Source organism: Strigops habroptila, chromosome 7 (genome assembly GCF_004027225.2).
Source record: "Strigops habroptila isolate Jane chromosome 7, bStrHab1.2.pri, whole genome shotgun sequence".
Lineage (NCBI taxonomy): Eukaryota > Metazoa > Chordata > Aves > Psittaciformes > Psittacidae > Strigops > Strigops habroptila.
Window position 1 is genome coordinate 44,679,232 of NC_044283.2, and position 72,089 is coordinate 44,751,320.

At 37.5% G+C, this 72,089-nt stretch overlaps 1 protein-coding gene across 2 annotated transcripts; it reads right to left on the minus strand.

Moving 5' to 3' along the window:
* Nucleotides 1-467: 467 nt before the first annotated feature.
* On the minus strand, nucleotides 468-36,326 carry GUCY1A1 (guanylate cyclase 1 soluble subunit alpha 1). Of its 2 annotated transcripts, none has more exons than XM_030491936.1 (9): nucleotides 35,847-36,326; nucleotides 14,485-14,893; nucleotides 11,543-11,604; nucleotides 9,875-9,933; nucleotides 8,123-8,832; nucleotides 6,139-6,624; nucleotides 5,607-5,750; nucleotides 3,283-3,437; nucleotides 468-1,525 (listed from the first exon to the last, which is right to left on the minus strand). In XM_030491936.1, exons 2-9 carry the CDS (start codon nucleotides 14,731-14,733, stop codon nucleotides 1,324-1,326), a joined length of 2,067 nt encoding a protein of 688 aa, XP_030347796.1. In that variant the 5' UTR covers nucleotides 14,734-14,893; nucleotides 35,847-36,326; the 3' UTR covers nucleotides 468-1,323. The 2 variants fall into 2 exon arrangements, with proteins under 2 accessions (XP_030347796.1, XP_030347797.1); XM_030491937.1 differs by having other exon boundaries at nucleotides 14,485-15,190; nucleotides 35,847-35,972.
* Nucleotides 36,327-72,089: the final 35,763 nt, after the last annotated feature.

Below are 72,089 nucleotides of genomic sequence, written 5' to 3' on the forward strand. Positions count from 1 at the left end.
TGATTAAGTGGCAACTAGCTTGAAGAAAGATTTTTATGGCTTGATATGCCTGAACCCAAGAGTTTAAGAGGTTAGAATAGTAACTAATAATACTTGATACTACTGGAAATACTTGTATGTATGTAAGCAGTACAGTTCCCCAGCTTGCAGTTGGAATCAAACAGAGAAATTTCTGTGCAGATGGATCTGCTAGTTTGAGAGGCAGAATCCTAAACTCAGGACTCATAACTAACTCTATTCTGCCTGTTCTAGAGGCAGACCCTTGAGAGTTTTCCACTCATGTTCCATGTTTGCATATGTGTTCATATGTTTTAAAGCATTTCTGCTCACCTGTAGATTCCCCTGGCAACTTTAGAGTATACGATAGGCATTTCAATAACATGTCATACCCACATTGCTGTCCTTGAATAAGGATCATAGATTTAAACTGGTGTGCTTCTGTTCCATTTTATACAGTCTGACTGGAATTTCTAAGCAAACACTCCAAAGCACATTTTATTACATTTCTTTTTAAGCATTTCAAATTTAAATGACAACAAAAAGAAAACATTTATTGCTCTAATACATAATAGCAAGTGGATATTATTTTTTAAAGTATTTTAAAAACCCCAAGAACTAAAATATTGTTTGATGATTACAGAAACTTTAGTATGTGATAATACAGTGTTATAATCTATATTCATTTTATACACAAAGTTCATGAAACAGTAAGCAGCAACTCTGCTATGTATATATATATGTATTAGCTACAATTAGCAGCCTGATCCAGAAGATGCTGAGCACCCTCAACACATTGACCGTGATCAGTGTTAGATGTCAGCAGCTTCTAGGATGGGGCCCAAAAGATGCACTGGAAGGAGTATGTGATAGCAATGACAATATTTTAATGGATATTTTCTTATGGAATCACTAAGAAAATACATCTTAATAGTCATTGATAAGCACCAGCTCACAACACTGCATGTGGCTGCATCACTTGCACATTACGCTTCCTGACACACTGCATGTACAATACATCTAGAATCCTCAGCACAGAGAAAATCAAGAGAGTTGCTACACAGCACTTACAAGTTACCACAGGGAAAATGTAGTTTTTAGTAGCACTTTCAACAGTGAAGTTGCAATATTATTTCAGTGACTGTCTTCCTTATGCAAAGGAAAAATAAAAAGTAGTCAGTGACATCCTGAAATCTTAATACTGGCTTCCAGGTGTTAACAACCTAAAGTGCTTTCATGTTTCATACATTTTAAAAAAATTTTCAATTTATACAAAAAAAATCAAAATATTTATAAATTTATTTTATACACTTGTGAATATACAATTTAGTCTATTCCTGTTTCCTCACCCAAAAAATTGGCATTGCCATCTCCCAAATCTCTTTTTTGAAACCAAGTCTGTGAGCTTGTTCCTTGAATATAAGCATCCAGAAAATAGCAAATTCCAGGGATATCACTGGGAAAATTAGGTGGAAGCTCTTCTCTTGAGCGAGGTGTGAACACAAAACCTGGATATTCCTTTAACAACCTAGAATAAAAATGAATCCTCTTGATTAAAAATGAATCAGTCACTAACTGTTACTACAAGTACAGACATTCAGTAATGTTCATGAAAGTCAGGGCAGAATTTAATTTAACATTTACATGTTATTTACTGAAAATATTTTAAAAAACCCTCTTTATTTGGTAATCTTGGTAGCCTATTAACTTGTGTACCAGTGCAAACAGGAATATTGCTTCTTCTTTTGTCTTGTCAATGCTTTGCATGTAGGTGCTGTTTGTTGTAAATATTTTCAAAACTTATTTAGTACTGAAATTTGCACATAAACTGGCACCATAATTAATGTTTCAACTAATGAAATACTGAAAATCCTATTAACTAAACTATTCAGATCCTCTTGCTAGTTCTAATAATTTTGCTTTTTAACACATGCATCCACTAAACCCAGTGGTCTTCTATATTTGAAACACAGATTGCTAATCTGTAGGGATAAATACCCATGACTGGTATCTAAGCTTTCAAACAGTTACTGCAATATACAGGAATTGTGCAAGGTGCCATAATGTTTTCAGTATGTGTTTAGAACTGGTGTAGGAATCAAAATGAAAAAACCACTAAACAAGAAGGAGCTTAACACATCATTCGCTCAGGCAAAAAACCCAAACATACCACAATAATAATAGTTTAACCAAATTTTCTATTTTCTAGGGACTCAGAGAACGAATTTCAACAGTATACTAATTTCAAATATTCTCTTGAGATGAATATGCAGCCATGCAGAAACCTACTTATACCACAGGTTATAGGCATGTCGTGTGTGGACAAAGTGTGTAAAAGAAAGGCGCTGTATTTCCCATGGGAGAGCCTGCTAGCTGTCTGCACAAACACATTACTAAAAATTTCTGATTCCAGTGGGCGTGTAGTGACAGGACAATGGGGAACATCTTTAAACTGAAAGATTTAGATAAAATATTAGGAAGAAATTCTTCACTACGAGGCTGGTAAGACACTGGAGCAGTTGTCTCTGCCACAACTGGCAGAAGTTGTGTCATCTTCTGGACACTTCCAGCATCCCTGGAAGTGCTGAAGGCCACGCTGGATGGGGCTCTGAGCAACCTGGTTTAGTGGAGGGTGTCCCTGCTCATGGCCGGGGGGTTGGAACTAGATGAGCTTTAAGGCCCCTTCCAATCCAAACCATTCTATGATTCTACAATTCTATGATAAACAGTACAGCTGAAGTTCCATACTAAAAAGTTTAAACTCAGTTGAGATCAAGATCTGTATAAACTAAACCTCAGCATGGCTGATTCATTGCAACCTATTAATTCATCTTCCCTAACTAAAAGAGAATGAAAATGTGTAGGGTTATGTTTAACAATTCTTCAGCTAGGTTGTATTCCCAAGGGCACCTGCAGCTAGTTTGACATCCAGTTCACACTGAAAGCCACAGAGCTCAAAAAGGAGCCAACTATATGAGAGGAGGGGAAGAAAAAAAAAAGCAAGAGGTATGCATCTGCAGGGTAAGAAGAAAAATTGGCCCAGGCAGTCCATTTATTTTAAATATAACATCTGAATAATAAATATCAGCTGTTGTTTCACCTTTTTTCTTGCTGTTGCTGCTGCTGGTTGCATTTTGACTAAAAATAATCATGGTGCATTCATGAGCAATCAGAGAAAAAGGAAAATAAACAGCAGTACTTCAGGGCGGGGGGAAGAACAGGAAGATAACGAACTATTGCAGTAACAACTTCAGACGGACATTTTACAGATATGAAGAACTGTACCTGTAAGTTGTTGGGCTGACATTTATTTTTCGAGGTATACTGCACGATTCAAACTTATTGGCAAGGGTTACATTGTTTCCAAAAAGACAATAACGGGGCATTTTAACCCCAACAACTCCAGCAAAGACAGATCCAGAATGAAGGCCAATGCGCATCTTTAAATAAAAGACACAAAACAGCATTATTAGGTAAAAGAAAATGGTTAAAGTCAGTTTTATAAATTCGTTCTCTATTAAAAAAAGATATAATGAGCTACTAATATAAATTGAGTTACTACAGTCTCCTTAAAATGTCTGTATTCTGGTCATCACTGCTCATGGAGAGGAAACAACCTGATGTTTACCTTGCTTTGCATTTATAGTCAGTAATCCTTCACTTGATATGACTATGATAATGCTCCTCTGTGTGGCAGAATATTGATCTAGAAACATCACTAGGAGTTACTGTAACACTTGGATACTTTCCTGGGAGGAATTACATGACACAATGTTGTTAAACTGGCAACAGTTAATGAATAGTACTTGCTTTGTTCTTAAGGTCAGAAGACAAATCTTAGGGCACAGTAAAGACTATATATATATATGTATATATATATATGCTGTAGTTCCAACTGAACTCTATTGACAAGGTCACACATAGAGTAAATCCCAATCTCAGAGTACAGACTTTTGATAATTAATCATTTATACAGCAGTTGAAACATTTTGATACCTCTTCTTTGTAACTCATACTCAGATTTTTAAGTTTTGCTTAGCTAGTGCTGCTTTCTAGGTTTTTAGGTTCAATTTTTGAGATGTGCTCCTTTTCTTATGTGCATTATACAGATGTAGACATGTTTTCTTCAGAATAGCACTCTGACACAATAATGGTGTGATGTCAGGAAGCTTGCATATCTACTATGTGTGTGACTTTTACATACCAAGAGACTATCATATCATGAAGAAGTCACAATTTCTAATTTTGAGCGGAAAAGCAGAAAAGCCTGCAACAAAAGCAAAATCCACCCACACAGCAAAGATAGCTGAAATAATGTACATCGATATACAAGTCTGATTTAAAGTGGTTTGCAGTCACACCTTTTTCTTTGACAACTGATACATAAAATGACAGTAGACTGTGTGATGTATTTTTTGCTTTGCAAAACAGCTAATGCTTTCATGATGCATTTCATTAAAATAGATGCATGCTTTCATTAAAAATAGAAAGATTCCGTTTTCCCTACAAAGCTTCTAATAGGTATTATACAATTTTTTTTCTCTCTATTTTTCTAATTACTTCAAAAAATGTAATAGCTTCATTCAAAATTACAGAGGTAGCATTTGCAGGGAAATTATAAACATGTGCTAATATTGTCAATATGTTTCCATATTTTTTAAGCTTAATTTAATTTGATATTGTGAAATACAAAAAAACCAACATTGATTTATAATATAATACTGCTGTTCTCTGTGATAGATGTGGACTGTGTAATCCTCTTAATAACCATTTTCTTTGTCTTGGAATACAAATATTCCTTAACCTAAAATGAAAGGAGCCTGAAGTTTTCTAAAGGAACAAATGAACATATAAACATTAAAAATGAGACATAATGAACTGAGCCACCTGTACTAAAAATTATAGGACCCCATTCCAGGATATTTGAACTTAGTAGAATGTCCACATCATTTACCATGCACATAGGCCTTTCTCTTTTTTGTCTCAGTGAGAGGCAAACCAAACCTACATCAAAAGCTCAGTATATGTGTAAGTCCTCATTGAAAGGAAGCCATAAATATAACTACCACTGAACCTAACACTTGCGTTGACAGCATTAACACCATTATCTTGTGGTAGTGGCTCAGTATCTGACTGTAAAACAAGAACAGCAACAGAATCCTTTAAAGTTTTGTGGATTAGTGCAATCAGAACAGATCTTTGATGATTCGTCTTTATACCTGTTACCTCAAAAGACTTAGATGTTCTCATTGGGCTTAATTCTGAGAGAGGATTAGTCTCCTCGTTAGAAAATGTAACAGAATATTTCATGTCACTGAAAAATTTATTGCTAATGAGAGAAATACTGAGCATGTCAGTGTGCACCTAATGATTTCACTGCATTCAAGTCTTTTGGATTGATTTTCAGATCTTTGTTTCATCTTTACCTTTCCACAAAACTTTAACTCATGTAACTAAAAAGATCAGCTTCTCCAGTCATACACACTCGATTCCCAAATGTGTCTGACTTAATGCAATGATGAAAAATTTACTTGAGACAAAAACTCCCAAAGCAACTAACAAACAAAAATGCCCACTTTAACCATATAAAATAGAATAAAATATACGACCTTGATAGGCTCTCCATGGGGAGACACCACCTCATCTGACAGGTCCATCATCTTCAGGGCCATCAACGCTATTTGAACAGCATGTGTTTCACTTTCTTTGTGTAAACCTCCAGCGACACAGTAGGCATCTCCAATAGTCTCAACCTAAAACAGGCATATTTGTTCCTTACTGTTAGACTGTGACACGTAACGGAATAGTCTGTGGCTTCAGTAAGAATTGTACCTACATATTGACTGGGTCTTATTTGTTCTGCTAAATTATTTAAGTCCTGCCCAAATCCTGCAGTACTGTTCAAAAGGAAAAAATGCACAACTTGCATTTATTGCTTGCTAAAATACTTTTTTTTTAATGGCTGATTGTCGTGGTTTAAGCCCGTTGATTTTTTTGTTATTATTATTTCTCTTAATGTGCCTTTTTTTATAATGAAGGTTAGGGGAAATAACTTTTGGACTTCTATTGTCCTCTGTCCAACTTAGTCCTCCATTTCCCTTCCTGCCCCAGAACCCCACAGAAATTAAATAAATTGTGTACCTTGTAGACATCTAGCTCTCCACATTGGTAATCAAAGCGAGTATAAAGCTCATTAAGCATGGTGATAACCTGCATAGGTGAGCATTGGGAACAGATGGCGGTGAATCCTACAATGTCAGAGAAAAGCATTGTGACATTATTAAATTTCTTGGCTTGCACAACTTGTCCCTGCCACAGCTGCTGAGCAACCTCTCCAGGAAAAATAGAAAACAGAAGATCTACGGTCTTCTTCTTTTCTTCTTCGAGGGCTTGATGGGCCTGCTCAAGTGTTGCCTTTAGCTTTCCTAACCTCTTCTTCAGTCCATCCTGAGCTCTGGCCTGCTCTCCTATCAGAACAACATCTCTCAATGCATTGTGAATGGGAATATCTGAGAGGTACAATCCACGTCCTGTAAAATCTTCTAGTCTATCCACACAAGGAGATCCCAAGAATAGGATGGCACTGGATTCAAAAATATAGATCATTTGGCCTTTAAGATCCATTACCTGAAACAGTTAAAGAAATAAGAATTCATGCAAAACATGCATGGCAGTGGTTTAGAAGCAAGACGGTTTAGAAGAAATACATTTTGCTTAAATCTAGGAAAATCAGACTGGTCCATAGTCCTTATATTTTCAGTTAGTTGCTTAAGAGAAAACATAGGGTGCTAAATCATAGGGCTATCAAGTAAGTTTATTTTGCTTGAGCCCTCTGGTACAAAAGTTAAGACCACAACTTACACGTAAACATCTAATTGTGTTTGAGTATCAGTATCAGTTTTAGCTTAGGAAGAAAAGAAAAACAAAAGAATTTTGTGCATTTTCATCAACCAATAAACTGTTAATGACTACAGTCAATTTCTGCCAATAACTCTAGTGTTTCATTCATGCACTACTTTCTTTGTAAGATAAAGTGAGAAAATCTGCTTCAATTTTATCAAAGGATGTTCAGTACTCACTGCAATTTAAAACTAAAGGCATAAATGGCATAAATACCCCATTTTAATGATCTAAAAAAGCAAAATATTTTGTGTGAAGTGTCTGCATGTCCCTTCTGTATTCAGTTGTGTAATGTGCAAGGTGCTACAGAGCTCTGTTTAACATTGCTTGAAAGATCGTTTTTTGAAGAAAACCTGTTACTTGCTAATAGAGATTTGCGGATGTAAGTACATGCAAATGCAAACCAGAATCTACTACCCCTTGTAATCATTAAATTGTTGCCTAGTGCAGAAATGGATCTGAGATGAAGTAGCTGTTCAGTGCTACATTTTTTCCCACTTCAGTAATAACTGGGCAAAACCTTTATTACCGTACTTCATTTAAATTCTTGGAGTGCTGAGGCTGAACTGCTAATTCATCCTGGAGTACCTCAGGTGTATATAAGCCAGAATCCAGCTGGGAGGCAGTGATGAATAAAAGCAGTCATTGCATATTCAATATTTTTTACCGTCCCAGGTCATTTGCCACAGACCCAGCTTCAGCAGACAGCAAGTAATCTCATCAGCTGAAACTAAGTGGGACCTTTGGTGACTGCATCTGATAAAAACATCAAAATATCAAAGCTGCCAAAATACCAAAGGCTGAATGAGCACAAGAAATGTCTACATCTTTCCCCAAATCATAGAGCTGTTGTTTCCACATGACTGAGGGGCACTTTGGAAAAGCTTTCCCTGCCACTGCCTTTGTGTTGGAGATGCCCTTATTCTCAACAGCATAGCCTGACATTTGCTTTATCTCAATTTATTGACTTTATCTCAATTTTCTTTTTTTTAATCAACTTAACAGTCAGATTTTACTTGTATTAAAGTCCTAGAGCAGAGTTTTGACTGAATATTGGCTTCAGAATCTGAATTACATTAGGGCTCTCAATAAATCACTGTTATTCAGTTGTATTGGATGTTGAGAGGTCAAAAATGAAAAGTGCACTATGTTTTGTGGCTATTTTAACTCTTGTCTGAAGAAAACAAATTTCTCATAGAAGTAATGGTTATAAAAAGTCTCTTACCATGGACGATTTCATATCAGTATTATCCCATCTTCTGACTCGTACAGTAAACTGCATATTTAGCATTGTCATTATTCCACTAAAAGTGCAGCTTACTTTTGGGGTAAGAATTTCAAAATACTCTTCAAAATTGGGCTTAGCTTGAAGTTCTCTCCTGGTCAAAAGTCTTCTTATCCCATTTCCAATTTGAAGAACTGACATATCCTTGTCGAACATAAAATGAAAGGGGAAAGTCTTACAGAACATAGAGGCAGGAATCACAAGTGAAGACTGTGGTTTACATGGAGATAAGGAAGGTTTTGCACTTTTGACTTGTATAGAGTACAGCAAATAAGGCTGATTAGCAAACTCAGTGCAGTCATTATGGAAACAAGGAGGCATGAGCATCACTTCCACCTCAGTTTCATATAAAACATGAGCTGCTGCTTTAATAATACCAGATAGAATAAGACTTGTGATTTTCTTAGGAAAGAAATAATACACATTTAAGAAGTCCTGATCTTTCTCCAGGCATAGTATAGAAGCATCTTCAAGTCTGTCCTTTTTTCCTGCTTCTTGGCTGTGGCCACTCTGCTTCAGCAGAGTGGTGAAACTGTTCAAGAAGTCCTTAAGGGTTCCTCCAATAACACCTAATATGTGTTCATCCTCTTCATAGCATATTTTGAATAGCTCTTCACCAAGAGATTCCCGTAGAACCTCCACGGGAACACCTGCATGGAACCATATTTTAGTCAGAACTGCACTCATCACAGTGAATTTCAGGCTAACCTTCACTAGACCAAATCGAATTAGCAATATCCTTCCCTGATCCAGCGAGGACACCTGAGGGCCTTCTCATTTAGAAGTCCTGCTGTAACCAAAGACATACTCGTGGTGTCCGGAAAACAAGGAGACAATATGTTGTAGTTTGGAAAGATCCAAGACTCATGTTCTTTGTACACAGAATGAATGCACGTTTTGGCACAGGATTTAACCCAGTTCCCTTAGCTCAATATAAAGAAGTAAAATAAGAATTTAAAAACTTAAGGAAGAATAAAATAGGATCTGTGCACCCCCACAGATAAAAGTACTATGCCTGATCCGATAAATTAAATGACCCTAGGAATACTCCAGGACACTGAGGCCAGTTGGCATGGCACAGCTCACATCTTTGCTAGAAAATTTGTTTTAACAGCATAGCTGCATGCAGACTGACTGTTGGGAATGTTCCAACTCCCCAACTGTTACTGAGAATCATTTGGAAAAGTGTTATCTGTCACAGGCCAACTGTGTGCCAGGACCAGCTTAACAATTCAAGTGTACAGAAAACCATATTTCCGTTTCCTGGAAATGTTAATTTACTATTACAGATGTAGCCAGAGAGTTCCATATTGCAAATTACAGCAGTTCTCTTCCAACAGACTACATTCCTTCAGAAGAAGAAAAGGATCAGTATAAAACTGTAACTTATTACTGAACATATGTTACAACTTCCTCTAGATGTTGGATCTTAGGGGTGGATGACTCTATGACAGCTCAAACTTGAGAAACTCATCTCTTTAACTCAAATTTTGACACTGAACTGTTAGTTGCAGAGATCACAGCTTAGCCTCTGTGTTGCCAGCATCACTGCAGCCCTTACGTGGAGGAAATTATTTCCTAGTAACAAAACTAATTTATATATACATATGTTATTTTACATATATAACAGCTGAAACCAGGACATATATATTCGTTTGTATATATAAATATAATTAAACAAGCTTATATTACCTGCTGCATTAGCATGATCACTGATTATTTTTTCAAAATCTTCTCTATCCCCAGTTTTTCTGTAAAGATCATAAAAATATAAATATGAAAAGTCAAGATAAACCTTGTAAAAAATAGGAAGTAATGGAAGTTACCTACCCTGCTTTCAATGTGTATCAACCAAGCTTTGCTGATCAAATAGACAGTTTTTCATTAATTCAAAATAGGGTCTTGGTAGGATCTTAGATTATCCCATGTATTTGTGATAAATTAAAGATTTAGTGGTCTGAGCTCAGACATGGATTGAGGACAAATGCTATTGCCCGTCATCAATTAAAACTCTTAGGTTGCAACAGTCTTGTTTTTTGTTTGGTTCAGGTTTTTCACTTGAAGCCATAGCTAAATTTCATAACATATTATATAATATAATCAGAATTTATATTTAAGCAGTTATTTGAATTACATTTCATTCAATTCAAAAGAGGCGAGAAGGTATTTATGTTTTGAGAGGAAATACCAATAATAACTATAAACTTCAAAATTACTTGTTCATGGGTAGTAATTTAGATTCTGTGACACAAAACTGCAGCTCTCTGAGGTCAATAAACGTAAACCTGAATGCCCAGCCCACAATGATGAGAAGGACATGTAGCTTAGATTAACCTGTGTAGAAGCACTAAGCTTTTGATACATGCTTTCTGGATTCTTTCACTTGAAATATCATTGACATATTTAGGTGCAAAAACAATACAGACATTTAGATCTGTTTTACATTTGCATTATTACATCATTCAGAACAGCACAATACTTTTAGGTTTTAAACTAATACTCCAGGAAGCAACACACAATTAAAGATAGGGAAAACATTCATATCAATATGCCAGTCAGCAATTGCAATGTACATCTGACCAGCTATCTTTGGTTCAGTCTATGCATGTAAAGTGCTTTGAAAATATTGTATAATTTAAAAGATACACTGCAATTATCTATTCTTATCATGGGGAGCAATAGTGTAGTTTTCAGCTTCATTATTTTTCTCCACTTCTGAAAGGAGATTTAAACTGAGTGGCTTATTTTTCAGATGCATTCAATAAGTTGAATCCTCAGTGTTTAACAAGATGCTAAGAAATTCTCACTCCCTACAAGGCTCAGATGATTAATACTGGGTTAGTACTAAGGAGTGCTGAAAATCAAGCTGAGCTCCTCAGAAACAAGAAGCCAAGTGAGACCAGTGAAAATATGTATGCCAGTATGTGTAGCATATCATTGTTCAGAAGCCAATTTTTTTGTATAATATTAATTGTTTGCATTTAAAACTCTTTTTCTGGGACCTTAGAAAGACTGGGTTAGATCTCTATACAAGCACATCTACCTTTCCATCTATGCCTGCGTAGCCTCTAAGATCCTCCAAAACACTTGCTCATTTTTAACAGTCGTCGCCTGTTTCCCTGCACAAATGGCTAAATTGCTCATTAAGTCAACTTCGTGAGTGATATAAATATTTGTGAATATTTGTAAAATAAAATCATTATTAACTTACATTAGATGAAATGTTACACACCAGTTTTACAAGATAATTGAAAACAGATTCCAGAAGTACCAATTCCCAGTGACCACCCCAGCCCTTATGAACCATCTGCAAAACAATTTTGCAGTGAAGTGAGTTGCAAACCCATTACACATACATACCTGGTTTCTTTTATTCTGTGTTTTGCAAGTGTTCTCTGAAGTGCAAGATTTAGTCTTTCAAACTAGGGAAGAAAAAAAACATATGCTGTTTAAATGTTATTGATGAAAGTTTAATCATAACATTTTTATATAGAGAAGAATTACTTTATTGTTATTGGGACTAATATCTTCTTTTTAAGATGGTACAGTTGTTAGAAAAAGCATGTAATTTCTGTGTTTGGGGTTTAGTTTATGTTGATGTCTTCAGCTCCAGTACCACTATAATTAAGCCTCTAAGCTCATGTGTGCCAGTGGTTGTGCATTTTACATATTCTTTACCTCGAAGTTGTCTGATGGCAGTAAAGACAGTGCTGCTAAGAAATAAGTATAACTAAACAAAATTTATATTAACACCGCCCCCTCCAAAAAAAAAACCCAAAAACCACTCTAACATGGATGCAAAATGTAGAAATAAATCTGTTCGTTTTAAAATATATTCTCCTAACAGAAAACATGGTTATAATCTGCATTATGCTTAGAGCAAGACAGTAAAAAGTAGCTCTTCTACATAGTAACTTTTGTTGGAACATTGAGAGTTAATTTATTTTTTCAGGACAATTTTCAGAAGTGTCAAGACTGAAACTGCAAAAGGTAACAGTTTCAAATGTAGCTATAAAAGATCAATACAGCATTCTGTGCTTCTGATTACCTCCTTTTCTGTTTTCCAGACAACGTTAGAATATTTTATATTTGTACAAAAAGAAGAATTTTGGCTATGTATGCTGTAAATCTAAATATCCTCCAGATGAAAATCTAGTCACTGTAGATAACCTTTGTAAAAGGGTTCCATAATAAAAGACCCTTTAGAGTACCATGAAGATTTATCTTAATTTACCTCAATCCCATGGTTCCATATTCTTCCTGTAGTTCCTAATTGGAAGAGATAGAATACTTTCCAAACATCCATATTTCAAATTGTTGGGGCCAGTAAAGCTGTCTTATGTATGTAGTCTCTGATCACTTGAAATCCAAACTTCCCATAAAGACAGGGTCATAGACTAGTACTATACTGCCATGACACAATTTAGCTGTGAGGCTTGCTGTGGTCTGGCTTTTCTTTGGTTCTCATTCTCTGAAGAAACTAGCATTTTCTATTCCGTCTTTTGCTTTCTGTATTTTCAAACGGAAAATTTGCACACCCAAAGAAAATATCATGTGAAAGAAAGGCAGTATATTCTGGAGACTTTTTCCAAGCAAAGATCTAAACTGAGTAACTGTTCTACCATGTATATGAATACAATGTACATTACATCTGTGTATAAACTGGTACAGCAAGTGGAATACCTTCCAATTCCTTACTTACCAATATCATCTGTATATCTGTAAACACCCAAAGAAGCAAATCAAACAATAACACGTACTACACTATCTCAGATTTAATCAAAGGTTATTCTGGATGCGCTATGTCCTGGACTTCCACGCACAACTCACTTTTTCCATGGGGAGTTCCTGAATCAACTGGGGCCATAATGTGGCCTCCTGTTTTGGAGTTTTCAATTAGAAAGATGATGTTAATTGCTGATGGTTAAGTAAGGCACTATAACGTATCTAAGCAATGAAAACTATGTTCTGAAATGAGCAAAGCCCTTCTATGGAGAACTGGGACTGGCAAGATGATCAGGTCTTGACTCCAAATCAGCATGAGAACAGATTACTATACTTGGACAAAGTTCCAATGAATATGACTTGAATAACTGGAAATAGCAGTGACAATTATCTTGAACTTCAGTAGCTCCTGGGGTAAATAGTCATAACATTCTAGACTTTGCCAAGCTTTTGTCACAGCTGATGAACTAGCTTATCAGGATTATATAATAGATAGCTGCATATATCTATACTACTCTTTAAATTAAAAAAACCCATAGTTATTTCAGTAAGAAATCCAACAACAGCTATATACTAAAGAAGCAATATAGCAATCCTGACACCATAGAAAGCATTCTTTGCCAGTTCATTCTTGAGCTAAAAGTCTTTTCCTTTATGTATGGAAAGGTCAGTTTAAAGGGATGAATTTCTTCTGTAAATGCAGCAGAGATGAAAAGGAGTCTATCAAAAAATGTACGTAGAGTTTTAGTGAAAGAGTAATAGATGAAGAGTTGTGAAAACAGATCTGAAAATAGATTTAACAAAACTCCAGCACTTTTAGTAAGGGACACTAAAAGTACAAACAATAGAATTGTAATTAAATGAGTATACAGACTTGGCCATTTGCCATTCATAGTCCCAATATATTACAGCCAGTTCCTTCACACTTTCAACAGAATTCGAGGCAAGCCCAAGTGTTGAACGTTATGAAGCCACATTTTTCATGTTCTTTTTACAGAGATAAACCATATTCATCTCCACTCAAGCAAACCACTGTGCATGCACTGTATCTGTTTTCAGTCGAGTTGAGCAGAGACGTAAGAATACCTTTGTGGTAAACATGGAGGTTTGTAAAAATAGTATGGCAGAAGGTTAGCATCACAGCACATGAAAACAGCTATTTTAATTTTAATGTACTTAGCAGTATGGATTGACTTAGTTGAATTGATGAGGTGACCACATAATTTACATAATTAGGTAACAAGGCAGAGTTTCTCTAATTGCACCTCTAAAGCAAAATAAATTGCTACAGAAATACATGGATTTTAAAGGAACAATTAAAATGATGAGTGGAATGTTGCCAATACAAGGCAAAACTATAGGGAAATACAGTGGAAGGGATGGTGTGTACAAAACTGATTGTGGCAAAATTGTATCCAGAAGGAATGGAAGAGGATGAAATGAGGATTTAAACTATACAGAACTACATAAGAACACAGACTCTGTAGTCAAAAGACATTCTAAAGGCTGGCATAAAATGCTTTTTTAGTATTTATAATTGAAAGCTATTACAGTATTATTATGCAGTATCTGTTTACCTCAGGAAAGATTAGTTTGCAGATGCTTTCAGTTAATGTGTGCAGGTACACTCTACTTCTGCTCGTTTTCCTTTGAGGAAGGTTTCCTTGAGCATCTTTTTCATGGACTTCTTTGCAGATGGGCAAAGCTGCTCTAGAGCTGTTTTCTGCACAATCCTTGTCACGCTCCTCAGTAATGTGACTTTGAGTAAGTAAGGAGAAAGGACATTCTCCTGTGATCTTCAAGTCTTTCAGTTTTGTACAGAACATACTGTACAAAGTCTCTCCTTTGAGTTTGAGTACTTGGCTTTGTGTTTAATAGTTCTCTTCTGTTACCAACAAGAGCAGAAGATGCCAGAATAGCAGATAAAGCAACTACTGTGGAAGATTATTGGTAGCTATAAATCACCACAGGAACAAATGTATGCCCCTGCAAAACAAGAGGAAAGAAAAAAAAATTGAAAACATTTATTTTCTCTTTGAAATTCCCATGATGTGCTAGTTTTATCCTATGTGTGTTAAAACAATGGCTTTTTCTAGGACCTTGCTCAGGAAAGCACTTAAGCTCATGTGGCATTTTAAGTATGTAATCCCTACTGACATCATTGCTTCAGGCAACTAAAGTTGTGTGCATGGATAAGTTCTTGGCTGAATTTGGGCTCTAGTGATTAAGGCAGAGGAGTTGTTTTATCTGATCCATCTTTCGTCACATTGATGGACGAGGTTTCTGAAAGAATAGAGAACAAAATTCTAATGAGAAAACCTTTTTAATTCTTCATAAGCAGCTATTAAAAACTACCTGATACGGCACAATGAAACTGATTTGTTATGGATACTTAAATTTCAATTTATTTGATGCCAAGACATATATACATCTTTTGTAACAGAGAGATGTATGACTAAAGTTAGTACTTGTACTTCTGGAACAGCAAACCATCGAAGACCAAAGGTTAGCACGTTGGGTAAAAGCCACTGACTGGTGACAGCTACCATAATGGGAATTTGACCACATAATTGAAGTGGCTTGGAAACACCAAGGGATTTTTGTGCTTTTGAAGGTGATAGCTTTCAAACAACACATTGAGAAAAAAAAAAAAAAAAGGAAAAGGCAGAACTTTTCATTTTAATAATTTTAATAATAAATGTTTGTTACATTTATTTCAGTCTGAATATGAAAAATGTTCTTCCATTAAGGGCTTTATTTTCTATTGACTGTATCTCATTGAATCAGATCCTCTCATCCTCATATAATACTCTAACAAGGTAATCCTTGAGAGCTTTTGGCAACTCTGGAAGCAGCTGATTTGTCTCTCTGGAGATACAGTACAATAACTGTTTCTTTCAGAGGCACTACGGCTTTAATCAGCCTGTGAACCACACTGCTTATTTCTGCCTCTGAAACTCCCAAAGGGCTTTTAGGGTCATGCAGCAACTGTACCAGGGTTAAAAATAACTAATTCCCTGATACAGGTTATGAGCTGCTTCTTTTGAAACAGCTGGAATGAATGGCATAGCAAAGGAGTGCTGTCGACCCAGCACAAGTGGCATGAATACAAGGAGAAACAGGCAGAAGCTACTTTGGCTGGACCTCCTGCTGCAGAAAAATATTTGGCAGAAAAGGCTCTTTTAAAGTATGCTGTAATACTGATGGTGTCAGGCCAGCTTCTAGTGGACATCTATCAAAATTATTAAAGTATTATTTTAAGAATCAATAAACACAATGCTAAGAACACGAGGTTGAAGAATGTTTACATAACATTCTATATTTCTGATTTCAGTTTTTACATAGAAACTAATTTGTTTCCACAGCATGGACATTAGTAATGCTTTATTTTTTATTACTGAATATTGCTGTGTAGCAAATGAGGCAGTGAAAAAATTCCAGCAAGAACCACACTCTCAATACATAAATACATGTAATACTTTTTCTTTATAATTTAAGCACGTTATATACATGTAAAAGTACTTTTATTCAGGAGCCATTATATAACCTTGTGTTACTTTACATTATTTAATCTTTGTATTACTAAACAAGAAAACTATTTCTCTGTTACTAGAAGACAATAATCTGGAATTATTTGGGGGTTCACTTCCATGCTAGCATGTTGTATTTTAATTAAATTACATTTGATGTGGCAGGTAGAATCAGCTCTCTGAAGGAAGTGATGCCATTACTTTACACCTGGAAAACCTGAAATCTTCAGAATCTGCCAAGTGGGAAGAAGAGGTCCCAGAAGAAGATTGTGTGCCAGGACTTATGTTTAGGGGCAAAATGGGCACTGATGTCCAGACAAAGCTGCTGGACATGTAGCTACTGTATCTGCAGTTTCTTTTTGCGGTACAGCCTGCCACCCTTTGCGCTGCAGGACACTGGCGTTCAACCTCTTCCAGCCCTGGAGGGGACTGGAATTTGTGCCCTTGCTCTGAACATGACCTTGCACCACTTCCAATTGCAATTTATGACAAAATCATCACTGATGTGCAAGAAAGTGGCAATCCCTCATGTTTCCACTAATAATACTGTTGTACAAAACCAGTAGCATTAACGTACGGATCTTCAAATTCCAAATAATGATGACACAGTTCCTAAAGAAATCTTCCTACAGAACCATTTTTCTAAGTACCCTGAAGTTCTTGTTTTCCCAGAAACAAATGGGATGGTCGTTTGTGAACATTTATCCCAGTTCAAAACCAGTATCAGCAATTTTCAAGTAGCAAGCAATTCAAAACTCTTGCTGACCTCTGCAATGACAAGACCCCCTAAATCACATCTTTGAAGAAACAAACTGGAAACCCTAATTCCATGATACTTCAGAGGATTCAAATACTGAAAAAAAAAACCCAACCAAAAAACCGAACAAAACCAAAACCCCACTGCATATACTAGATCTTACTTTATTAAAATAACAAGTTTGCATCTGGTATCCTAAGTGCATCTTGCACTTAATATGACTAAAATTCAGAAGAAAGTCTACTGCGTAATAGGGAAACCTGTCTCACTCAAACAGTAATTAGACAGTGGTTTTTAAGGTCTGGCAGGAGAAAGATAGTGAATCACCAGTGTAGAGTCTACAGAAGGAATTCCAACAGTATAATGGACCTTAAAAAGATAGAAGAAAGATGGCTCACATCACAGGTTAAGTCAGACATTTGCAGATGTGTTTCAAGAATGAGGAACACCAGCCCTCCCTTTGTTCACAGTGTTTAAAGACATTTTCTAATCATAACAAAAAAATATTAGGAAACATGGGAAAAGTTTCTGGGTTTAATTCCTCTCCAAACATGCTTTGAGAGAGCTCATCCCAGGGGAGCAGCAGTGTTTCATGTGAACTCTCCATCACTGCCATATTAATTGATGTCATATTTACCTTGGGAAGCAAATTTAAAATTAAAATTAAATAATCTCCTGTGAGATCAAACTACAAGCAACCAATTTATTCAGTGCCTGGCTGAATGCAACATGGCACTGTGCCAGTCAGAAAAATGAAGATGACTTTACATAGGATAGTCATAGCAGCAGAATAACTTGAGTGCTCAAAATGCTTTGTGCAAACATTTCATTGAGTATTTCCATCTATACTTGCCTTACAGCCAAAATGCCTTCCTGTATGCTTATTTGTACTAGTTGCTTTTGAATATTTACCTCTGCTAAAACATTTCCCTGACAGTCCCATGAAATACAGTGCCATAAATCAATCATACAATAAACCCCCCTAATATTAACACAGCCATTTATAAGAATTAAGAATATCACTTGTTAACAGTAGCAAAGATGGTTTATAATCTTAACTTATGGACATGGCACAAAAATCAGAAGCAACATTAAATACTTTTTACTTCAGAGTCCCTTGCTTGAGTAGAACAGAATATGGTATGACGCTATAATGTCACTTTTTGGTTTTAATCACATGTATCACTTTGGTAGGTGAACTGCTGCATGCTGAGCAAGAATTAAGAAAAAAAATAGCTTGCTTTGCAGCAGTGGAAGGTACCAGCACAAGTGTGACTGCAGTGCTTGTAGGAGCTCAGTGTGGTCTGGGAGCCATTGCCTCAACAGAAGCAGCTGTTAACTTCTGGCTTGCCCTTATTGAAGACAGAGGCTTGCAATTTCCACTCAGGTCCAACCTCTATGGGATGCAGAAATCCCTGCCTTTTGCCCCTTGCTAGTCAGAAGGCCTCTGCACAGAGCAAGGCAGGAACTTCTCACAGGCTAAACTCAATCAGCTTCTAGCAAGACAGGTTAGTACCCATCACCCTATCAGTAGCAGCTCATTGTGAATTCAGTTGTTGTGCCTTTCAGCAGACAAAAACAGGGAAAATAACTAAATCCTATCATTTTGTCTTATTAATCTAAAGTGCAATATCCGCACTTTATTTTTTCTACTTCAAGTGCTGTGTGTAGCAACAGAATCAAAGCCCTTGTGATTTGTCTGTTTCTAAGGATTTTAAGGAGGCTTCTAAAATACTCTGAGACAACTGCTCTAGCCTGCATCGATAAGTTAATATTTTAAGAAGTCAAAGTAAGTATTGTTTAGGTTTATTAAATTCTTAAATAAGAAGCTTTCTTCGGCTGCTTCATTGTTAAACATGTTCAGATTGCATGCACCTTCAAAGCATTAATTTGCTTCGGTATTGCTGCTTTGGAAAGCACAAGATGTAAGTAACTGGAGCAGATAGGCAAATCTGATTACAAGTTTCCTAGTGGTAGTGAGTCATACCTAATAGAAAAGTGCCAGTTGTTGACCTAGGTTGAGGACATATTGGAAAAGATGCATCCTTGTGAAGAAGAGTAAGATGTTTTCCTGCATCTCCCCAGTCAGCGACTAACCCATCAACTGAAATGTGAGGATGCCTCATTTACCTCTTTCCAGTAATTTGGTCCTGTCATTAACACAGTAAATACATTTGCTAACCTACCATGGGATAACTGTGTCATTACACAAGAACAATTTAAAAACCATAACGTGTATAACTTGCATATCAAGTAAAGCACACAGTAGGAATAGGACTTCTAAATCTGCAGCAGCAACACAAATGTAATTAAAATATTAATCAGACCATATAGCTATAGAAAGAAATTGTAAAGCAGAAGAGTTGAGCTCCAGGAGATCCCAAATATAGGTGACCATTCAATCCTAAATCATTACCACCCTTGCATAGACACTGGCATTACTTACACTACAAAGTAGTACCTTTTTTCCAGCGAGATATAGCTTCTTTCATGGCACAGATTTTTGCTACTTGAGCAAAGGCAATAACTGATGTAAAGGCTGTTATCCTTTCTATAGACCAGGATGAGACATAATATTGGACAGTGGACTTCACAGTAATTTACCGGTACCCAAGAAATTGCTAGATTCAGCAAATTCCACTCTAGCTCTCAAAATATGCTTTGTCAGGCATCAACTTTTCTGCTTGTTCCGCCAAACTACCACTCTTCTTTCTGACAACTCATCCCTAGTGCTGATCTGTCTGTATCCCAGAGCCCTTTGGAGTAGTCTTACCATTTTTCCTTCAAAGCACTAATTGCCATTGGGCGCTGTGCAAGCCCAGTTCCAGTGTCCTTACTGCCAGACATAGCTCTGTTTGGGGCTATTTCTAAGATAAGTATACTCAAAAGTTTTCTGTAAATCACAGCATAGCTTTGATACTAAGGAAATACCACAGGACACCACAGCACTTATTGAACTATCTAGTGGAATTGCAGTGATAACTGAGCTAAGTACAAGTAAAATAGTAAATCAGCTATGATAAAATAATATGTCACAACAACCAATTATTATTTTAACAGTCCAAACATTTTAGTAAATCCAAATTCAGTGTTGTAACTCATCCCAGTGACTATCCTACATGACTGCTTAAGGCAAGCTAAAAATCTAGCCCTTGCTTACAAGAAAGATTTCTCCCCAATATAATGTGGAATTTCCTCACCTTTCTACCTTTTTTTCTTTATGAAGTGCTTTAAGAAACAGAGAAATACAATCAAGTGTTTCCTCTGTGCTCCAAGTTGAATGGATTGTGAGCTGTGTTGCTGCAACATTAGACAGCAACAAAGCCAGGAGATGAAGAAAATAATCACCTTTGTTTTCAGAGAAGAATGTAAGTTATCTCATTTTCCATTTTTCCCTATTGTAATAAGCAAAAAATAAGATTCAAGGAATACATAAGTGAACTTCAAAACTGCTAATATGTCTCATTTTAAGGTCATGACGTGAAAGGCATTTCTTCTGCAAGTGATAGGATGAGGAAATGGCCTTAAGTTGTGCCAGGGGAGGGTTTGATTGGGTATTAGGAAACATCTCTTTACTGAAAGGGTTGTGAAGCCCTGAAACAGGCTGCCCTGGGAAGCAGTTGAAAGACCTTCCCTGGAGGTATTTAAAAGATGCACAGATGTAGCTGTTAGGGACATGGTTTAGTGGTAGACTTGGCAGTGGTAGGTTAACGGCTGGACTGGATGTTCTTTAAGGTCTTTTCTAACTTATACGATTCTGTGATACTACAATTCTATGATCAGTGTAATAAGATTGCAATAATGTACTTTGATACTGAAAACTGTTCTTAAAGACAGGGAAAATCCTGAAGTATCACTGAATTTCTGATACTGATTTTGTGACTGACTCATTTCTCTATAATGGTCTGAAGCAAATCCCTGGACCCAAATATATCCCTGGGAGAAGCCCAGACTCCAGATGTGAAAGTTATATTGCAGACACATCTCTGCTTTCAATTAAAGGCACAGGGGGAGTCCTAATTACTGCACCCATGTTTTGGCATGTAGCTAAAGGAAGGACTGATTCCCAAATGTTGTTTATAAAATATATATTTGTCATTTTAAGTATCGCATGTACTTTCATAGGGTAAATATTTTTCCTACGCTAGGACCAAATAACAGGGAGGCATGCTGAGAAGATAGCGTGGGAAAAATACTCTCTTCTGTGAGTCAAAATCTATCTGTGAAAACACTCCATAGCAAGCCCAGCAGGCAGCCTCACAGCACCTGATTCTCTGCTTCCCTGCTCAGGCAGAGACAGCAGCCTTTGGTTGTGGCACATCCTTGCGCCCTCACCCCGGTCCGAAGCATGGCTTGTACCACCTGCTAAACAGCTTATGATGGAGATGCTACCCCTGAAAACCCCAACCTGCTTACCTTGTGGGAGCTTTTGAAGGTGATTGCTCATGGGCATTTTTCCTGAGGCAGAGTCAATGATACCTCACAAACACTAAAAATAACCTGCTGTATGTAACCACAACACATTATGTAGGTTGATTTTTGGGGTTTTTTTTTAATGAGAAATCCTGATATTGAACTGACATAACTGTTGATACCTCAAGTGATCTGGGTACCCAGATGAGGAAACTATTGAAACAGAAGAGGTGCTGCAGTGAGGACAGGCAAAACCAAAAGCAACCCAAAGTGTCTGGAAACTATTCTCACACTTTAAATTAGTACATTTTAAATATAGCATTTAATCTGCATTTGCAGCCCATGAAAGTGCAATACTTTCATAAAAATCATAAGAGGAAAGGTAAGAAATAAATGTCTTCAGAACTCTTCAAGAATTGTCCTGAGGACATGTGGTATTTATGACAGTTATCAGGAGTTAAATGTAAAGACAAAAGTCTGGCCTATAGCAAATGGAATGTAAATTAGAATCCACAAAAACAGAAGGGCTGTGGTTCTACAATACAAAGTAATTGTCAGCTGTTGTTCTTACTGATTCTTTACAAATACATACTTACAGCTGCATCTCTCAAACTTCTCTGATTTAACTGGACCTCAAAATTCAAATGTCCACAAAATCTGATTTTTATTTAATTCATAGATCAAACTTCTTTTTATGAGCAAAGAAAGTAAAAAAATAATTGTAATTATTCTAATAAGAGTGAAATCCAATAACCTTTTGTCTCATACTACTTTTTTACTGAAATCTTTAGCTAGTATTCATGACTTAGCCAGGATTGCCACATCCTTGAGAATAAGCTATTTAAAAATCCCAAATTTCTAACACATTAAGTAACTTCTCATTTGAGAACCATGGTCTGGATTAACTGTGAAGCATCTTCAGGGATGACAAAATAATTTTCCTACTTCTTCAAAGACACTTATCTTGCTGAGACTCCTACATGTATGTATTCATCTGATTGAAATTCAATGTGGGTAACTGTTTCCACAACTGACACATAGGTTTGCATAAACACCATTATTGTTGTTATTTTCCGAAAGATACTGAAGCATTGTCGAGCAATACAAAACATTGATTGTAGTGTCTTATGACGGTGCTTATGGTTAAACATTCCCTTTGTGTTCACAACTTGAAATTATAATGAAGAGCAAGTTTTATAAATAAAGGTCCCTGAACTCTGTATTTCTTGAAGAACTGTTTGAAAACTAGGTCTGTAGAAAGCAAAGTGTTTCATTAGTAGATTTCAATTGCAGAGTTTTCTGACTGAATATTTGCCACCTGCCACTTCTGTTTACAATGTCAACAAAATCATTTTCACACTGAAAATCACTGACAACTACCTTTCAGATTTATTCATAGTTAAGCACTCATGCCAACTCCCATTGAGGTCAATAGCAGGTTTCTGGGCATAGCAGGAAAAAGATTAACCTAACAGGTCTGTGACTCTTGTCTCGGAAATACTGATTTGCATCTTTTCTTATTTTTGAAGCAAAATAAGGCCCAGGCTTTTTTTGTTTTGTGTTTTTACAGGTAGGTGTGCAGACGTGATGGTAAACACCGAACTGAGGTATTTGAGATTCCGGAAAAGTCAAAAACTATGCATGGAAGCCTAATAACAGGAACTTCTAATTAGTGAAAATCATTTATCCCACAGCAGCAAGGTCACGTCCTTGTAATTTTTCTGATAGGGAAAAAGTATATTGATTGAAGAAGTGTATTCAACTGGAATAGATGATTGAAGAGCTGTTTTCACAGACATCGTGCAGCTACTGATTCTGTTTTAGCTAAAGCCCATGGCAAAAAAAGCAGCTCTGAAGAAGAGGAGAAATCAGCTACTTTCTCAATTGTTCTCTTCCACGGTATCGGCAGGGTAGGACCAGCAGACACCTTTTTGATTAAATGCTTACAGTTCCTGCTACAAAACAGGTTTAAAATCATTGAAATTGCTGATTTGGCCATGTGCATTGTAAATGAGTACCTTAATATTTTATTTCCCTGATTGGCCTGTCATTTTTCACAAAACGTAAGGGCAGCTACAGTTATTCACAGCCCATCCCTTTCAAAATCTGCCATTTTAAAGAAAGATTTGAGCAGTGGATCTTACCTTTGAAAAGCACAGTTGCAAAGCCTATCAGCACATCCTCTGAGACTGAATGCTCTAGGAATAAATTACAATTCCAATTTCCCTGTTGAGTAGATCACTTAGTTGCTTTCTAATACTCTTCTGGAAAATACAGCAGACATGCATTTAAAGCACAGAAATCTAGGTAAATATGGTAAACATAAATTTGTATTATCTTTGAAAACACAGGCTTCTTTTTCACTAAAATTATGAAGCAAAGTAAAGATGAAACGTTTTGTGAAATACTGAGCTTGCACATGTGGTATTAAGAGAAATTAATGCTGTTAATTAATCATAGTAAATATGCACTCAATGACTAATGCTAGCCTGCTGTTAGCATATACCACCTCTGCAACAAAACTAAATATTATAGAAATCAAGAGGCAGATTTTGGCTTCCTGTAGAATGTTCAATCTGTGATGCTTCTTGTTGCCTTCAGTGCAATTGCTGGAGTTATCACAGCTACTGATCCTTCAAATCCTTCCGTTCAATTTATTCTACTTCTCTTTTAAGCATGTGAAAGAAATCAAATTGCACAGATTTCTCAGATTACTTTTGCACAGGAAACGTCAGCAAATGCAAACGACAGCACCAGCGAGAAGAAGCCATGCAAACATAACTCAGAGATAATGCCATATTTGCCTCATACTCTGTATATGGAACTTCCCCTTGGCCTTGGTGGCACTTTCATGTAAAGACTGAGGTGAAAATGTGGCCCTGCAGAAAAATAAGCTGAAAATATTTATGGATCATTCAGCTTTGACACATCTATTTAAAAGTGAAAGGACTGTATGGGACAGACTGTAACAGAAATCTAGGTTATTCAGATCTAGAAATGCGAGATCCTTTATAATGGAATTTCTCGACTCATTATTAAATTGTAGCTTCTTGTTTTAATAATACTTCCATTGAAAATCAGAGGATCATCGAGGCATTGACACAAAGGAAAATGCATGACATATATGCTACTTCTCCGAACCTTCAGTGGTGCTAAACAACAGAGAAAAGATCCATCCTTATGTCTAAAAAATACTATCAAATTGAATCATAGAATAGTAGAAGCCTCAATCAGTGCTGCTTCCCCAGTTATAACAGATGCATTTAGAAAGATTTGTCATGTCTTAAACCATGCATTATACTGATTCAAGTGCATTAACTGTTGAATTGCATCTTCTTGTAACAGTACCAAAGTTGAATATTAAATCCCACAGAAACAAAAATAATGTCATTCATCTTTTTTGGAACTTTAGTGTCTGCTTTAATTCTGGGTATTGTAGTGCCAGAGTGCTGGGCACAGACACGCACAGAAACATATGCCTGGCTTGAAATACTTGTAAATTCCATTGAAATTCACTCATTTCTGTGGCAGGCGTTTCAGATTAACAGAGATTAAACAGATTAAGAGATTTGGAGGAATGGAAATCCATGAAAGGGCTAACAAAGAACACAGTGCAGAATCTCTTACCAGATGTACGATCACTGGCCTCTAATTTGAGGTAAAAATTCAGGGTTTAAATATAGAAGTAAATTAGATGTATTTTAACAATAAGGATTCTCCTACTACTTTTCCTATAACCTTATGTGACTTTTGCAGCAGGACCCTCAGGTTTTTGTCTCACTGGGAAAATGCAGGTAATTTTTCCATAAAACAAGGGAGATGATTTCACCAGAGGACTTGGATTTTCCAAAAGATTAGAATCATATGAAAAACTTTTACCAAAAACTACGTTTGTCATGCAAACTAATAAGCTTCTGTAATACAGAACATGAACTTTGTAGGAACCACGGGGTAATCTTCCTGGAGTTATTATGGGTACATGGTAGACAACTGTCCACAGTTCTTCATCTCACAACCTATATAACTGCATTGACTGCAACAATGTTAACATCACAGATTCTGTGACTGCAGACCAGAGTCTGCAAGATCAAAACTTTGCTTCATTCCTCAGATAGCACAGTTTTACTCATTTATCATAACACTATTTTGTGATACCTGCTGTCCTTTATTATGTCAGAGAGAAAAAGGAGATAAGGAAGATAGAGATGATTTTGTTTTAAATGGCACTGATTTCAAGGCCAGATACACATCATTATTGATTTAAGATTTCATAGCTTTGCATTTTATTTCTTAAAGATATTTCACTTCTCTTTTATAATATGTTTATAAGGAGGCTCTTTTCTCTCTCCATCAGGCCTTCTGAAATACCAGTTAGTGCTGCACAGGCATCTGAGATCCCAGGATGGAAGTACGACTTACCTAACTTCCTTGAAAGCCCTGACCTGCAGTTCAGTAAGGCAACACAGAAGTGCACTAGTGTCAGCAATCACCAAGAACTGCAAGCCAGGCCCTCCTTGCACTGTGCCACCACAGAAGGTAACGAACTGTAAGGACACTCAGTTCTTAGTTCAAGGAGTGGCAATTTATGCTTCAGTGCTGGGAGTCTTTGGGTTTCAGCCCTCAGGAAAAATGAGCATGGAACACAGCTTGAGAGTCTTGCTCTGCAGGGTAAGGCTCCAAATGTGAGCATCAGCTAAGGAGAAGTAGCAGCAGATAGGCATGTGGAAATAACAGCTGACTAATGGACATTGCCAGTCATCCTTGAAGGTTGCAATCTGAATACTGAAGTGACTGTATAGGATCTTGGCTGCATTGACTTTATTGAGGTAATGGAGTCATCTCAGATGTACTTCATTGAGGACCAAAATAAGTATCAAATGTAACTGATAAACATCTTTATCTCAACACTTCAGCTGGTGCAATGATAGATAAACAACCCACGTATCGTAAAGCTCAGTTTTAATATAGGACCTGTCCCACACCAAAGGCCCTTCAAGTACTTTTTCCCACCAAAATGTTAAAGAACAACCACTCTGTATGTGCTGTTTTCTAAATCTGTAAAATGGGCATCTACCACTGAATACCTGTTTTTTTCATTATATTAAGAAACCACATTCATTTCAAAAATGGGGCCAGGTAACGAGATGTCTCCAACATGCCATGTTGCATACTGGCACTGTGAATAACAGCTTCAAACCAATATAGAAAACATTTCATCTGTTTCAGAGATGAAAGGACAGAGAGACTGGACAGTGAACTCTCGGTGAAAATCTAAAAATGAACCAAAATCAAATGCTGGCCCTAGCAAGTCTGTATATACTCAGAGGAGTACTTCAAATGGTTTTGAATATCATTTGAATAGTATCCTGAAAAGAAATGCTCTTTTGACTGGAAAGTTAAATTTTTTTTTAACTGGGTTCTTAATAAAAGAAATTATCTAACAAATAACAGGTTTTACCTCTGAGTTTGTGTATGTGCACAGAAAGAGGATGCTACATAGCCACTTCCCTCTTTTTCTGGAAATAAATGAAATTCCATGATGAAAAGGCTGAAGGAGGGAATGAGAGGTATGAGATCCTAGAGGATATAACCAGAAACCTAAGTTTAAGGATATAGAAAGGTAGCATTTCCTTCATGAAGAATTTCCTGCCAAAATGCAGACAGTATTTTTTTTAAGCCTTTTGGGATTCTGGAGCATCCAGAAGCACCATGAATCTCACAGAGTGTACACTCTCGACAGGTAAAATAAAACAGGAAAGAAAGTTTGCTGCACTGTGTATAGTTTTCCTTTACATGGGGTCAGAAACCTTTGACATTTCCGCTTACAGTTTAGGTGATGTTGAAAATTCAAAACATTGGTTTTAAATATTTGTACCTGGCAAGTTCCAATGAGACAAAAGCGCTAACTTCACAAGTATCCTGTGACAATGGAGAAATTAAGTTCTCACAGTATCACAAGTATCTTTGCATCATATTCACATTGTAAACCTTTGCTCTAGGTTTTTAACTCTGTTTATAACAGGCATTTAAATCCCACACTGCCCATACTATATTAAACTGAGAACAGAATTGCATTCCTAAGTAATGCAGCCTCTTTGTTAAAAGACAGTACCAAACCTAAGTTTAGCATTAAAGGTCTGAATGCATTTATTAGTATTTTACTAAAGATTATGAGTGTTTTCCATGATTGCAGAGTAAGAGTTGTGAAAGAAAACAGTGAGGATATGTTATAGAAAATCTTGCATAAACCATCTTTTTTTGCGTGTTGATTCCAGCATTAGACAGATCAGCCATTTACAATACAGTACACTACAGAAACTGCAATAAAATCTAACTGAATTTTTTTTTAATACTTCAACCCCATTAGATGCTTTTCTGCCACTGCTACTCTCATTTCAGTTTCTTATCTTATTTTTAACCTATTCAATTTATTGCTAATAAAAATCTGCCCACAACATGGGCAGGGATGGATGATATTTTTTAGCTTTTACTACATGTAAATCATAAACCTGTATTCCACCAGTATTCTTTGCTCTTCACCACTTCAAAGCCTATTTGAAAAGATACTTTTAGCTTTTAATTCCCCTCTATCTATCATTTAAACCTACTTTTGCTTAGAACTGCGTATTACTTAGGACTGCGAATTATTTCCAAAGAAAAACAGGAAGGAAGATATCATGAAACCACATTTCATATACTACATTAATCAAGCATTAAAAACATTTTTAATGGTATTTGCTAGTGCCAGTCTCTAATCTTCTAAGAGAAATAAACATTCTGTGATGATGCCCACCACTATCTCACACATGATATAGTTGCACACTTCAAACTTTGACTAAGCCGTGACGTTATGTTCGGTGTTGTTATGGTCAGTGACTTTTTCCACACATAATTGACTATCCCTGCATCTCCCACACAGATCTGGAGCATGTGACATGCAGAGTAAGTGCAGAGGTGATTTAAATTGATACTAATTTTCGGATCAGCTGTAGACTTTCAGTGTCCTACTACAAATGTAGTCTCTGCCTCTTGAGCCTACCAAAATGCTTTGCAAGCGATGCCTAACTTATGACTGGAAGACTGCTCTCTATGCTATATAATTGCCACCACACTATCAAATGTTTTTTGTCTGGGAAGGGAAATATTTCCTTACCTTTTAGCATTCATGTAGGCCGCCATTCAGCCAGTGAGATCAATACTTGGTCAGGATATAAAAATTCTTATGGAGGTTTTGCTTAAACCTAAATAATGGTATTTAACCTTCTGTTTGGTGAGTTCATTGTTGGGCAGGTTGCTCAGCAGAGAAATCATGCCAGTATTATTTTTCATTCTGCTTCTTCTCTATCGCTGTTGCTAGGTGTATTATTTGTTTATTTTAACCTCCCAGAAGGTCCAAATTAAGATCAAGGACATACCCAAATATAGAGTAAAAGATGATGTTTGACCTGAAGGGTTTGCCCTCTGAATAGTTAAGATAGAAAAATGCGATATAAAAGGAAGGGTTCAGACGCCTCTTCTAGAAGTGGGGAAAATAAGGCATGCTGGAGATCACAAAAGAAAGGCTGCTGCTGAGCTAAGAAATGAATCCAGACCTCTTCAACTGAGTTGCACAAGTTTTTTTGGCCAGCAGTTTAGAAGATGTGAGTGATTTACAAAAATCAGGTCAAAGCCGATAAAAATTTGAAGCCAGATTTTAAAAATAGATATGAGAATACTGCACATTTCTATGAGTGAAATTCAAATATATTTTGCAGGTAGGATTTGTAAAAGAGTGTAGGTGCTATGTATAAAAGCAGAACAAGAAAGCTGTCCTCATCCTGTAGGTTCATGGCTAACACACACTTGGTTTAACTTCATTTTCTCGTTTCTGAAGGCTCTGTAATTACTTATAGAAAAGGCATTTCATCTTGGCTGGTTTTAGTAATACTTTGCAACCTGTTTGAGAACCTTTAACTGCAATAAAATAAGGAATAGCTTTAAACTGAAAGAGGGGAGATTTAGATTAGACATTAGGAAATAATTCTTCACTATGAGGGTGGCACAGGTTGCCCAGAGAAGTTGTGGATGCCCCATTTCTGGCAGTGCTCAAGGCCAGGTTGGATGGGGATTTGAGAAGGTGTCCCTGCCCATGGCAGGGGGGCTGGAACTACATGATCTTTAAGGTCCTTTCCAACCCAAACCATTCTATGATTCTATGATAAAATTAACTGTAATTATTTCCATCATGATTTCCTCAAGATTTTGAGGGGAAGAAAAGAAAAAAATCAGTTCCACATTGACCAAAAGCCTTGCTAAGTTTCACAAGACAATCCTTCCCTTCATACCATTCTTACCATGTGGAAATTCTAAAATCCTACCTCTAAATATGCTTTGTGAGTTCTACAGCCTAATGGCTATATTTTCACCAAAATTTGAACAGTTTTTCAATGCACCAAATATTTTTTTCTCAATATGAGGCAAGTGGTTTTGCACTCTCAGCTTGCCAGTGCAAATCAACAACTATGAAGACTATTTTGGCAAAAAGAAAAAAAAATTGTTAATTTAAAGTTAAGTTGATGCATGCTTTCTCCAAAGACAGGGAAATTTTGCCATTTTTAGCAGTGCTATTTAAAACAGGATCTGCAACAAGTATTTTAGGCTCCAGGGTGCCTGCAGTCAGGACTAGGGAGCCACACAGCTATTAATACAAGCAGACACCCCTCCCTGCTAACCAGCAGACAGCAACTGGGTATATTGTCTTGTGTTTTCAAATCATAGAAATAATTATGAGCAAAAGCAAAATCACAGTTTTTCCAAGCACCAAACTCGAACTCTCGCTGAGGTGTTCCTCCATCGTAGTCAGGCCTTTGCTAATGCTTTTTCACATGTGAAGAGTTTCTGAATTTGCCGAGGAAGGAAATCAGCTTTCCCTGAAGAACTTTTGTCAGTCTCCATCTGTATCAAGTGCCAAGTGAAAGGCGAGGTTAAAATTAAATTAAAGACACGTTTGCCTTGGTCAGCATTAGAAAGGCAGTCATCGCTATATATCACACTACTATATAATATACCATAGAGAAACCTGTTATTCATTAAAAACAGAGAGTTTAGCAGCAACTACTGTGTGTGGCATCACAGAAACCATAAGTTTTACTGCACCCTCTGGAATCGATGACATTCTAGAATTAAACCAGGAAGATTCCCACAAAATATATTTTCTCCACACGAGTAGGGAAATATATTTTTGTTCTGAATACCTTAGAATGGAGCTGAGGAAGATATTCACTTCATAAATGTATGTTTCTTTCCATTTCCTTTTGTGGAAGAGAAAATAATCAAAGATTTTTAGGTCACTGCTTTCTAGTAAGAAATTTTTACTCACTGAAACAATTGATGACTTGCATGGGATATTCCCTCAAGCTCACTAACACAAAAAACTGTCTAAGGGCTAGATTCCACAACATCTTTGATAACATCTTTGGAACTGGTTCCAGCCTCCTCCATGATGATGCACACACCCTGCTTTCTAGGCTACAACCCACACAATTAAAGCTCTCTTCCTGAGCCACTGCATAGCTGACCTATTTTCTATATGGACTTGGCCAAAACAATCAATGGGCACAGTCATGCATAAAGTGCAAGGCACAGCTAAACAGTAGCCAGCGAGGGTTTTGGACAGCTCTCTGCCCCGTAGCCCCATGATGGGATGCAAGTCTTCAGGCATCTTTTCCCTTGCCCTAGGGCAGAGAAAAAGTGGCCCTGGCACTGAAGCAGGGACAGTATAGCATTCTGTTCACATTCAGGTAATTACATATGCATAGGAAGTACAGACAGGGGGTCTCATGAAATAAGTACCCTCAGAAATAATACATAGGGTCGCAACTTGGTTATCATCTAGGCTTCATGTGCTGCCTGTAAGAAATTAACCTAATGGTGCAGATTTGCATGAGAAGGTAGCTACTTCTAATAGCAGGGCATCATTCTCTTGGAACAGCTACTTCTAGTATGAATATGCAAGAAGAAAATCAATTCAGAAGTTGGCTTTAAGCAACACAGAGGAACTTATTTAAGGAGTCAGAGCAGTAAAATCAAGCATAACAGCTACCACAATCCTGCCGAGTTCAAGGAACAGGAAGGGTGCATAAAAGTAGCAGTGAGAGTCTCAACTATGGAAGGGGGCATTTCAATCAAATAAGAATGCTTGTTAAAATATTCCTGAGTTAAATGTGAAAGCAGTAATATTCTTAGCTAGTGCATTCAATGCACTTAACAAAACTATCATATAATAGAAAGTATGAATGAAAAATAAGTGGAAGTGAGTATCACAAAAGACTATGTTTTGATAGGGTGAGATTGTCCCAAAGGTTGAAGGCCTGCAGAAACCCTAAAGCTCAAATTTACTTAGGGTCTGAAGCAATGAACAGGACTTGGTGAGATATCTCTATGGTGAAGCAAAATTAATCCTTAGAGAACGTATTTGTTCTGACTTAGGTCATCAAGTGGCAAAGAAACCGACAGCAGTGAAACCTGCATTCCTATGAAAAGGGAGTAGATGTTAGCTTGCTCCAGACTCTGCATCTACAAAAGTAAGTAAGCATCCTGTGTGAGTTCTTTTAAATGAGGAGCCAAAATGACAAGGAAACACTAACACTGAACTAAGAGTGGCATCACCTGAGTAGGACAACAAAAAGATGGGAAGAATGGCATATTACCAAACAGTAGTAGCAATCAATACCCATGTTACAATTAAAATGCTTTGTTAGAGATATTAACATGGTCTTTTCAATTGTTTCATAGCAGGTGCCTCTATAAGCAAAAAACTTGTAAAAAAACATCCTGTGTCTAGCAAATTTTGCTTCCTTTATTAAAAAATAGATAAATAAAATTCTTTGTTTACACCCTAGCTAGAAGCCCTGGTCAGAAGACCAGGTCCATTTATGCACATGATCAAATTCTACTGGAATTTTAAAATTAAATAGATATTAATATTCTGTCCTGAACAGTATTGCTTTCTTGACCAGACTTATGCCCTGAACACTGACTGAAAAATATAGTATCTGTTCAGTGATAATCTTGAATCTCTACTCTACTTCTGGTATAACTAGTCATGCAAGACCTCCTGAATAAATCTCGTATGCATTAGAGCTATATCTCAGATGCTCAAAACATGCTGAATAGAATATTGAACATGACGTAAATGTGAGATTTGGCTTAATTTAAATTTCAAGTGCTAAAAATCTTAATTGCAACACTAAGCATCTAAATAAATGCAGTGAATTTTAATAAACATATAGACAATAAAGATCCTAAAAAAGGAAATAGTACAAAATGTGCAAGGAATTCCAGCAAAAAGGAACTCTAATGGCAGCTCTCCATGGCTCAATTTTCATTTGCTAATAAAATGTGCAAGCTGAAATGTAATGATTTCCAAATATCATTACAACAAAATTTCTTAAAACACGTCCTATAGTTTCCGATAACTGTTTTAAAGACTGATTTTTATCTCTGTTGAACTCTTCTTAAATGAGTAAGTTTGTATAAAAAAAGGAAACTGGCTGCTTGTCTACAGAGTAGATGCAAAATACATCCAGTACCTTCCAATACATATTTCCTTGTTGATAATTTAGAATGTTTTGTCAGTTTCCTTAAATTACTGAGGTGCTTGATTTTATTTTTTTTAACTAAGTTATAATTTACAACATCTTTTGGTTTAACAACTCGTTTCAGTTATAAAGAAAATAGCTGCATTTGCTACAAACTCTACTTCGACTTCTTGGATTGCTTATTTTGAGTCTCAGTATTTCTTTTTTAGACTTGCAAACAGATGGCATTTATCTTCATAAAGGCTGTGATATTTTACCTTGTATTGTGTGATATAACCAGTTTTTGACTGCTACTGCTGTTTTGAATATTATATTTTATTACAAACTCTTACTTATGTTTTGATTTCACTATGGGATCTGCTTTGCAACAGCCTGTCAGAGAATGGTTAAAGACAGATCTTTTAAAGAAAGCATTAATCAGAATAAGACACATATATATACGTGTCTTATGTATGTATGTGTATACATACACAGATGTATACAAGACTTCAGTACTTATTTTTATGGACACAACATTAAAGACTAACCTTGACTTCTCGTTTTTAACAGTTCATCAAAAAAATTAATTGAATAAATGAATACTCAGTAAGTGAACTAGTGAGAGAGGGGATGGTGAGCCATTTTATTGATAATGTCAAAAAAGGGTAAAAAAACCCACTGCAGAACTAAATTCCTTACTTTCTTCTCCAACGTTTGCCTCATGATCTTGCACTGTCATGACTAGCAATAGCTGCAAGCTATGGAATTCCACCGGAAAAAATGCAACCAAGAGATCTCAAGATGTGAATTTCTTCTTTCTTCTTCCTTACATTTCCTGCCTGCTTTAGATCAACGTGATTTCAGCAATTGCTTTTCTCTTCTGAGAATGTGTAGTGTAGTCTTTTATATCACCATTACAGTATTCCTCATGCTTTCTTACAGCCACCTAGTTCATTTAAGGTTCTTGGTATTGGCAAAGCAAAGAGAACAGTCATCAGCACTGCAGAATGTATTGCCATATGTAGCACCCCAGAGCAACACAATCCAAGCAAGACAGTTCACTACTATAAGGAGAACTTCCCATGCTTGCATTTGTAACACATCAGCACACATTCTCTGGTTGCTTAAATGGCTTACCTTCTCTGAATAATTATGTAAATGGTCTGTTACTGGAATCTCTTTCCAGCATGGGCTGGCACCACCTTTTGTTCCTAACCCTAGAAAAGCAGTAGATCCATTTATGTGATCGAAAGTATATGCTGCCTTGTGCCTAATTTCTGTAGTTTGGAAACAAATCCTCTTAATCGTAACTACAAGAAAAGGGAGTGGCTCCATTGGGAGTCTTGTCTTAGGAAAACCTGTAGGATTAGACCATTTCCAAATAAGTAAAACACTTTGTTCTAGTCATAGAAAGATAATTAAACTCTACATTTGTTATGAAAAAGTGCACTGTTACATTTTTCTGCAACTCTCTATTCTGAGACTTCATAATGGAAAATCTGACTGAATAAAAATGTCTTTTTCCTACTAGTATTTCAACTATCAGAACTCTTACCAGTTCTCTTTAGACCAACGCCCAGTGTCATTTGTAGTCCAGTGAAAGTACAGAACCCAAATCGAGCATTGCAAACAGTTAATTTCAGCGTAATACTCATTGTTAGCAATACTGCATCCTTGCTTAGAAATTTTTTCCACTTAATTCATCCTTCGAACTTAGAAAGCCATCTCCCTATATACACAAAGTGACCAGCTCTCAAAACAGAGCCATTTTAGGAGCAGCATTAGATCAAGCTTGAGGGAGTGCATACAATGTATAAAAGTACTCCTTTAGAGAGCAGAGAAAACTTTTAAAGTGTCTCATGTTTATTCATACAGATTATTTTATACAGGGACTGCTAGGCCTAGTCTAGTCACAGCCACTGAACTTTAGCCACAGAAACAACTCTATCCACTCAGAAAAGGAATCAGAAGCCTAAAGTCTTGACAAAAATAGAAAGAATAGTGGAGCAAAGAAAATCGACTGAAAATGTAAACTGCCAATCATAATGAATACAACACAGTCTGGGGTTTCGTTTTTTCTTCCCAGAATAAAAAGAATTGAAATAACAAATGCAAAAATGCAGTTATTGTTAGAACATCGAGTATGTGATTAAATACCAGGTTTGTGTCTAATTCATGAAATGCAATGATTTGAATTACTCTGAAAACCAGATAAGAAACCTTACCTAAGTACAATGCAGTAACACTAGTCTGAATGGGTTTGAGTCGCTTGACGGGCAGCAGCGGCACTTAGCAAATTCTTAGAGAGCCTCACAATGCACAAAGGCAGCCAAGCACCCCTCCTGGCTGGAGACCTCTGCGAGCTCCCAGATCGCTTCCAGCCCCGAATCGCGACATTACGTCGCTCAGGACCATATCTGGGTCGGGGCACGCTGCAATGGGGCTCGGGGCGCTGAGAGGAGGGGGCTTCCGCGCCCCACTCCCAGTCACAAGGCTCAGCCCCACACCGCGCAGCCGGCCGAGAGACGCGGCCCCGACCCTGCCTGCAGCGCCCCGCTCCCCGCGGGCATGGCCCGCCGCCCCGTCCCAGCGCTGTCCAGGGTCCCCGCCGCGCCGCGCCGCCCCGCTCCGCGCCCCGCGCCCCGCGCCCCGCTCCGCTCCGCTCCGCGCCGCTCACTCACCATGCCGCAGGGGCTACTCGCGGCTGCGCAGCCCCGCGGAAGGGCTCTGTGCAGGCTGCCGCTGCCGATCCCTACCACCGCAAAGGTGTATTTGGGGAGAGGGCGCGGCGCGGCGGCGGGGCCGCCCCGGCGGGCGGGCGGGGGCCCGGCGGGAGGGGCCTCCCCGAGAGCCCAATCAGGGCCGGGGCGGGCGGCCCCGGGCCGCGACGGGGGCGGTGGCGGCGGCAGCCCGGGGTGGGATTTGTCGCTGCCCCCGGGCGGCCCCGGCAGCGCGGCCCGGCCGCCAACAGGCGCGGCCGCGGAGCGTCGCCGCCACGGCGCGGGGCTGGCGCAGCAGTCGCTGTGCGCGGGGCTGCAGCGGGGCTTCGGAGGGCGCGTATGAACCCGGCTTCGTGCAGCGCCGCACGGAGCTGAGCGTCGAGAATTGTCACTTGCGCAATCAGGAGCTTCTGTTTGCGGCTCCCGCGCGGGTAGGAGCCGGTGGCAGGGCGTGGTGGTTGCCGCTGTCTTCTCCACACAAGCATCCTTCCAAACGCTCTTCGGTTTGAAAATCGTGTGCTAGCACATTCGTTTCATTTGCGCTTTTCCTACCACGGCTTCGACTTACTCGTTGCTGGTGATACACTGTGCAATCCATAATACACACATTTTCATTCTAGCTTTGGATTGCGACGATTAAAACTAATAGCTAAGCGGTGACAGAAAGGAAACAATACCTGTCCAAATAAGCACAGAAAACAGGAATCATTCAAACAACTTCAAAATATCGGATAGCCAGGTTCAATTTAGAATATAAATTCATTAAACACTTTTTATAGAGTTGCCCAGGTCTGAAATTATGCTCTTAATTCTTGCATGTCACCACTGAAACAGAATGACAACTTCACATTTTTTAAATCTTCACAAATGCCATAGAGTATTCATAGCATTTTCATTGTGAAAATATCAGACAGTTTTTGGAAGCCCAGGGTCAAAACCGGTTATTTTGTTGGAGTTGGAAAACCAGCAGTGACTGACCTCGTGGTAGGATCAGTTGCCTTAACAAGTCACACAGAAGCAAACAGAAGATTTCACCAAGAAAAGTGGATGTTGTAAGCTGAAGGATAAGTTTGGAGGAGCACCATACCTACACAGCAAGAGAAGAAAGGGTGTCATTTCTTGTAGCTCACTGCTGTACCTTAGCAAGCTAGTACGAAAGAGACAGTTGAAATCAGCCAAACCAAAAGCAGCCCATCTCCAAGTGGTTTTGAACAGACCAGTTTTACACAGAGAGTGTATCAAGGCTCAGGATGTGAATGTTTTGTTGCTTCTTTGACTGTCAGAACTGAAAACAGTTTAACAAACATCTGCTGCACACCATGCTTCCCTTACGGGAGCATTAAAAGGTGAGAAACCTGCCAGCTAGACTACAGAACTGATGAATTCCTTCGATCACCTATTAGTCAGCTGAAATAATGTCCCAAAGCCCATTTTGTTGCCATTTCTGAAGTTATTGACAAGTGGTGTGAAGCTTAATTGAGTGCTAAATAGTCTAGGACATTGTGTACCTTATAAAATTACTTTATTAATGGGTAATGTATTGATGCAGTCTGTTGCCTTCAGAAACAAAAGATTAGTCCCAAGGCAAGGCGCGGTCTTGCTAACGTTTGTCCTTACCTGCAAACCACCCTAATTCTTGCTGTTGTGTCTCACTTCTCTTGCCTCCAGGAACCAGCTTTTTATGTAAAAAATAAAGTGGAACCAGCTTCTGAGCAACTGACATAAATAAATTCCATTACCAAGTTTCTGTTCCCACAAGGAGTAAGAGCTCCTATTCCAGGGTGTACTGTGCAAATTTAGATGTGCTGAACACTTCATTGTAAACTTGCTGTGCCCAGTGTGGCAAATCAATGCTAGGCAAGAAAGGTGAATCTGGACATTTGGTAAGTAACTGGATCATCAGCATCCAGAGGTCTCTCAGAGTTCCTGAAAAGCCCCTATCACATCAATTGCTGTGTGCGTACTAGTGATGACTTGCAAACTTGCACCAAATAAAAACCAAGAAAATGCTTATGAGCAAGCATTTGGAAGAAGAAAGTAATATTTCAAGTTATATTAGTTGAAATATTTATATAAGGCAGTATTCATTTTACCTTAGCCATTGAAAATTTAGTTCTCTAGACAAAAATAGATTAGCTAAATTTCTTCCATAAAATCCTACAAATACCAAAAAGACCATGTTTCTATCAAGAAATGCTTATGTCACACTTAAAAATGCCTACATTTTCTTCAGTTTCTTCTTTAAATTAAAGGTCTCTTTTTGACAGATAAAATAGAAAGATTATATTATATGTAACGATGCTAAGATATATGTATAATCAAATATAAGGGCATCATATTTTAGAGCATAATTAGCACTCCTAAACTGTCATTTACTGGCATCTGCTGTATTTAAATCAAGTTCTCAAAATCAGATGTCTTCAAAGAAGCACCTCTCAAATTTATCATCTCCCCCGTGGCAACTGAAATTTCTGAGAATACAGAAAGCTGCAGCCCGGAGCTGTGGTGCTGAGCAGCTGATGGCTCAGCCTTGGTGGCTTCAGGCACCAGCAGCACTGTGGGACTGAAGATGCTGGCAGACCACAGAACTGCAGAAAGACAGGTTGGAAGGCACCTCTGGATGTCAGCTAGTCCAACGCTGCTGCTCAAAGCAGGGGCAACTACAGCATATTGTTCAGGGCAGTGGCTGGTCAGGTTTTTAGTAGATAACAAGTCAGGTTTTTAGTAGATAACCTCTTTGGGCAATGTGTTGGGTGTTTGAGAACCTTCACAGCAAAACAGGTTTTTCTTCTATTTAAATGGGATTTCCTGGTTTTGCCCACAGCTTCCAGTCTTTCCATAGGACACCACTGAGAACAGTCCAGCTCTGTATTCATTTCTCTCCCATCAAATATTTATGCAAGTGGATAAGTCCCCCAGAGCCTCCTCTTCTCTAGGCTGAACAGTCACAGCTGTCTCCACCTCTCCTCATATGTCAGGTGCTGCTGCTGTCCCTTAATCATTTTAGCAGCCCTTTGCTGGTCTTGCTGAAGTGAGTCCATGTCTCTCTTGTACTGGGGAGCCCAGACCGAGACCCAGCACTCCAAGTGTATTTCGCCAGAGCTGAGTAGAAGGGAGGCATTACCTCCCTCCACCTGCTGACTCTGCTCATCCTAAGGCAGGCCATATGCTGCTTATTGCAACCCAAATGATGTTATTTGCATTTATCACTGACAGTAGAAATAGCATTGTTGCAACTGTGCAGTGCTCCACTTCAGTTAGTAGTCTATTTAGCTGTGGTACTATGCTCTTTTAGGTGTTCAGCTCTTGAATTTTATTTGGTCAATCAGAGTCCTCCTCATGGACTCCCTGGCTCAGTTCACCTCTAGTCGGTGACATCAGGAGTGATGTGGCTGTGCTTTTTTCCAGGCATGGGCAAACTTAATTCTTGCCTTAACTGTAATGCTTGGCTTTGTTGCTTTGGTATTTTTAATTATTTTTTTCTTTTTTGCATCATGTTTCTTGTTTGTAATTGTACATTCTACTCCATTCCATAATGATACATTTTCAGTATTGTCATTCAATGACATCTGTTGGAGACTCACATGAAGAACACATTAGCTTTTCATTCCAGTGCAGAGGAGGTGCACATGTCACAGAAAGGTGACAGTCACCTGATCCATGGCACTAGTAATCAAATTAGGTTTTACAGAGCAAGAAATGACAATTTTTCCTGAAGGCGGAGGAGAATTTGAAAACCTAAAAAAAACCCCTGTATCACATATCTTTTCAAGAACCTTTTAAGATCAATCTAAGTGCCAAAGGTGTGCTGCCAACTGAGGAGTTAATTTAATCTTGCAGTATCTAAAATACAACTGAACTGAGATTAACTGTGGGTTTTGGATACCTCTGCCACCTGCTTAGTATTCTTTTATTGCTTCACTTGCTCTTGCTATAGGGAGTTGAAAACACTTTGGAAAACATACTACCACTGATATGCCTGAAAGCATCTACTGGACTTCTTATTAAAATTAGATCAAATTCAGAGGAGGCTTCAGTGACTTATCCACATCTAGCTTTATTCGTCCTTTTCTGGACAACGTTAAATCATCTCAGAAGTTACTTATCCTTAAGGCTCTTAAATATCTTCCTCAGAAACATGTGTCTTGCTGTTTGGAAATATACCACATTTCAAATGGGCAACAATGTTAAAATGCTTTCCCTTCACCTTTTTCCACAGAAGGACTCCTTTTCAAATAGTACATGTCATATTCTTACAGCTTTGGTCAGCCAGACCTGAGTATTTGTCTACATTTTCACCAGGGAAAGTTTTGTGCAGAGTTTCAAGTCTGCCTTGAAGAAGGGGTTTGTTTTGATGAATGAGTAAAAGCACAGGTTCCCCATTCTTTCATAGACTTCATACACATGCAAGCAAGCTGTCCTGGAACACAAGCTTTCTGAGGCTCGAAAACATTTTTGTTGCTATTGCAAGTTTTCTTGGAGAACTGCTTTTTCCTGAAGGGCAGGCTGGATTTGTTGTGTCCCCTCTGACAATATGTCTGTATCTTGTATAAAAAGACAATTTTGTGAAGTTCTTATGGTGATTTGCCATGGAGAATTACAGAAGTATTACAAAGGTTCTAACAGCAGCATCAGATAAATAGGATTCTCAGCCTTCATCTTCACTGGAAGTCACAGGTAGTCAGACTTCCTGTGGAAACATCTTTCTGCCAGTTGGATTTGCTTTCTTGCCCAATATTCTTATTTTCAGTTGGAAGATGGATGTAATTCTTGTTTGCACTGATTGAATATCAATACCTCATTTTAGACAAGGAAGTAGTGCTACTTGGCCAGAGGATAAATTTATTTCATTTCTTAAGTCATATTTAGGAAGCTCTCAACTTTAAATACAAATTCCAGCTTGTGTAATCGAAAACTCCTTGCATCCTCCTCTAGTTGTTATGGCATCCTTCCTGTTGCAAGTGAATTGTTATGAAATCTTTGTCATGTTCTACTGAACATTGGCTATGCCTATGCTGTGTGATCTGGAATAATTTTTTAGCTCCCCGCTCCAGGTGGATGCCTGGACAACACCCTGACTTTGTCTTGGATGAACTCTGCAAATGCATTCTTTTCCATTGTGCACTGATTTCCACCCAAAGGAGGCCCAGCCAGACAGGAAAGCAGCTGCAGAGTGCTCCCAAAGGGAGCACAGAGCTTAGGGAATTAGGAGTGCAGGGAGCAAACATCATAAACTGCCTTTATGCTGCAACAAGTTTCAGCCTTCTTCACATTTTATCTTCAGATTAGTGAATTGATTCCTCAAGGCACAGGAATTCAAGTTTAGCAAAAATTTTGGTATTTCTTCATGTGCAAGAAACTTGATGTAGATTTTATATAGATTAGATTATTCATCTATTCAATGCATTTGTTACAGTTAGGAAAGACACAGCTATACTAGACAATGGTGGAAAACTTGTGCTGAGACAATTTCAAACTGATTTCTTTGCTATTTAAACAGCCTTTCACTGATACTGTATGTCAGTTATTATGTAGAACAAAAAAAAAATATTTCTAAGCTGCTCACTTTTGAGAAATGTTTATGTAACTGTAGCCCACTGCTGTAATGCTACCGTTTCTCCACAGTCTCCGAGTATCAGCTTAATTCGGCTGTTAAAATTATGTGAGAAGAAAAAAAACCTGTGTGCAAGTTGGCAATCACATCTGAGGTGTTCATCGTACCTGCTGTCTTAGCATTATTGAAAAAAAGATCCAGTATTATTCTTGAGCATAACAGTAGTTCCATTCAATATTTCAATCTCTGATATTCTAAATTAGATGAAGTTGCATAATTACATCATTATAAAAATTATTCATTCGCTTTTTGTTAAGGAGATTCTGTTTGCATTGTGTCAAGTACAATGGGTTCCAGTAATTTTTTCACGTTTGGATGCTGCGAGAGTACAAATATGTGCTAAGATCCAACTTCCTATACACATAATCTCTCAATTTTCTATAGATATAATTGCTCATGAAAACATTCTTGAGTGAATTCATGAAGCTTCTCTTTTGCAGACTGTTTTGCAAACATCTGGATCCATTACTGATTTTGTGGGAAACTGTCATGAGCAGTTAAAGAGACTTTATTGCAGAAATCCTTTTTTGTCAAAAGAAAATGGAACACAGTACTGAATCATCACCACTGAGAAAGCAAGAGCATTATTTGCAAATAAAATTAGGTTGACTTCGGTTTTGCAAATGCTGGTTAGTATAGATAAAGGTGTCTCTTTTATTCTAATTACCTACCATGGCAAATGCCTACTGACCACACTGTAAAGAAGGTAGTGTTTCTTGTTTTCAGTGTTTGTTCCTAGATCATTTTAGTTTGAAACCTCATAGCTTGGTTTACACAGAGTTAAAATGAATGGCAAAGGTATTATCATCAACAGAATCTAGCTCTCAGCAGTTGTTACTGAAATCTGGAAATTTTGAATAGGCTCATCGTACTAGTGATTGGAGTAGGCTTTCTAATTCATCAGAAAAAGCCAGCAAACACCCTTCCCCCTCTCTCCTCTGCCCCCTCCCCCCCCCCCCCCGGCCTTTAAACTGTGTTGTTTAATTTTAGTAAATGCAAATAAATACTGAGCTACAGTGACCTCATTAATCTCAATTCATCTAGTCAAAGAAATCATAGCTAGGTAATGGAAACCTAGCTCAAAATTCATACAGAGGAAAAAGTAGTAATTCAGCTTTCTTTTCAGGTTGTTCTTTTGAAGAAAAACAGACAAATATCAAAGAAGGAACATCTTTCTCACAGGACTTCTCACGAGGACTATGTACATGCAGGCGGTCTTATTGTTTTCTTCTCTGGGAGCACTCAAGCAAATGGGAACTGCATTTTCAAGGAGTTTCCTGCAGTTTTCCTTCTGTCTGCCAGATCTTTCTTTTTTTTTCCCTTCTACTTCCCTGCTTCCTGCACCCCTTCAATTCATCCATCCTCTTTTTTGCCTTTTTTGCTTCCAAGCAATAGTGCAGGCTACTGTCAGGTAACTTTCCTCTTCTTTCATTGCTTCTTTCTTTTCATTTTCCTCTTGTGGTAAGCAATTATGCATTTATTATAGCGAGATTGAAATGGAGTGTCTTACAGAGAACTGACAAAGGAACTGCCTCCTGTCGCTTTCTGCAGCAGCAGAGTACTCCCTATTAAACACCAGGAAAAAGTTATTCCAATAATCCTGGTGAAGCTCAATGCATTGTGTCAGCTGAGCACTGATAGTGTAAGAATAACCACATATTAATTAATTAAAGACAGATGAAAGCATATTATCACCTGAATTTGACACAGTCTTGATTTTCTACAAAATAAAATGTTGCTTTCTCCCCCCACCCCAATATGTGTGTATCTTTCCCTCATTCTAAAACTTCCGAAAGTATTTTATAATACGTCCCACACCTTGGCAGAAACCTTCTGTTTTATATTAGGCATGAACATCTGTCATTTTCCCTCCACCTCACACTTTATTAATCACAAAGAATTAGTTCTTTGCAGTTAACATTGTCCTATAATGAGCCTGACACTCCTTTTGTTCTATAGACCTTTCCATGGAATAAGTGTATGAGTAGATTCTTTGTATAAAGTCAGTACAAAGTAACACTTATGCTCTCAGTTTTGAATAACTAAATATGATAATAAGACAACAAAAGAAGGAAATCTGAAATTGACTTAGTATAATGACTGGAACCAGAATAAGGAAAAGAGAAAAGATGCCAAGTTCTGAAAAGCCTGAAGAAATACTACCTGGCAAAAGATAAAAATACAGGTAAGAAGAAGAAAAAAAAAGTGATTATTAATAAAGAGAGCAGCATCACTTGAGTGATTTTATTCTTTTGCCTCTGAATTTCAAATTCCATACACATTATCTGTTCTATGAAAATTTCCACTGCTAGGTTACACCAAATGCCACTTCACTTGCTGCAAGAGAGTCAATAGTAAAAATATGTCCCTGCACTTCCTTGGCTTGTAGTGTCCAAACTACTGCTCACAAAGTGAATCGGGAGAAATTAAAAAGCTTCAAAAGTGGTTTGTTGATATTGCCAGTCCTATAATAACTTGTTTGATATGGAAAAGATCCTGAAAATTAGAGTTCTATGTTAGAGGAATTTTGCACAGCTGAATCATGCATCCTCAAAATTGGAGTAAAACAAGTCCTTCAGCCAGCAGACTAAAAGGCATATTTCCTCAAATAGTAAAGATATATGCACCTGTTGTTAGCCTCATCACTTCCCCTAGCACTTATTTAGTATCATTAGGTTTAATGTGACTTTCTTGAGGTAGCTCCTTAGGTGAAAAGCGATGTGAAAGTACATTTTATTATGTTTGTAATATTTTTAAATTATGTACGCTACACTACCAACCAGGAAAATACAAAGCACATACGTGGTCTCACAGACACATGCATCGATGTTCACTTTCCTCCTGCACACCCGGATGCTGCCACTAGCATCACCCTGTGACATTTCTTGTAACAGAACCACAGCTCCTTTACCTCGAATCTGAATTTAAAAACCTTCACTTTAAAATCTGTTTTTTAAGTGAAAATACGGAAAATGGAAAGACCTTCTATTGAGTGTTCAGTAAGGGTTTGTTCTGTTTACAGTGGGTTTAGGAGTATGGGTAGGTAAATGAGGCTTCAAAGTTGGCTGATCTTCCCCCTAAGGAAAGGAGCTATCACAGGCATCATCACCATGGACTAAGTTGTTTACAAAGCTATGGATTTTTTCAGTTAGCAAGGCACTATATAAATATCATTGCAGCTTAATTAGTATCATTTGTAGGTGGTATGTGAAATCTTGTCATTTTATAAATGCTTTCCTAACCTCAGAAGTATATTTAGTTATCTTTCCTGATTAGGAAAAACATGAACACACACCACAAAACAAACAATCAAAAGCCAAGGCAAAAATTAAAAAAGTGTTGATGAAGTTAAAGATAGTTTTATGATCCTGGTCTGTCCTGTTCTCCTTCAGTTTGATTTTTTTCAGTGAAAAGACTTATTAATAGTCCTTTCCAGCAAATACCCAAATAAGGAAAAATGTTTCAGGATGAGGGAAAAAAGATTCAATAAGATTGTTTACCTGTCATTCTTTCTAAGAAAAATGATTAATTCAGTAAGCTTTAGAATGAAGAATCATTTCAGAGGTTCTGGAGGTGGTGGTTCATCTATTTGAATAGTGCAGATAGGAGCAGAAACGTGACCTTGGCAGTAATTTAATTTTTTTTTCAGGTTTTACTATGTAATTTAACTTCAAATATAATTAAACCAGAAAAGTTTCATTTTATTCAAATGTACGAGTGCACATCTTGAATGCCATTTGCCTAAAAAAGAAAATAATTCTGCACTTTCTAAAAAAGTTGTAATTCTGATAAAGTGTGAGCTGCTGAAACGTATGAGAAGAGATAATGGGCAAGCAGCATACTATGAACTGAATGCTAACCTTTCCAAATGGGAAGCACTGGCTTTACAAATCTACTGGTTTTCACTCCTTCTGAAATCTCCTCAAATAATTCCTTGGTGAGTACAAATTTTTATATCACAGACCAATAGTAATTTACAAAGTACAAAGCACTGTGACTTCCTGAAAGTCAACATATAGAGCCTAAAGCTTGCTTTAAATTATACTCAATATGAAACACCCTATTACAAAACTATAAGAATCAGGGAAATGTCAGAACTGCCATATTGAAATATTTTTTTTATAGGTGGTCTATGCTGACTGAGCACAAAATTTGCTCATGCTGGTGTACGGAGTGGCCATACCTTATACTTAAATCTGTTTCTAGCTGGTGCTTTTGGAAAAGAGATTTTTGTGTTGGTGGGTTTTGATGCTAAAATAACTAATACCAAACCTTTTCTAGAAGAGGTTGAGAATTTTCATGCACTTCTTTTTCCACCATATATTCTATGCTTAATTTGTACCATTTGCTTGCATTTTTAAGTTCTTTATAACTACTATATGAGTTTTCTTAGCTAACATGAGATTGAACTATGCAAATTTACAAGCCAGCCTGCTTGTGTGTGGTGGAAACCTGCCTAGAATCAGATTATCATTTAAATGATAAATTCCCAATCCTTTCCTACACGCATGAAAAACCCTGTCAAAATCTGCTTTTCCTGTTTATATACTGCACACTTCCAGTAGCCAGCTTTTTGTTCCTTTACTCAGCTATACAGACAGACAATCCAGTTTCTGACCAAGTCCATAGTGAATGGATTTTTTGTAACTGCTTATAATTGTCAACTGAGAAAAAAATTATCTGCTTGCTGCTTTCAGGAATAAGCTGAAAAATTAAAAATTTACTGTAATCATTTTTTTCGCTAGCAGCCACAGTTTTAGGACTGTCAAAACTAGGATGTTATTGCATTGCTTCCTTTCTTTTAATGTTATCTCAGAGCTCACAATAACAAAGAGATCTCAAGATGAGACAATTCATATGCGTAAGACATTCTAAGCAGGGGTCAAGTTTCCTCCATCTGCTTTAATTCTATTTCAGTTATATGTTTCACCTCAATGTATAAATTGCTGCCGTCCCACAGGTGGTTTTTGTCATTTGTGATGCAAAACAGTCTCTTTAAATATCTGTCTAACAGTTCTAGAATAATAGGTGACAGTGTCCTGTTGTAGAAACCCATATGTGGGAAACTCCTGAAATAGATTACAAAACTAGACTTAGTTTGCAATTTTTTACTTACCTCTCTGTGAGGGTGTGGGTCTGTAAAGCAGCAGCTGAAATGACTAATTGACTTCAGCAGGAATCTCAAAGCATCCAAATGGGTATCCTGCCTTGAGTTCAAGCATGACACTGACTTATTCTCGCACAGAGTAATGTCAGTGGCTAGATGTTTTGGCACCAAAGGTCACAAAACAGCTTAACACCCAAGAGATATCACTTTAAAAAGATGCAGAGAGTTCCTCCTAGGTCTATTCACAAATATGGAGTTTAACGTAGTGTTTGAAGAGTTTGTGAAGGAGATCAAAACAATTCTCTTTCACCTAACAAGACTACTGTAAAGTTCAAATTTAGCCTCTTCATTGAAGCTTCTAGAGAATTAGAAGATTGTTATAACCATCAAATACATTATATCTTAATATCCCATGTATTAAAAGAAGAGCTTTGAATTTCAAATTATATTAGCTTAACAAGAAAAATACTTGAAATAGTATATTAAATTTTCTTAAATTATTCATATTGTCTTCTGGTTTTCAAATAAAAAGTGAGGGTTATATACAACCTTTTGGTTCAGAATTGCAGGCTAAAAGAAAAACAATCAAATAATAAAACACTTTGAAAGTTTAACAATGAGCATTTTTTAGAGGGCGTGTGCCTGCTAATCTCTGAAATTTAAGAAACTTTGTGTGTCTTACCTATAAAAGAATACAAAGTTTTATGGAAATGACTGGTTACATAATGGTAAAAACTCATGGTTTCTGTTTCTGTATGTAACAGACATTTTTGACCCTTGAAATCTTTATCAATGGTATACCAGAAAAAAAAAAAAAAAAAAGTGTCAGAGCTTTGGTTGAATGTAAAAGGATACAGATTTACTAGAAGCAGAAAATGGGACATATGAAAGCAAGGAGAAGAAACAATGCTGAACATTTTTAGCTTTGATCTCTTTGATCTCTTTGATCTCTTCTATTGACTCTGTAAAGTGTCACCAGCAGAAAAATCATCTATAAAATTTCACAGAAAGAACAAAGCAAATATGGGTTAAATATCGATACAATGTGTAGAGTGGGTTTATCATATTTTTTCCTGGTGTAGTTAAACACATGGATAGACATCTTTTGAAATAGTTTTGAAAAATGGCTGTTTAATACCATTTTATGGCCACTGAACTTCTTGTTCATTAGAAAAGCTCCATCTCTAAACTCCTGAGGGAATAGCACATAGGCAAACTACTTTTAAAACACGATTAGGGAAATATACTCAATAGCATCATAGAAGCAGTTGTGTATCTGGGGCAAATCCTATCTTTCTAAAATGCAGCAGATAGGTTTGATTGCCTGACTGTGACTGCCTCATTCTTGGCTAGTCTCTTCCCCTCCTGCCCTCCCTTGCCTTGGACCTCTCAAGGCTGTTGCCCACTGAGGAAAATTCACCAGATATACCTCTTTATTGGCTTTCACATGGATGAGTTGTTTAAATCAGACCTTCCTGTAAATTGCATATGGTGTTCCTCCAACCTGCATCTGCACAGACATCTTCTCATCTGCAGCTGCGTCAGGTTTTTGTGACAACACAACAGTTGTTTCCATAGCAGATCATCTTTAGGAAAGTATTCTTTGTATTTCAAGACATCTCGTAATGCAACTCGGTTGCTAGAAAACAGGACTGGACAACATCATTAGGTGAGCCGAATTTTTTGCAAACCATCAGCAAGTACTCTGTGGATCCACAGTGGTTCCTAGGCTATATTTTTAGAGATCCTGATCCATGAAAAATCTAGTGGTCTGCCTACATGTTTTGGTGGCAATATTTGTTTGCATTCAATAGGAAGTCTAGTTTTGGTTTGGAGAAGTTGTTCCTTACTATGATGATTAGAGGAATCCTTGCTGAAGATTGTGCAAAAAGTAAAAGTGTAGGAGACACTGACCAGTCCTGCCAAGCCATTTCTTGTTATGATCATTTCATTGTTTTGTTTGGGTCAAAGACTATTCCTCTTCTCCATTGTTTCCTCTGAAGAAGGATACAACATGACAGCACCATATTGCATTGCACCACCATACAGCATATTCCATCTCAAGTTCCAGGTTATTTCCATGTAATTTTTGTTTTCCAGAAGGTGATTTACTGTGTCCTACTCCCATATGCATAGACTTGGAGCAGTGTTTACATTTCTTTTATGGATGAGAATGAATATGCACATTGTAATGTTCATAGTGAGTGAGCTTTTTTCTATGGAGAGTGTTTCATATGATTGAATGTAGCTTGCTTCATACAAGGGGCTGACAGACACTGAATAAAGCTATTTAACTTTCCTGTCCCTGGATGATGTCAGAACAATGAATTTATTTGTTATTGCAAAGGAAATATTTTTACTTCTGCAGTCCTTAATGTAGATAGACCCTTGAGTTTATCATATTAAATGGTAATTACTTGAACCATATTTAAAGTACTTATGTTCGTATTTCTCAGTATTTTGTTAAATGGACTGTATACATGAAGTGCTTTGATATTCCCAATATGATGTGTAGGTGTGAGTATTTACAGCTACGGCACAGGCTGAGTCGTGTCATAACTAAAAGCTAACCTTAGCTGATGAGTCTTACATCATGGAAGACTATAAAGCTCCAGTTCAGAAATGTTTACCTGCTTTCCCACCACTTACTTCTCTTAACATGGAGGACATCTGAGCATTATTCATCAGTCAGCATAAACTGTATTGCCATAATTATCTCATAAGACCTCATCTGTATCATTGCATCATACTCTGAGAGCCAGATACTCTTAAGAAAGAAATACACGTTTATAGTTTGTCTCATAATATACTCCTTTAGTCTGGATTAAATGTTTTTCCAATGTTTTTCTCATGGACTTTTGTTGAGAAAAAGACACAACACAACAAAGACAGTTGTTCCATTTCTGCAGTTTCAGGCCTTTACTGACAAACTTTGCATCTGTTTTTCTGGCCTCAACTCAAGTAATTAAACGTGACAAAGGCTGTTTGACGACATTCATTTGTGTTGTCTTGTCTTAGGCAGCTGTTCTGGGCGTTGCAGGGACACAAAATACAGTGTATAGAGCATATCACTTCCATCTGACTTTTTGCAAAAAAATGAAATTTCTGGTAGATGAAGAGGGCTACTGCTTATGGACTAATTTCATGCTCACCTATTATTACCATTCCATCCGAAAAAGACTACCCTAAGAAACTGATGAACAGAGTTCTTTTCACAGTACTGAAATGCTAGGTTCAAGGCCAGTCATGACATATAGAGATAAGGCAAAGATGTAAGGCAACATATAGATTCAATATCTGCTCTCACTATTTTATTTCTGGTGAATGCCATTTTTTACTGAATTCAGAATTTTTCTGGTGTAGAAATTTTAACTACTGAAATGAGAAGCATAGACTGACAGAAACCCAGGATCTGTTGTAGACAAAAGTAACTTGTATGCCCTGTTAGGCATGCAGCCAGTTCTGCAGGGATGAAGCTCACAGGCTGTCTGTTTTTTCCTGAAAGCGAAAGAATGCCTCTGGAGCTGCAATTTGGGAAACTTTATACCTCATTGTAGTGTACCCTAAATTGTGAGCATCCATCCAAAAACACTATTTAGTTTCTTCATTTCTTCTGTATTTCAATAGCTGGCAGGAGCTAAAGTTAAAAGACAAAACAAATCTGTAGCTGTTGGTGGTTTTCTGTGTCTATGAGCACAAAACACCCAATTATGATCATCACAGATCTTTTACCATAGAAGCATAGGAGCATAGAGTCATAGAATAGTTTGGGTTGGAAGGCACCTTAAAGGTCATCTAGTCCAACTCCCCTGCCATGAACAGGAACACCTTCCACTAGACCAGGTTGCTCAGAGCCCTGTCTAACCTGCCTTATTATATGCTTTGCTTAAAAAGACAGTTTGCTAAACAAAAACTTGATGCTTTCGCTCCCTTTGCTCCCAATGCCTTCCTTTAACAATTCAAATTTTTAATTTTATTTCTAATTTCACTTCAGCAGAGCAGTATTTTCACAGCTAAGGCAATTCTAAAAAAACCTTTAGATTGTGTTCTAACAGAGGAAGTAACTGTCAGTCTTATGTAGTAAGCTTTAGTATGTGGCCTTTCTCTCTAAGACCCCAAAAATGGGACTCTAATTATGCAGCAGACCTTTGGCATTTATCTTTCAGACAGTACCTATGTATTTATTCAATAGCTGTTTTTAGGTTTTTGCTTTAAATTTTGTTGAAGAACAAAGGTCTTCAAATACTAGAGAAACTACTTTTGTTACAAAGCAAAATTGAAAATTAATTATTTTTTTCTATTTGATACATTCTCTTTATGCAAACTTGTGCAAACAATTAAATTTATGCAATCAAAATTTTGTGATATCTATTTTCTGTTTATTATTTTATTTCTCTTAACTGATTTATTGTTACATCTATTAATCTGCATTTTGATGATTGTGGGGTTGTTGACAAGTATAGAAACATTAGCCTGTAAATCCCATAGCTCTTATTGAGGGCAAGGATTTCTGAGATTTACCCTTCCTCTTTCTGATAGTCTCTATCTGCTCTTCTCTATCTCAGTGCTGGAACTCATAAAATCCCTTCTTCATGTTGTTCCACCACAAAACATGACCTGACACTGAAGGAGTATCCCCATCATGTTGCCTGATGCAGAGCTGCGAGAGGCCCACTTGTAACACACAATGTGATCATGGCTATACACTATTACAACCAAAGAAGGGCACTTCGTTCAGATGTTCATAAGTTACAGAAACCAGATTATTTCCATTGTAGCTAAAATACATATTGCATATCTTCTTGCCCATGAGAAAGATAGATTATATTCAATTTTAGAATAAAATTGTGTATAGAAAATCTATGGAAAATACAGTCTTTGTTGTATCTCCATAAATCCAAGATGTGGTACTATTCATATTTTCTCAAGCCAAGAGCCTTCATGAAGAATGCCCAACCTGCTACTGCTTTCCTCTTATCAGAAGCTGTGTGGACTCTGCCCACATTTTAGATGGAGCCATAAGGGCTCAAACAGATGAAAAAAGATGCTTTTCCTACTGATTTCTTTATGTGACCACACTAGACTAAGTATAACTTTTTCCCTCACAAAAACTTCGGGCTTTTGTGTTTCAGTTTTGAAGAGGCCTATGGATCTTCCATGTAAAAACCATCCCATATAAGCAAGGGGTATGTAATTATATCAAGGCTTGCATTAAAAGACCAAAAAAAAAAAAAAAAAAGGGCAAAAAAGGTTTTCTACATCTAATCTGTATAGATGTATGTGTCTGGGGACACAGTAGTTAATGGTCCGTGATGGCCCATCCCGAGTCTTTCTTGCCTTGAAAGTGTACATCCCCAGCTTTTCTGCCTTGTAACTGTAACTTTGTAACTAAGAAGGAGCAGAGAGCTGTGCTGAATTCATCATTTTCATCAGAAGGGGATGCTGTAACCAGCTACCATAGCCAACTGTTGCCCATAAGAGGCAGCCACGGACATTTAGAGGTGACGAAGACGCTGGACTGGGATGAAGATAGCGAGGAAGAGGAGGGAAGGGGAGGAAGTAACCGGAAATTGCCGACCTCTAAAAGACCCTCTTTGCTTTAGAACAAACTCAAACTAGTGCCAAATAGTTCACTAGGCCTCTCCTCTTGGCACAAGCTGGGCCCCTGAGCCAAGACGAGTCAGCACCTTTTAACTAATAAAAGCCCAGGACTCGTGAAGGAGGAGAGGCAGATCTCATTACCACTGAGGTCCACGTTGCCTCCGCGGGGACGCCTGCCAAGGTAGTACCTGCCACCTCTCCTGCTACGATGTAGCTCGGAGCTGGTCTCCTGATCATCGGGTCCTTAACGGGGTCGGTAAGCATATAACTTAATAAGTAACCTGAACACCCTTTAACCATTTTAACCACTTTTTTTCCTTTCCTACTCTAACCATTGTAATAAAGTGAAGGAGAGACTCATTCTTGTTGGTTCCATTATTTCCTCACCGGAATCTTCGATTTCCCCAGAACAATGTAGAAAATCATCCTGTGATGCAGCTGCTGAAGGAAAAACCTCAGGATCTTATGCTTGACTTCTTGACCTGTTTTGTAAAAGGGAGGGGACATCCTGCCAGCACCAGATGCTAATATGACTCCATCAGTGTGAATGACTGTTGCCCCCACTAAATGACACTGAGATTGTTGGTTTCAGTTCTGTACAAATTTGCAGTCACCTGGAGCTTATTCATTTGCCATGTTTGAATGGGTTCAAGACAGTAACCTCAGCCCTGCTGAAACTGGTGTTAGTGAGACCAGGATCAAACCAATGTATACTAACTAGACAGAGAACACAGGTAAAAGATGGAGAAAAAGGAAACAGGAAACTCGAGAATCTGAGATAACTTTAGATATTGGGGATTCAGGAATATGCATTTTCCCTTTATTTGATAGCTCAGTCAAATCTGAGTAGTTTAATGATTATTTAGTGTAATCTCACCAATTCTGATGAGTTGATTTGGCATTTGTACAGGTACCACATGTGTTTCCAAGACCCATGGGTTCTAATTGCCCTTGCATAGAAGACCCGACATAAACATTTTCCAGTTTCAAATTAGACTTGGCAGCTGTGACATACATATCAAATTTTTATCCCTTCTAGGAGGCAAGGGGAGTTATGAACCCCTAATTGCTGCTCTGAGAAATATCCCAGCCCTGCCAACAGGGAAAGCCAAAAACTTGCTTCAGCCAAAACTTTGTCGTTGACAGCTAACTGTCTTCACATAGCTTACCTTCATATATTGTTGTGTTAGCTGAAATAAATGACAATAAGTTACATAAACTTCCAGTTTACTTACACTGTGAAACCTGAATATAAAGAATTTGATCATCAGTTTTCAAGTTCCCTGTCTAGAAGGTGATAAATTCCCTTTTTTTCCAAAATAACCTATTTTGGAAAGCCTATACGAATGGCAGATGAACCCAGTGCACACCAAACACAAGGAGATTGTCAGTCTGAACTGTTGGGTCCTAAGGACTATGCTGGCTTGACAGGCTGTATTACCCTCCGCTTCCTCATTACACTTGTGCTTCTCTCCCTTTCCTCAGGAGAGGAAAAAAATTAGGGGGAGGAATGAACGTTTTGTGTGGGAACAAAATGCAGAAGGAGAAAAGACTCTCACATAAAAATTCTAAAGGCTAAGTTGCCACCAGTATTATATTCTCCTCCTTTTTTGAGCATTTGAAACTATTAGCTAGAAAACATTTATAAAAGGCACCTCAATTATGTCTAAGAAAGCAGGAAAAGGACAAAAGACGTGAAATACTATGTTAGTGTCTGTGTCTGTTATGCATTCTATAAGGCTTCAAGGAGGTTGAGTTAAAAATGAAGGGTTTTATTTCCTTCACTCAGAACAATGGAAACATCTTTTGCCCTTCTGGTAAACCTCGGTGAGATAAAAGGAGAAAATAAAGAAAAAAATCCCACTTCCTTGAGTACTCAGGTACATTTGGGGAGTTTAGCTTTTATCATAAAAAAATTATATAGATTACATAACAGAAATATTTTAGTTCACACTGTTCCTTTTTTTTTCTTTTCTACAAATAACATGCATGTTGCAAAGCATAAAAAAGAAAAGCAATAGTTCGATAGTTTAGATTCCCTTATATGCTCCAATGAGACACTGAAATAAACCTTACAGTTTACTTTTCTTACATCCTCCTCAAACAAATCTTTATTAATTCTCTGTTTAAAGTAGGACACATTGTGTGTCTTCATAATGGGCTATATCCTGCTATCCATATTTTAACAGATCCCCCATGGACTGTAATGTGGAGTCTGCTAAAAAATTGATGGCACCATTATGTTCAACTGCAAGTATATTTATGATTAAATTACTTTTCTTTGTATTCTTTCAGATTTCTGTTCATGAGAAGCAAAAGTGCTCTGATTAAACTAATTAATTGCAAACACATTGTGTTTTGTTTATTCTGGTAATGTTTGCTTCAGTCTGAAATCCCGTCAAAAATGTTCATGATTTCTTGCTATGGATTAGCACACAAAAGTTCAGCAGCTTAATACAGATTCAGAAGATGTTGCAAAAGCCATTTACCATAATTATAGGAAGCAATTGTTGTAACAAAGTGTAATATATGTAGATGTAGAGACTTGCTGAATAAAGCTACATAATAGAGAGGAAAGAAAGCTAGAAATTGTGAAACACTAAACCTATGACAAAAACTGAAATAAAAGAATTTATGAAAAAGTCCTATTTTTTTCCTTCTGACTTTCATCAGGATTCACAGAGCTACAGAAAACTGTCCATAAACTTTAAGCAAATTCCTATGAAATCTTCACTCAAGAGCTATGACCTGCTTTAGAAGAAAAATATAAAATCCATGCCATTGAATAGTAGGCACACAGATTAATTATAAAAAGTACACTGAGCAATTTATTTAATGGGAAGACTTTCCAGTGTAAGAGAATTAGTGTAAATTTCTGGATTGTGTTACATTGGAATAGGCATTTTTTCCACTGTTTTCCTTTACTGACCACCTAAAATTCTTATTTCTGATTATTTCCACTGAGAGATGGAATTAATGTATTGCTAGCTGGATTTGAGCCTGTTCTGGCTTTCTCTTTTGTTTCTCTCTTTCTCTTGGTAGCTTTTTGAGTTTTATTTTCCTTCCCTCTCTAGTGATCTGCAGTTGCTGAACACTTGAAAATTTTTTAATGTACTCATTTTCAGAAGCCATCTGGAAGATAAGGTAAGACTGGGTAACTATCAATGCATAAGATGATCAAAAGCTTTGTAATTTTCCTTTATCACAATGTATGGTAATTATAACTAAGGTTTCTAGCCTTTCACACTTCAGAAATACATATATGTCTGTTTCCAACTGTTTGGTTTGTTGTTTTGTTTTTGTTTGTTTTGTTTTTTCTCGAGTGTTCAGAAAAAATATGCCTTTGTAATAGGTTTATATATCTATATATAGGCTTTATATGTACATTTTTTTTCAAGCACCTAACTTTGAGTGGCTGGATTATTATGTGTCTCTCAGACAGTTTTTGTCAGCCCATAATAGAAAGCAGGATAAGCCAACTGAGCAAAATTGGAGAACAGAAAGAACATATTGCTTCACCCTTCTGCAGTCTTTTAAAGAATATGGGAAGCATTGGACTAGGCTCTCTGAAATGCTGAGTACCTCTCACAAATATGACAAATATGAGAGACAGTGGAAGGTTCTGGGCATCTTGATTTTAGACAGAAAATCTTTTCTTTCCTACAAAGTTTCTGACAGGACTGAAAAATGAAGTTTATGAATGACAGTTATTGAAATGAGAATAGAAAACAGCTTCATCACATCTTCCTGTCTTCACCATATTAAAGCTAAGCTTTTGTACCCCTTCTTGGGTGCAGCTGGAGTACACATGTAATATTCCTTTTTATGCTGCAGTGCATTCAAATCATTATTCAGTAAATACTACTGGAACATCATTGGATCTGTTGCAATGGCAACATACGGTTTCATTGCTGATCATCCATAGTGTGACTCAGTCTATGTACACAGATCCATTTAGCAAGTGTTTTGCAGACATACTTACTCTTAAAATCAGACCTTACCTTTGTATGGTGACTAACTTATTAATTTATGAGAGAACAGGAGCCAAGCAAAATTTTCTCATTTTCTTATCAGTAAATCAAAATAAACACGCAAGTTTATGAACTGTTTTCCTTGCTTTGTACAGTACTGTAGGATAAATATAGTCAAAATCAGTTGCTTCATGAATTCTTTGGTCTTGCGAACCAAAGAAGACACTCAGGAGTTTAAACAGTTTTCTTATTTATGGATAGAAGTAAATTTGTAAACGTATATACATGTGATTTTGTATAGAAAGTCATCTAATTTGCTTATTTCAGTTGTAAATGAACCCTGTTTCACCAAATCAGAGAATCCAAAATCCCATAGCAGAGGAAGGCTCCCGCTCTTTACAACTGCACAAACAAGTTGCTCAAAACGGACAGAGTGAAGAAAAGATAATCCTTCTCTGTTCCACACCCTGGCACATGAAAAGTGCTGCAGTGTGGGTGGTGTACTCTTGCCATGTATTTTTGGGCCATCAGTATGAGACATGTACCTCAGAAGGTTACAAAAATAATTGCAGCAAGGTCTTTTTCTGGAGTCTCTATCTTTACATAGCTTTTACAGTCTGCTAGTTGGTGTAAAACTGCAGTATGAGAAAATATCTTGAAAAATCTAAAAAAAACTTATATACAAAATGAAACTTATAAAACACAGTGCAAGTGGACATGCCCAATTTGGTTTGCTTATAGTTGCTTTCAGCAGATCTGCTTAAAAGTGCTGTAGTCTGATACGTCTTACAGGTAAGAGGCAGGACAGTAATAATCAGAATATGCAGGATTTTTTATGATTATCAGAGGCTTGAACTTAGCATTTTCCTATTTGTACTTACAACTTAAAGATGAAATTGGTGTTATACTGTAACAAAATGTTAAGCAAATAGCTCACAAAGCTTAGTTATGGTTTCAAGGCAGATGCGCCAATGTCTGTTATTTTTGAGATGCAGATTTTGTGCATGTGCAAATTTTGCACTAAACTATACAATAGATGGAGGATGATCTTTAATAAAATTAACATTATACATTTCACATAAGCCATTAGATTTCCTAATTTTAGTAAAAACACTATATTTCTGTGATACAGCTGATTCTACTAGCTGCATGATGATAAGCTTTACTTCAGTTCATTTAAATGAACCATAACTGTATTTAAAGCTGAATCCCAACACCTACTTTAGTTGGTTACAGCACAAAATCAACAAATAAGCATGGCTTCAAAGGAATAAAACTAAACCTCTGTCACCCACCAAATCCCTATGACTATTCTAGCAAAGCTCAGGGAAAGGGTTTTAAAATAACTTTGTGAGATATGTTGTGAAACAGATGATATAATATTCCTTTTGTATTACATAGAAGCTTTAAAGCTCATAACTGACAGTTCAGCTAGTGTGGAATTGCCCTTGTCTGGAGTAAAGCCAAGGGAACAGGTTCTGCATCTATCTTGGTCCTCTATCCCAAACATGTACAGGTAGCCATATGCTACACTCTTCTGATGCCATCATCTGGAGGACATTCGGAGTTAGAAGAGGGCACAAATAAAGCCTCCAAGTTTTAGGTATTTATCACCTCACCTGTGGTAAAGATCCTGAAATTGATTTTTGTCACTTTGAAAGAAAATTACATGCTCCAGAGAAGAGTAATGTAGAAAAATTCTAATCACCAGTCTAGTAATGGTTATAAGAGAGCTAACACTAGTGTTTGTTATCTAGCACATAATGGTAACTTATCAATAGCAGTATGTACTTATGCTTTCAACACACCACTCTAGGAAATACTGCAGATTTTAACAGGACAGGACTTTTTTTGTAAGAATCTGGTGCAGGTTTCAGATATCAATCATGGCTTAAAAATGGATCTACCTAATCAAAGGCGTACATTTACCTTGTCATCTCTTACTCCAAACTTAGCATTCAAGCAATGCAGCAAAACTACCTTCGTTCTGAACTCAGTGGGATGTGAAATGCCAGCATAGCAAGAAAATACCATTTCTCCATGTAGAAACAGACCATCAGAGATGTCAGGATTAATTATAAAGTGAGCTGTCAGAAGTACTATCTGCCTTGAAAAAACAGATACCAAACAGATTTCAAAATGGAAGTAAAATGCTGCTTTCCCCTCTTCCCCTTTTATGCATTAAAGACTAGTTATGAATTCATTACTGTGTCATGTGCCAAAACTATCCCAGCTGGCAGGAGAAGGAAGCTCTTTGGGTTGTAGTCACAGTGAATGCAGTTAGTTCAGCTGACAGCTATGTCTATACTGCACGTTGCAGTACAATGTAGAATTGTCAAAGTTATGTATAGATGGAGAGGCTTGAATACTGGGAGTAATAAAACCAAATTAGTGAATATTTCTGCTTGGATAAATATATATTGCTTGTTGTCATAGAATTTATACATTAGAATTCCAGTTGAATTAGCTTCAATGGAAATGTTGTTATATTACTTCTAGTATCCAGTCTAGTGCCAGCATGATTTTATGTAAAACAGCTGGGATATCCTGAAACAGATTTTGTAGGCACAGTTAATATAGAACACTATCTTGAGTATGTATGCTTCTCCAGTTATATAAGAGCCAATTTACCCCTGCACGATTAATCTCAAGAAGTCTGTTGCTTGCCATAATCCCAGACTGAGGATATTGCAGAAGAATTGCAAAGGCAATATCTCATGGGAACCACTAACCTTTGCTGCTCACAAAAAAGCGTGGAAGGCACGGTCAGGAAGTTAACAAATGGCACTAAGCTGGGAGAGCCATTTTTATGCTGGAGTGTACCTGTCTTTGTGCTTCCAAAGACATTGACAAAGTGGAGTTAGTCCAGTGGAAAACCACCAGAAGGCTTGGCTGGCTGAAGCACATAATGTGCAAGAAGCTGGAAGACCTAAGTTCAGTTTGGAGAAGAGGAAGCTCAGGAGGGTCTCATTGGTGTCTTTACTATTTTATGGAAGGCTACAGAGAAGATGGACCCTGAATCTTCACAGCATGCACAGCAAAAGGAGGCAATATAACAGACACAAACTGCATCCAGGGAAATTCTGACTAATGAAGGACAAAGATCTTCACAGTGAGGGTGGTCAACCACTGCAGCAGGTGGTCCAGAGATGTTGCAGAGGCTCCATCTTTGGAAATGCGGAAAACTCAAGTGAACAGCAGCTTCAGTAATGATCTAGATGAAGTTAGCCTTACAATAACCAGGGCATTGGACCAGGTAATGACCAGGGGTCCCTTCAAACTGAAATTTCTGTGATTTTTAATGAATTATGGAGTCTGCTCTGGTTGTGAGACATACATACTCATGTCTATGCCTCTAAACTCTTACCCTCAGAAGGTGATCACATGCAGACTGATTACTGGGAGCAGTCCCTGGCCCAAGCTGTCAACTGAGCTGTTTTGGGAAAAGGTTAGCTGTAGCAGGTCAAAGTCATACCAGGCAGTTTGGTGACATTTGAAGCTATGAAAGTTCGTCACCCATTGGACAACCCTGTGGTCTGATTGCCCTCTTTAGTTATTAGCTTGTGTATAATTTTACTAAGGAGAGTAAATAATGTAGTTTATAATCAGGTGTGATCATCTAAGTGAGTTCATGTTTTATATATAAAATATTTAAGCAGTTGCTATAGTGTCCCAATTCCATTAAAATGCTTTCTGCTATCAGAATGTGAAGATGAATTAGTAAAGTGCCCTGTAAATATAATTAATTCCTATCTAGCTGAAAATAGGTATGTAGGTCATAGATGTTTAGAATTCTTCTCATGCAAAAAAGAAGTATTTTTATACAAACATGTGCTTTTGTGGTTTTCCTAAGGCTGACTTGATTTGAAAAAGTATTATGTAAACAGAAAGTGTAGTGATTCATTTTCATTGACATACAAAGGCCTTTGGTACAAAGCATTTATCCACAAATTGGTTTGAAAGGCTTCTTTCTGTTTTTAAGTTGTCATAGAGCCAAATTCTGCATTCAGACAGAAGCATGTGGCTAACCTGCAGCCAGCAGATATGAAGTCATTGGAAGCTGTATGTAAACTTACAATGGTACAGTTTGGCTCAAACTTTTTGGAACTTCTGCCTAATCTTTTTCAGAAAAGTATTAAATAATATCAGTGCAAACCTTTATTCAAAATGCTTTTTGATATGTTTTGTGCAGCTGGCTGATATTGAACATGTAACAGTAATGAGTGGCTGAACTTGCAGTATGATCATTAGTCATTGTTTTCTGAGATGAAAGGCCCTTTGGGCTCAGCCTGTCAAAGAGCAGCGTATTATGGTTTCAGCTCCACCGACTTGGTCAACATATACTTGATATTAAATGTCTGAGTCAGCTCACAGGAATAATGAGGTTGCTCATGCATTCAAAGATAAACACACACTAAAATGCTTCTCTGGGTACAGCACAGGACTAGCTTTCTATCTTACACGCTAATGCATAAGCATCAACTTGGCCTCTACTTTAGTAAACTACAGTGTTACTCCTATCAGAATGTCTGAAAGTGCTTGAGAAATAAGGGTTATAGTAGCCATCAAGAATTTATATTACGGTTTGTGGAGTAAATTAAAAAGGTCATAACCACAATGGATACTGATGTACAGGCATAACCGATTGTCTACATTGTAAACTCATACAGCAATGAGGGCACTTCCTGTAGGTTAATAGCTAGCTGATAGTCCAAGCACATTTACAGTTATAATGAGAAAGATAAAGTTTGATTTTAAAAGTGCTGCAGCTACAGTGCTAGAAGTACATGATATCCAGAGCAATGCTAGAAAATAGAAACTGTGTGATTGAATTCTCTCTCACAGTTGAAGAGGGAAGACTGCTTGCTGTTCAGTGAAGATGCAGTCAGATACTTTTTCCAGGGATACATATAAAAGCCATGATTTTTTGAGCTTTTCCAGGGCTGCAAGTTGTCTTTCCCTTTTTTCCTTTTTATTTAGGAGATGCGCAATTTTGCATCAGACCCAGACTACTTAGGCTAAAGTAACATAAGGCCATTCGCTCTGTCTTATTACTTGCTGCCCTTATTGCAAGCTTTAAATGCGAACCACATCATTACTTTTTATCAGAGTAGTTTATTTTATAAACCAGCAGCAGCTTCACATACAATGACATTCAAATAACCAGGCAAAGCCTGCTTTTTTATTAGGTCTTTCGAACTGGCAGTGAGAAGATTTAGATCATTTTACTGATTTGCTTTGAAATCCAGGTAGCTGACGATAAATAGATTTGGGAGTTGCTGCAGTACAGGGTCCCTCTCTGTCCTCTTCTGCAGTGGCTGGCTGGATGTCCTACAGTAAAGGTTAGGTTATTGTTCTTATTGCTTGGTTAATGCATGGCTGGCAAATTGGCCAAGGCACACTTCCTGAGGGTACATCATAAATGCATTTTCGAACTTGAAAAGCATAATAATGAATTAGTATATACACTACTGAAGAGGTTGCTGACTGAAAATTAGCAAGTCACAGACCTTTACTGCTAACGCTGTCATCCATTAAGAAAACGCTTGATCTCTCTCCCTCTCCCTCTTTCTCTCTGTCATTTCAGAGTACTCTGTGGGAAAGAGAAGTTCCAATTGAAATTCAAGCCAAGTAAAACAGAGGAGAAAAATGTTGTTTTCTGTGAACTGAAAACTGGGTTACCAGTTTGCGTAGATGGAAGGAGCTCCAAAGGGTCACACTTTTGGAATCCTTTGTACTGTTTGGCAAATATCTAAAAATACCAGTGAACTTAAGGCTTGCATTTATTTTTTTTTTTTTTTTGCTACAGTTTAGAGTATTTGCTACTGATTAAAATAAAGAACTTGTCCATAATATGATTAAAAAAAAAAAAAAAACCCAAAGCACCTTAAGTCACTTGGTTAAGAAATAGGTGGTTTTACTCATTTCAAGGAGTAAATGTAATTTTTTTTTTTTTTTTTTGAACAAGTGCATTCCTGTGCCCACAGCTACTATTAGTGGATGCTGATGACAGTGCTTGAGAACAGTTATGGAGTATCGCCCAGTTTAGATGGAATGCACACGCTAAGGGGTCTGAGACAAGCTACCATACTTAATAGATCTGTAGAAAATTTGATGAAAATGTGAGAAACACTATAGCACATTAGAGGTAGGGCGACATAGAATGATGGACACTCAGGACATTTTTCCTGTTGTGATCACAGGAATTTAATTACATTGACTAGTTGCATAGCAGGCTTCAGGAATAGGAAAAGGAAAAGAAAATATAAGCAGATTCTTTGGTAATATTGCTAATGGACAACATGCATAAACATTAAGAAATAGGACTTCTATGATTAATGTAATTTCCTTATATACTAAATGTAAACTAGAAACTACATCTGGGCAAGGAATTCAGAATCTGCTAGTACCAATTTAGGATTGCAAGGGAAGGGCAGTACGTGGGGCTTATTAATTTGCCAAGAAGGGTTGGACTGAATGATCCTTGAGGTCCCTTCCAACTTGGCATTCTGTGACTCTATGATATGATTGTCAGAAGACCCCTGGCCTAGTAATTCACTGATCTTTATTTACATGGACCGCTATCACTGGCCTTCAGGTCTTCCTCAAATTCATACTCACTGACCATTAGGATTGTGTTGTCTCCTCCCCAGTGCCCCTGGAAAACCAGCTTCATGTCTGATAAACAGTGTTCCTTTTTGCCAATTTTTTAGAATTTATGTGTAAGAATTTATTTTAGTGAAGAAAGTTATTAGAGCTTTCTAATATAAATAGTTCAGTCCTCTTGACTTGCAGCACTTCCCTCCCCCTTCTCTGGACTGTTTTAAGTAGAGACAACTCAGAAAGAAAGAGGAGTGAACCACAGACTGGTTACTGAAAGTGTCTTACCATAAGGGACAAATACAAAAAGTATTTCATAAGGAACAAATGCAAAAAAAGCTATCTAAGCATGTTTGCATACATTCCTGTTCAATCAGGTACATGAACAATGCAATTTAAAATAATTTCAAATACTGTTGAGCAGTTAAAAGTAATAATTCTTAGGAAAACCCAGAGAGCACAATATCGAAATTGTTCTCAGAAAGACTGCTTTTTCTCTCTTTTTTTCTTAATTTTTCATCAAGAATATCAAAACAGTGCATTTCTTTTCAGGTTGGTTGACTTGAATCGGTATACTGTATTTCATTTGACTGTCTCCAAACATTTCACTTTGTGTTATTTCAATACTTTCAAGGTGATGGGGTGGAAGGAGGTTTGCAATGGTGCCCACAGATTTTGTATTTTGGAGGGCATTGTCTCTTTTTTTTTTTTCTCTACACTGACATTCCTGGTTGAACTACATTTGTCTTCAACAAATCTAAGACAGATTACTTTCTGCCTGAGCATCAGAGTGCACAGGAGGGTCAGCACAGCTGACTGTGAGCCCTAGTAGAAGATGATGCTTTGGTGTTAGCCTTCGTTGCTCATGGGGCTGTAGCTGAATTAGTACTAACGTAACTGTCTTAGGTACTGATAAAATGTGGCTGTGGCAGCAAGGAACTCAGTGCATGTTGGCATCGCCTGGCAAATTCAGTAAATATCTGGGATGCGAGTATACACCAAGTTCTCTGTTGCCATGGCTACACACACTGCCTTCTTCTAATCCAGTGTCATTATTTTGGTCATTTGTTAACGCCTGAAACTGAACAAAGCTAAAAATAATAACACAAAGTAAATTTCATTTCACATGCTGCTTGTACTCTAGATTATGAGAAGTTATGAACATATAATTTGTTTTAAAAAAGAAAAATCACCACACAAGGCACTAAAATGTCAGAGTTGATTTCCACTTTTGCTTACATTGTATAAATGGTTTTCTTTCAAGATTTGCAAACATTGTGTCTTGAGTACAACTGGCTTTTTCACTTGCAGCTATTCAAACATGACATGATTATATATAATAGGAGTAGCATTTAACCCACATAAAAATAATCATAATCTGACAAAGGGCTAAGTAAACTTTATTAGTCCTCTTGACAGAGCAAGTGAGGCTATCCAGAACCTTTCTTAAGATATTGTTTAGTATAGCATTTTAAAGAAAGAATTTACTGAAGCTTATGTAGTAATATGTAGCCAGAGTGTGACATAAGGTTTTGCAGAAAAAAGATGAAAAAATGTAAAAATATGAAAGTGATTGTAAAAACGTGGTAGAGGAACTGCTTTTTTGGTTGTTCCCGAAGTGTCGAGCTAAACCAATTCTTGCAGACATTTCTGGAAAGCAACTAAAGGAATATAAAATCTTATTACTTCTGTTGGACAGCTATCATCATTAGTCTGCATATTTTGTAGCTAATTGATTATTATATCCCAAAATGTGTGGACTAGCTAGGAGAGCAAGAATTGATGACCAGAACACAGACAAAGAGCCCAGTGTAATAGTGGTTTTGCCTTCCTGGAAGCACTGTCAAGGTGGGACATTCCTTCTCCTACAGCTATAGTGGTATGCAAAATAGGGAATACATTATTACCTGAGTTTATCTTTTTCAATATTAGCACTAGTCTATGAAATTTAATTTTAATCATTCAGAACAAAAAATAGGAAATAGGAAAATAGGAATTTTTCAAAGTAAAAAAGCTCAAAACTTCTTCTAGAGCTGATCATTTGCCTCATTTGCTGCTTTTGTGACTATCCATCTCTTAATTAAAGTACCAAGACTCAACTATATGAAGGATTATTTAATTACATAAATTCCTGGGAAATTCATGCTTTTATATAAACGGAAAAAGTTTAACCCTAAGATTCATTGGGGCATATAAGGAAAATATTTATAATCTGTTTGAAGGGTACTGCCTCAACAGAATTAATAGGAAATAGAAAATATTCTTTATTAAAACAGCAAAGAGAATCCATCATTTATACCTACATTTTCTCTGATACACTTCTCCATTATTTCATAACTTTTGTTTTATCATGCAAGGAACTTGAAAAGTCAGGGTAATATGCAATAAAGAAAATACCCTAGTAACAATTAAATAATTACACATTAAAACAAATGCATTTCCTCTGCTGATTTCACATCTAAGTCTAGCACTAAAACTTGAATTTCCTACCATATCCATAGCATGAAGCACTTCAATATACTCAGTTTCAGCAAAAAAAAGAATGACTCAGGAGTCAGGTTTTGCTCTGACTTTGACACTATCACTATAAAACTTGTCTCAAGAAAGTTCCAAGTGTCACTTAGGGAACTTAGAATAACTGTTGTTAAATCAAAGAAGAGCTTTGATGGTAGCTATTATGACAAGTTATTTAAGTAAAAAAATTGCTGGTGAGAACTGAGGAAAGGTTCTCACGATAATTAGATGTAATAATAGAAGTAGCTGGCAGAGTAACATAGCATTTTAATTTACCTAGCTATTTTTGGACTTAACTACCTTCCCTCCCTGCTCCCCCCGCCCAGCCGGTAATAGTCGGATCCAAAAGCAAAGAGTGTGCCCCTTCAGAGGCAAAGGTATAAAATTGGCTGGTTTGAATCCATAGTTCATGATACTGCCCTATTCCTGCAGCAGTGCAAGGCACTGGGTCAAAAACAGTTGAGACTAAATCCAGCCCCCTAGCAATGGCTGTGAGCTGTTTCATGTAAAACTGACATTGCCTGCTCCTATGTGAATAAGCTTCCTGTGAACAAGGATCAAATATGAGACTTACTTTATGCTTCCAGTTATTAATCAAATATACCTGGAAATATGAATCCCATGAGTATTTGTAGTTAAAATGTAATGTTTTCTGTCTAGCAAACCTGTTAGTCAGAGACAGCAAATCCACTTTTAATGTAGAGATTAATGGTATTGGCTGGAGCTCCATTCAAAAAACCCAAATCCTGGATGACTCTAATAGATAGCAAAGGTTGCATATACATGCATAGACATACAATCGAGTAAGCAACAGCTCCCGGTGAGGAGAAATGCATATGATAAGTTGGAATGGCTAAGAATATAAAATATTACTAGCCTGTGTGGAAACAAATTAAGCAGACAACCTATATAACCATTTGTTTTCCTTTGGTTCAGGCAAAATATATGATTTTTATTTACAGAGAATGAAGTTGAGCTTAGATCCACAAAGAAATTTAGTGAAATACATTTGGTAGCTTTGAGGAGATGAGGCTCATCAGTTACTGCTTCATACAGGGTGGAACACTTTGTCCCTCCTTCTCCCTGGGGTTGTTGGGCATCAGAATTACAGTGATAATATTCCAAAAGACAAGTCTTGGAAATGGGGTAATAGGAATATAAGTAGTACTTCTGTTGCCTGTGCAAACACCCTTATTGAAGCTCATAGCAGAAGGCATATACAGTAACTTTGATGATCAGGCCATGCATCTGTCTGTGACATTTCTCTGTTAGAGGACCAAAGGATTATACTCAAAAAACCCAATACCTATTTTCATATCTATACTGAAGAATATGTACCAATGCACGCCAGGATTCCTGGTTTTATTTATTGTTTTGACATCAGCAAGAAAAAGTGCATGTCTCACACCACCATATGACAAACAGAGGATCATATTGTATGGTCACTGTGGAAATTGCATTGCCAAAAAAGAGGTTCATATTTGTACTTTTGTAATGAAGATAAACCATAGTATTTTTTCAAAGTCCCTATTGTTACTTTGATGCCAGATTGCCAAGAGATACAAGTAAAAACAAGGTGCAAGAAATATCTGGGATTCTTTTCCCTCTTTTGGGGGGGCTGAAGTAATTAACATCATTCAAAGTTTTAAATATGTAATATTCTACATGGAAGAAACGGATTTTCTAGTAAGAAGGTTGCAGTTCACAGATCTTGGTAAAAGTCAATTGAAGGCAACAGAAAGTACTCATCGCTTTTGATGGGAAGTGGTCATCTGATCTAGGAAGCAGATTCAAAAATAGACGTGTTTTCCTGTATTCTGAATTTACTAGGAATTGATTCAGTGAAGGTGTACAGAGAGGGCTACAACTGTAACTGATTGATGATATAGTTACAGAGTAGATTGTTCACTGTATAGCGAAGTTTGGTCACGTTATTATAAAGGCGTGAAACTCAAATGGAAAACATTCTCTGTTGAGGAATACAAACTCCACTGGCCGAGGAAGTATTAAGAGGCTGCTGTAGATTAAATTAGTCCTGTCCTAATTTACACGTGAAAGTTATTGCAGAGGACGAGTGTCAGTTCACCTGATAAAGGCTGGAAGGAGGCCTGGTTCTCCTTATCTGGTGCCTTTGGGGAAGTCTGGGGTTTGATGGGCATGACCCAGTCTTCTTATCAATCAGCTACTGTCAGTTATGGTTGCATAGCTATATAGTGTTTTTGTGGCTGCGTGGGACTGGTCTTTTTGACACATCAGAGTTGCGGTAATGCAATTATGCAGGTCCACTTCAAAGAACTGAAAAAAGAAGATGTAAATAATATACTTGGAAGAGGTTGTCTGTGCAGCAGCCTGCAATTATGTTTTACAAAGGGATGTGACCACCTCCACTGTTGCCAGGTGTTTTAATTTTCCCCCTTTCAGTGAATGTTTATTATCACATTCAGCCACATAAGGCCAAAGCCCTGCTGTATGAAAGCTGCTTCTGTGCTGTTGAATGTGATGCTGAGCTGGTGGTCCTGGAAGGAAGGAAGTGGTGTCAGTAGGGTATGTCACTTTGGCTGGGCAGTCCTCTGAGAAGTGGGATTACTTGACCTGGGTACAGTGGCATGCTAATGCATGCCTCTAGTATCTCAGATAACAGCTCCTTGCAGCAATACATGGTCATATATGTATTCATTGAGGAATTTTTAGAGTCAAAGCATGGGGCTTTATAATTCACTTAGGTGCTTGCAGGAGGAAAAGCATTCTTATTTAACTGATGAGACTTCTTTTATAATGCACAGAGATTGTTGGGGGCTTTTCAAACAAAAACAAAAAACCCACCCCAAAACCTGAAAGTGCCCTAACCTGCCCATGTGGGAACAATGGTGACTGCATTGTAGCTTAAATACCTAAAACATTTTTTCTGTTTCTGTCATTCTGTGCTCAGCTGCTGCCAAGCCTATGAGAAATCTGTGTATTCGGAGACGTGGATGCTTTGGTACCAAATTTCTTGTTGCACCTGAAGTACTGTTTCTGGATATGCCAGAAGCATCTTAGTGGGTCTGCGGGTGCTGGTGGCTAACTTCTAAATTCACAAAACCTTACAGTAATGCACTTAGACTGCACTTGTATTGGCTAATTTGTGGCCTAATAGGGCTGGTTGGCATCAAGCCCTTAATGTTTGTACTACACAATTCTCAAGGGGTTTTGCTTCAGACAAGATCCTGTGGACTAAATGGTCAATTGTGGTCAGAGCCACAAAGGGTCCATCTTCAGCTTTCATTTCATCCAAAAGGAATCCATTCATGTACTCCAAGACTATTTTGTGATACATAAACAGTAAATGGGAGCAATTAGGGGATTTACTTTAGAAGTGCACTCCTAGTATGAACTAAACATGCGGATGCATCTTTGAGTATCAGAAAGTGTGCATATCCAAAAGTGGATGAATTAATCTACAGAATGTATGCTGCAAGTTGCTTGAGATGATGAAGAGCTGGATGAGAAGACAGGGCTTTTGTATCATGATGAATTTATCATACTAATAAACTAAAGCATGCTTCATATTGGTTTTGGTTATGTTTGTTTTTCAAATAAGCCTTTGTTTTGGAAAAGTTGTTTGACTTTTCTGGACAGTGAGAGATATACTCAATGATCTGCTGAAACCTCTTCCTGCTATTATAGGAAATAAAATTGTTCTATGGAAAAATACAAATATATGTCTTCCATTTTCTAATTCTGCAATTTTTTTCCAAGTCAAAATTAACTAATAAGCTTATTTAAATGCTACCAAAAATTCTTTATTAATAGAGGTTTCTGCCCCATTAACCTGGACAGGAATGACTATTCTTTTCTGTGTAAGGAGGAGTTCAGCTATAAATCAAAATGGAGGGAATACTGGACAATCCATCTCCTTAGTGCGTGGATGAAGAGATGGTGAGTGTCTTGTGCAATATGTCTTGGAGAAAAATCTCCTGTCAAAGACTAGTGAAACTGGACTTGTAGGGCTCCTCGAATTCAGAACTCATTTGTTTTAATCTATAGTAGAAATATACAGATGTTTTGTGTGGTAACAACAATGAAGTCATAGAACAAAGATGTGGAAGGCACAAAGTTTCATTTCTTCATGTAAGGAGCATTTCCAGAGGTGAATTAAATACAGTTTCTTCGCCCAACAAATGACGATTTGAGTTGACCTCAATTATAATATATAAATTCCAGTTTCCTTATGCTCTACAGATGTTATCTGGTGTACAGCCAAGTACTTTGCAGATCATTTGAACAAAACAGCCTTATGGCAGTGCACCTGGTCTCTTATGCAAAGACCTAAATGAAGAAAAGATTCACACACAGCTGTCAGTTTGAGTCCAAAATCTTAATACTTGAAAGCCTCAGGCACTTATTAAAAATAATTCTGCCATGTTCCAGCAAGGATTTAAGTAAACTCAGACTTCACTCAAAAGGATCTGGATGGAGTAGTCATGAACTCTTGCAGCTAGTACCCTATTCTGCCTTTTAGAATGAAGGATTCTTCATATTATGTGAAGAACTTGCTGTAAATTCTTTGGACTGATTTGGTCGCAGAGCTGTTCTCCAGTCTTTCACAGCATCTTCAGAAAATGAATCTGTGTGAAAAGTGGCTCCACAAGGTTTCAGGCAGGTATTAGCATTATAGAAGCTGGGTTTTATTGTTGGATCACTGCAAATATACGCAGTTTGGAAAAAATACACCATTTAGTAATGCAATGTAAGCTTTTCCTATTAGTAGAGATTCTTTAAACAACTAGCTGGTGACTATTAATCCAACATTTCATTTGGGTGTGACTTTGTCGTTGTTTGCAAGGAATTAGTGTCTTAGACTAATTTGCCAAAACCAATAAAAGAAGGATTACCCCATTTTAACCCTCAATAACAGTGTGGAGAGCAAGAGGAGAGAAAGATATTTAAAGTTTTAACTTGACAAATTATGCACTCACCACTTCATGTTAAATGTTAAGCAGTAGTTCTGAAAATGGCCTTTCATTAAAATTGTGTTTTACTTCATAAATACTCGATGTGTGCCATCACAAAGGGAGCAGCTCACTGTAAATCTCCTTTGTTTCCTATGGGCTATGAGGCTAAATAGCCTTAACAGCTATTTTAAACGTAGCTCTGCTACCTCAGCCTTGCTTAAGATTCAGCCTGCCAAGGGTGGAAAAGAGCATGGTGGAATGTAGCAGCTAACAAAGATCTGAAGCAAATCCAGGGCAGACCAGGCAGTGTATATTTTTAGTGAGTACCACAGGGCACATAAGAGTTAGATAATAAAACCCAGGGATAGGGGAGTTGATCTGAAGTGAAACTAGGCATATAAATTCTATTTAAATCCTTAACTGTTATTTTCAGACAAGTTGCTCAGTCCCTCAAGTCCGTTGCACATTACATTTGACCTTAAGATCCTTGCAGTCACAGCAATGCTCCAATAGTCCAGATCTAGCTCAGTTTTTAGCCTTCTCTCCAGCCACTACTCTCATGTGTCATGTGACTGATGATAACCCTCCTCTTCATAGCCAAGAGGCTAGACCAGAAAGTCGACCTAGTGTCAGATCTTCCTGAGCCTGTACGAGTTCCAGCTCAAATGTTCCACTTTGCACAGGAGTGCTATTCCCACAAGCTATATGCTATGTTGTACTGGGACAGATGCTTTTTCCCCCAGGTCGAACTGTGCCACAGTGCAGGAAACTCCATTGGATCAGAGAGTCCTAAGATGATGGCTGTTTTACATTAAGTAGTTGATTAATGTGGACTGCTCTGAGAGCAGGGGCCAGTAACTTAGACTGGGCTGTATTTTAATCACAAATCATGGCTACAGCTATGTGAACTTTTTTTCTGGACCTGGGGTTTTATTTAGCTCTTAACATTTGTAGATCCTGATCTGTCTCAGTACAAAACTGGTGTTAACATCACTTGCAGCCTACTTTCACTAGAATAATAGGTAGTAATTCATTAAAGTTTTTAATATAATAGTATTTCAGGTTTGGTGTGAATTGTGCACTTTAATAGCAGGCAAATTTGATCGTGTCTCATAGCTGGCCAGAGGAGAATTTGATTTGAAAATTACTGCAGAGATTTCAAAAAATGATTTTTTCATCACACTGTAATGGGGGTTGCAAGTTTTGACCCAACACAAAAGGGTTTTATAAATTGTTATTTCCCTACAGAAAACAAGAGATTTCCTGTTCTAGTCAAGATGGATTTGGCAGTGTCAGGTTTCAAACTTTATTTAAAAGCATCTTTGAAACCCAAAATTTTGGCATAAGTGAAGTTGCAACATTTGAAAGACCACAAGAATGCCATTTCCTGAAAAAATCCATCGTTAATGACAATCCAGATGTGATTCCTCATGTGCAAGTACTGATAGAGGATATGGAAGTGAGGAAGAAAGCAGCAGTTTGGTTCCTATTATGTATGATACGCTTCTCTGTTACGACTCTAGTATAGATATGCTTATGCAACTGTAGTTGTGTCCTGGTTTAGCTATAAAAAGTCTGCTTTTGCTTGTGGACATATTGATTCACTCTGAGTCATTCCTTCTCTGTCAGAGTTGCCAACAGCGACAATCACTCTGAAAACAAACAAAACTAGGATCAAGGTTTCCACATTTGTTTTATTCTGTGGTTTCTGAGACAGACAATCAGATATGAAGAGATGTATACCGGTTCGGGTAGTTTTGATACTAGCTCTGATTCTCCTTGGGGGAGGTTTGGCTACAGATGCCACAATGGCACTTCTAATGCTTCTGATCCTTGCTAACACACTCCCAAAGGAGCCCAGAG

Coding starts and splice junctions, on each gene's coding strand:
- GUCY1A1 (XM_030491936.1), bottom strand. CDS start 14,733: ATGTTCTGTACAAAACTGAAAGACTTGAAGATCACAGGAGAATGTCCT. Junction 5,751..6,138: donor GAGAGCTAGATGTCTACAAG/GTACACAATTTA, acceptor TGCCTGTTTTAG/GTTGAGACTATTGGAGATGC. Junction 1,526..3,282: donor GTCAGCCCAACAACTTACAG/GTACAGTTCTTC, acceptor TTTTTATTCTAG/GTTGTTAAAGGAATATCCAG.